The sequence below is a fragment of the Alnus glutinosa genome, chromosome 7 (genome assembly GCF_958979055.1).
Source record: "Alnus glutinosa chromosome 7, dhAlnGlut1.1, whole genome shotgun sequence".
In the NCBI taxonomy this organism is placed as follows: domain Eukaryota; kingdom Viridiplantae; phylum Streptophyta; class Magnoliopsida; order Fagales; family Betulaceae; genus Alnus; species Alnus glutinosa.
Genome location: NC_084892.1, coordinates 2,829,499 through 2,890,446, shown reverse-complemented (window position 1 = coordinate 2,890,446; position 60,948 = coordinate 2,829,499). Strand labels below are relative to the sequence as shown.

General features: G+C 35.9%; 10 protein-coding genes and 1 non-coding gene across 14 annotated transcripts; 6 read left to right on the top strand and 5 right to left on the bottom strand.

Annotated features, from left to right (window-relative positions):
* Positions 1–4,279: 4,279 nt before the first annotated feature.
* On the top strand, positions 4,280–9,699 carry LOC133873703 (protein CIA1). Its single transcript, XM_062311447.1, has 11 exons — positions 4,280–4,724; positions 4,813–4,959; positions 5,052–5,270; positions 5,369–5,427; positions 5,889–5,954; positions 6,075–6,146; positions 6,920–6,982; positions 7,787–7,856; positions 8,674–8,757; positions 8,928–9,000; positions 9,299–9,699. Exons 1-11 carry the CDS (start codon positions 4,524–4,526, stop codon positions 9,310–9,312), a joined length of 1,068 nt encoding a protein of 355 aa, XP_062167431.1. The 5' UTR covers positions 4,280–4,523; the 3' UTR covers positions 9,313–9,699.
* Positions 9,700–11,309: 1,610 nt separating this feature from the next.
* On the bottom strand, positions 11,310–12,474 carry LOC133873883 (uncharacterized). Its single transcript, XM_062311676.1, has 2 exons — positions 11,766–12,474; positions 11,310–11,426 (listed from the first exon to the last, which is right to left on the bottom strand). Exons 1-2 carry the CDS (start codon positions 12,194–12,196, stop codon positions 11,396–11,398), a joined length of 462 nt encoding a protein of 153 aa, XP_062167660.1. The 5' UTR covers positions 12,197–12,474; the 3' UTR covers positions 11,310–11,395.
* Positions 12,475–20,564: 8,090 nt separating this feature from the next.
* Positions 20,565–23,578, top strand: LOC133872254 (pentatricopeptide repeat-containing protein At3g24000, mitochondrial-like). The gene has a single exon (XM_062309725.1). The coding sequence runs from the start codon at positions 21,096–21,098 to the stop codon at positions 23,160–23,162; it is 2,067 nt and encodes a 688-aa protein (XP_062165709.1). The 5' UTR covers positions 20,565–21,095; the 3' UTR covers positions 23,163–23,578.
* Positions 23,579–24,253: 675 nt separating this feature from the next.
* On the bottom strand, positions 24,254–30,382 carry LOC133873743 (cell division protein FtsZ homolog 2-1, chloroplastic-like). 3 transcript variants are annotated; one of them, XM_062311491.1, is made up of 8 exons: positions 30,232–30,382; positions 29,068–29,808; positions 27,869–28,168; positions 27,107–27,197; positions 25,744–25,868; positions 24,941–25,033; positions 24,787–24,852; positions 24,254–24,680 (listed from the first exon to the last, which is right to left on the bottom strand). In XM_062311491.1, the coding sequence occupies exons 2-8, from the start codon at positions 29,719–29,721 to the stop codon at positions 24,549–24,551; spliced, it is 1,461 nt and encodes a 486-aa protein (XP_062167475.1). In that variant the 5' UTR covers positions 29,722–29,808; positions 30,232–30,382; the 3' UTR covers positions 24,254–24,548. The 3 variants fall into 3 exon arrangements, with proteins under 3 accessions (XP_062167475.1, XP_062167474.1, XP_062167477.1); XM_062311490.1 differs by having other exon boundaries at positions 30,211–30,372; XM_062311493.1 differs by lacking the exon at positions 30,232–30,382 and adding an exon at positions 29,879–30,164.
* A 2,231-nt stretch (positions 30,383–32,613) lies between these two features.
* LOC133872245 (iron-sulfur assembly protein IscA-like 1, mitochondrial) lies at positions 32,614–36,040 on the top strand. Its single transcript, XM_062309705.1, has 3 exons — positions 32,614–32,910; positions 34,741–34,858; positions 35,659–36,040. The coding sequence occupies exons 1-3, from the start codon at positions 32,718–32,720 to the stop codon at positions 35,762–35,764; spliced, it is 417 nt and encodes a 138-aa protein (XP_062165689.1). The 5' UTR covers positions 32,614–32,717; the 3' UTR covers positions 35,765–36,040.
* Positions 33,806–33,919, top strand: LOC133874429 (small nucleolar RNA U19). Its single transcript, XR_009901289.1, has one exon. It is a non-coding gene; the product is annotated as a small nucleolar RNA U19 (small nucleolar RNA).
* Positions 36,041–37,151: 1,111 nt separating the features above from the next.
* LOC133873946 (F-box/LRR-repeat protein At1g67190) lies at positions 37,152–39,312 on the top strand. 2 transcript variants are annotated; one of them, XM_062311751.1, is made up of 2 exons: positions 37,152–37,297; positions 37,773–39,312. In XM_062311751.1, exon 2 carries the CDS (start codon positions 37,795–37,797, stop codon positions 39,097–39,099), a length of 1,305 nt encoding a protein of 434 aa, XP_062167735.1. In that variant the 5' UTR covers positions 37,152–37,297; positions 37,773–37,794; the 3' UTR covers positions 39,100–39,312. The 2 variants fall into 2 exon arrangements, with proteins under 2 accessions (XP_062167735.1, XP_062167736.1); XM_062311752.1 differs by having other exon boundaries at positions 37,154–37,297; positions 37,670–39,312.
* A 606-nt stretch (positions 39,313–39,918) lies between these two features.
* On the bottom strand, positions 39,919–40,685 carry LOC133873947 (NDR1/HIN1-like protein 10). Its single transcript, XM_062311753.1, has one exon. The coding sequence runs from the start codon at positions 40,641–40,643 to the stop codon at positions 40,014–40,016; it is 630 nt and encodes a 209-aa protein (XP_062167737.1). The 5' UTR covers positions 40,644–40,685; the 3' UTR covers positions 39,919–40,013.
* A 3,059-nt stretch (positions 40,686–43,744) lies between these two features.
* LOC133874035 (protein ABSCISIC ACID-INSENSITIVE 5-like) lies at positions 43,745–46,155 on the bottom strand. Its single transcript, XM_062311865.1, has 5 exons — positions 44,993–46,155; positions 44,486–44,557; positions 44,334–44,363; positions 44,066–44,175; positions 43,745–43,950 (listed from the first exon to the last, which is right to left on the bottom strand). Exons 1-4 carry the CDS (start codon positions 46,040–46,042, stop codon positions 44,080–44,082), a joined length of 1,248 nt encoding a protein of 415 aa, XP_062167849.1. The 5' UTR covers positions 46,043–46,155; the 3' UTR covers positions 43,745–43,950; positions 44,066–44,079.
* Positions 46,156–50,932: 4,777 nt separating this feature from the next.
* LOC133873535 (pentatricopeptide repeat-containing protein At3g25210, mitochondrial) lies at positions 50,933–52,603 on the bottom strand. Its single transcript, XM_062311249.1, has one exon. The coding sequence runs from the start codon at positions 52,545–52,547 to the stop codon at positions 51,396–51,398; it is 1,152 nt and encodes a 383-aa protein (XP_062167233.1). The 5' UTR covers positions 52,548–52,603; the 3' UTR covers positions 50,933–51,395.
* A 3,634-nt stretch (positions 52,604–56,237) lies between these two features.
* LOC133873600 (germin-like protein subfamily 3 member 2) lies at positions 56,238–57,019 on the top strand. Its single transcript, XM_062311331.1, has one exon. The coding sequence runs from the start codon at positions 56,255–56,257 to the stop codon at positions 56,921–56,923; it is 669 nt and encodes a 222-aa protein (XP_062167315.1). The 5' UTR covers positions 56,238–56,254; the 3' UTR covers positions 56,924–57,019.
* The last annotated feature ends 3,929 nt before the right edge of the window (positions 57,020–60,948 follow it).

Genomic DNA, 60,948 nt, shown 5'->3' with positions numbered 1-60,948 from the left:
CGCCGTTGCCGGATTCCGGCGAGAAAGTTTGACCGGATCCGGCCAAAATGGCCGGATTCAGGCCGGAATCTTCCGGATCCGTCTAGATCCGGCCGGACCCTGGCCGTTTTGGCCAGATCCGGCTGGATCAATAGTCGGATCCGGCCGGATCCCGGCCGTTTTGGCCAGATCCGGCCGGATCCGTCCAGATCCGGCTGGATCAATTGCCGGATCCGTCCAAATCCGGCCGGATCCCGACCGTTTTGGCCAGATCTGGACGGATCCGGCGATATTACGGCCGGAATTTGGTTTGCTGGTGACGGAATCCGGCGTCGGCAGAATTCTGGCCGCCGGATTCCGGCACCGGCAGAATTTCAGCTGCCTGATTTTGGCGCCGGCAGGTTTCCGGCGACAGGATGTTGTCGGACTCAGGCGCCATCTGGATCCCGACGACCGACAATTGTTAAATTCTGACGATCGGATATCAAACATGCGTATAAGGAAGAAGAGATTAATTTCGGAAAACTTTTTACGGTTTTAAAAATCGTAAATCGTTTTCTGAAAATTAAAGAAGCTTTTACGGTCAAACCGAAAATGATTTTCATTGACCATTATTTTCGCCCCAACCAAACACCGAAAAATGCCGAAATCATTTTCCAGAAATCATTTTTACGCCGAAACAAACGGAGCATAAGTTTAAGTTGAATTATTTTATAAATATTTTTGGGATAAAATGAATAAAATTATAAAAGAGAGTTAAAAAAGATGGGGATTCTAGAATTTCAGTAGGCCTCAACTTGTTATGCACGTTTGCTGAAAATGGTGGCCTTGTTCCTTCACATGTGGCATGTAATCCAACATACTCTTTTGTGCATGTAAATGAAATAGATGGTTAAGATCTATATCTATTACGTGTATGCTTTACGTAAATGTATTTTTAGGCTCAAGTTCACGTTTCCCTTATATCCCAAAACAGGGGCGTGACAAGATGGTATCTGAACAAAGTCAACCGTAAGTTGACTTGCTAAAAACCTATGGAACGACATGGAAACCTAGGCTTAGGATAGGTTGCACCATTACGCTTACGATTAAAATTTATTTTTAAAAGATAGGAAACTCTAAATCATGACGCGTTGCAGAGAGTTATAGCAGCGGAGGAGAAGGATCAATGCAAGGCATGAGAACCGAAGCTACCATCGACATGGCCCAAATGTTCCATGATATGGCTAGGCAGTTCGTCACAGCCATAGCTGACTTCAGAAGCGAGGCACCTCGCGACGGGGAGCAAGGTTGCCAGTTCAAAATATTTGAAAGGTTTAACATCCCTATGTTTGACAGGAAACAATGTCCTATAGAGTCTGAAAATTGGCTAGTAGATGTTGAATAAATATTACAGTTGGCAGGATGTACAGAGGAACATAAGGTACAATATATAGCTTACAGACTATTCGATGAAGCCAAACGATAGTGGAATGCCAAGAAAATACTACTAGTCCAAGAATTAGGAAGTGAAAGGGCGATCTCTTGGGAACGTTTTCAAAAGGAGTTCCTTCAGCATTACTTTCCTAAAATCCTTAGAGACGCTAGAGCATAGGAATTTATGGACCTCACCCAAGGGAATATGACGGTCGCTCAATATGCTACTTGTTTTAATGAGTTAGCTCGCTTTGCTCCGTATTTGGTAGCAGATGAGGAGAATTGAGTGAGAAAGTTCGAACAGGGTCTCAACCAGCGAATTCTTGACCGAGTTGTATGTTTTGAAGTTAGGAATTTTGTGGAATTGGTTAACAATATTTCTTTGGCTTAAGATAGTATTAAGAAAAATGTTGTAGCAATGGCAGATTCACGGAAAAGAACAACACTCCTAATGAACGGTAACCAACCCTCTTGAAAACGAAGGCAAAATGGAGGCAATCAAGGAGTTGATTTTATGGAGAACATACCGGCCTCATCCAACGACATGCTTTGGCCTAAATGTAACCATCCTCATCAAGGGCAATGCCGTATAAGAACCAACATATGCTTTTGGTGTGGTCAAATCGGACATTTCATACGAGATTGCCCAAAAACAAGGGTAGGAGCCAAATCCGAGCAAAAGGGAAATGGACAAAAGTAGTTTGCTCAAGCTAGAGTATACGCTCTCACACCAAGCAAGGCATAGACAAAAGAATGAAGTGGTGACAGGTATTCTACCCCTATTTTTTGGCAAAGTGTTAGTCACATATATATTGTGTGATTTGTTAAACAAAATTCGAGTACCAAATTTTTATAAGGAGAGAAGGATATAACACCCCAGAAAAATTTAGAGCATTTTAAAAAAATAAAAATAAAAATAGAACCCAATGAAATTTTTTGTATAATAGATTAAAAGAGATTAAGTTTAAATTGAATTATTTTATAAAGATTTTTGGGATAAATATGAATAAAATTATAAAAGAGAGGGATTCTAGAATTCCAGTAGGCCTCAACTTGTTATGCACGTTTGCTGAAAATGATGGCCTTGCTTCTTCACACGTGGCATGTAATCCAACCTACTCTTTTGTGCATATAAATGAAATAGATGGTTAAGATCTATATATATTAGAGGTATGCTTTACGTAAATGTAATTTTAGTTTCCCTTATATCCCAAAACGGAGGCGTGACAAAAGTGTTATTACATATTAGAGTAAAAAGTAAATGCATACATTTTATTTTCCTTTCCCCTTTTCCCCTTTGAATATGTATGTATACAAGAAGCTAATGTATACAAGCGCCAAAGTCGTATACAAATAAATGATGTGATAGTAAAATTAGCGATTAAGTTATTGCAGTTGTATAGTAATCTACTAAATAGTATTACTCATACAAGTATTACTATTTTATTCTCTCTCTTTTTCCTCAAACTTTTATTAATGATTTGAGATATGATACATTTACAATTATTTTATAACTTATTTACACGTGTCAACATATGTTTGAGGCTGTTAAAAGAAAAATTAGTGACCGACACAACTCCAATAATATGCTGATACATATAAACAAGTTATAAAAAGTTATAGGTGTATCGCTCGATTGGATTTTGGTAAGAGAGAATCACTTTTTCTTTTCTTTTATTTTTTCATTTTTCCTTACCATTTATTTTTCTGTATGAATCTGCCACGATGAATTTAGGCCATTTTATTTTCAATTAGGAATTTAGTTATAAGCAATGCAAATCTTGTACAACTTTTTGTTATTTGCAATTAATGCTTGTGATTTTTATGTGTTAGAGGGAATGTGTCAATTTTATAGATTGAGTTTGATGAATTTCTTTAATGTTCCGTTTGTTTCGGCGTAAAATGATTTTCAGAAAATGATTTTGGTATTTTACGGTGTTTGGTAGGGGTGAAAATAACGGTCAACGAAAACCATTTTCGGTTTGACCGTAAAACCTTATTTAATTTTTGGAAAACGATTTACGGTTTTTAAAATCGTAAATCGTTTTCCAAAATTATATTCTTCGTCTTTACACGCACGTTTGATATTTGACTGGTTGAATCCGACAATAGTCGGTCGTTCGAAAATAGGCAACACTGGAATCCGGTATCATCAAGTCATTGGAATAATGCCGGCGTCGGAATCCGACCACCGGAACCTGCCGGCTGCCGGAATACCGCCGGCCGCCGGAATCCGGCGACATCCGGCAACTGCGCCGAATGCCGGCGGAATCTGGCCGGAATCCGGCCATGGACAGAAACCGGCCGGATCCAGCCAAAATGGCTGCAATCCGGCCTGATCTGACCGGATCCGGACACTGATCCGGCCGGATCTGGCCAAAATGGCCGGGATCCGGCCGGATATGACCGGATCCGGCTACTGATCCTACCGGATCTGGCCGGATCCGGCCACTGGTCCTGCCGAGATCCGGCCAAAATGACCGGATCCGGCCGGAACTGACCGGGCCCGGAGGTGTCCTGCCAGAATCTGGCAATTTTAGCAGGATCCGGCCAAACATGCTCGCCGGATTCCGGCGACGGCAACCGGTCGTCGCCGGATTTCGGCGACAGTTGCATTTTCACTTTTCGTAATTTTTTCGTGCGAACCAAACGCCGAAAAATATTTTCGAGAAAATAATTTCTTTTGAAATTGATTTCGTCGAAAATATTTTACGACGAAAACCATTTTACGTCGAAACAAACGGAGCATAAATTCAATTTAAAGGAAATTTTAAATTTAGGGAACAATTTAATAATAACACAAAGCACATGGAGATAGATATATATATATAAAGCCTTAAGTATATTTTGAACCATTTATTCATTGAAAAAAAAAAAACCATTTTCCGTGGAGGACTGAAAGTCTGAAACGGGGTCTGTTTTTAGGAGTGAAAAAGGACAACGGCGGCTTTCTGGAATTTGGGAACCCAAAACGACGACGACCCTATCGTTTTATATACACATAAAACTCAGTAGCACGAGCACACCACGCTCCTCCACCGGTACTCAAACCCCTTACTCCCGGCGCGTCTCCGAGCGTTTCGAACCCGAGCTCGTCGGCTCATCTGCGCACGAAAGCAATTCCTTCGATGGAGTTGTACGAAGGAGCGTGCGAGCTGAAGCTGCTCGACAGGCTCGAAGGCCACAGCGACAGGGTGTGGAGCCTGGCGTGGAACCCAGCCACAGGCTCCGCTGATGTCCCGCTCGTTTTCGCCTCCTGTAGCGGCGACAAGACCGTCCGCGTCTGGGAGCACGCGCCCTCCCCCTCCTCTGCCTCTTGGACCTGCAAGGTTCGCCCGCTCTATATCTATTTGCTCTCAATTTTTCGCTTTATTGGTTTGAGAAATTTTGATAACGATCTCATGTGTGATTATTCAGGCGGTTCTGGAAGACACGCACACCAGGACCGTCCGATCTTGCGCTTGGTCCCCATGTGGGAAACTACTGGCTACTGCTAGCTTCGATGCCACCACTGCAATTTGGGAGAACGTTGGTGGCGATTTCGAATGTGTTTCCACTTTAGAGGTAGTTAATTCTACATTATATCACTATTATTCGTTAATGTTAATCTTTCTGATAATTTTTAGTAAAAATTTGGTGTTTAATTTGTGTATAAGGGTCATGAAAATGAAGTGAAAAGCGTGTCGTGGAATGCGGCGGGGACGCTTCTCGCAACGTGCGGCCGAGACAAATCGGTGTGGATTTGGGAAGTACAGCTTGGGAACGAGTTTGAGTGTGTTTCGGTGTTGCAGGGACATACTCAGGATGTTAAGATGGTTCAGTGGCATCCGACTATGGATGTTTTGTTTTCGTGTAGCTACGATAACACGGTTAAGGTATAGGAAAATGTTTGATTACAATGTTGATTGTTTTGTTTCCAAGTCGAATGAGGTTGGATAGTAGGAGTTATGATGCGATGCAATGTTGCTTGCAGGTTTGGGCGGATGACGATGATGATTGGCAATGTGTTCAGACTTTAGGTGAACCTAACAAGTATGCTACCTTGAATCCTTAACCTGCATGTAACGTAGTGTCTGTTTGGTTTAGTGATTTCAAAACATGCAATTTGAAAAAAATAATGATTTCAAAAGACAGTTAATGAAATTCTTATTTTTAAAAATATAGTTACGCGTTTAGTAAAATTTGCTGATTGAAAAAATAGTGCCTTAAACTACCTCTAAAATAAAAAACGCACTCCTTGTTTGCTGCAAAAATGTGGATTTTCTACGTTTTCTAACTGTCATATGTTTTTTTTAGAAACACGCTCCCAAACGGGATACTTTATGCGTTTAAAAATGCACGTTTGGCCTGTGAAATTGCGTGGCCAAACGCACTCGTAATACGTGTTTGGCCTTGATAGATATTGTGTGCACTGATTTATATAGGACTATTGAATAAATTTGTTAACGATGTGTTGATTTAGTCTAATTCGTCTAGGTTGGTTTTCTTGTCAGTGGTCACTCTTCTACCATTTGGGCACTCTCTTTCAATGCTAGTGGAGACAAAATGGTCACATGTAGGTAGGTGAAGGTGAACTCTCATTTTCATGCTCACTAACTGAACTGTTCTTTCTCCTGTCCAACTCTGTAAATGGCATTGTTAAGAAAATATTTCGGTAAACATTACTGGCTATTTTGCAGTGAGGATCTTACCCTAAAGATATGGGAAACAGACAACATGAATATGCATTCTGGTGATGGCCATGCTCCTTGGTGAGGATTATTCTCCCTTGTGTGTATTTGCTGTTTTGTTTTTGGGGCCAGAATGTGCATTTTGTGTTTCACATGTGGGAACTTTCTGTTTTGAGATATTGTATAAATGGAAGGTTACTGTAGTAGATATATGTGTGTGTGTGTGTGTTTCCAATTCCTTGTGGAAGACTTCAACTCCTACTATTCTGAAATACAAGATATATTTGATGGAAGTGCTGTTAGAGACTAGGAAGCATGTGTATGGCAGATTTTCTTTAGCCAGTTCACATGGTACATATGAGTTTGAATCTCCATCACTTCCTCCCCCTCTCCCCTGCCATCTTGTTTCTATTGTTCATTTTTTGTCTACTTGTGTCTGGATTCATTTTCTTCTCTCTTTTTCTTCCTTTTCATTCTTTTTCAATGCCTCTTTGTAATCCTTTTCCGCTTCTCTTGATAAGTCTGTGATGTGCATGTTTTGAACTTAACGCACACCCAGAGAGATGTGCATGAGCAAAACCAACTGCCCCTCCCTGCGGCATGCAGTCACCCTTTCCACCATCACTACTCTTATGGAGGAAAGTATTGTTTGCTGATCATATATCTTCTAGAGTGGGAAAAGCAATGCTTGTAAAGGACTTGAACAAAAATTATGCAACGTGGTTTTCATAATTGAAGTTAGTTTGTTCATCCTATAATTATTTCACAGATTGGTGCGGTGGTTGGCTGAGTCTTTTGATTCCTGATTTCTCATATCCACACATTTAACAAGGTTCCCTCTTTCGTGTTTTCAGGAGGCATCTCTGTACTCTCACAGGTTATCATGATCGGACCATTTTCTCAGTTCATTGGTCAAGGTAGTGACAGTAAAACTAATTACATTAAATATTTGTCTCATTTGAGTTCTACATGGAGTTCAATTTCAGTACTTTTTCTCGGATTAAACCCCCTCCACCCACTATTTTCCACTTTAAATTATCAAGGTTAACAAAAATAGTGAATAGTAAATTGGCTATATGCTCTGCTATGACAGTGTGGGTATTGACTGCACATGGCTTGTGCTTACGCTCCCCACCCCCAACCTGCCGAAAAATGAAAGTTTTTGCCTTTGCTTGTGCCCTTAATACCATTGAGTGAGTAGTAGCCTAGTAGTTATACGATTCTTGTTAAAGCTCAAATGTTAAATTCGCCTGAGTGTTAGTTATATACTTGGTCTGAAAAACTTGATTCTTGTACTGAAGGGTATCTTGACTTGGGAGAATATCATGAACTTATCATCATCATCATCATAATATACCCACATTACAATTGTTTGGCATCTAGAAATTAATAGCATATATTAAAGATTGGATACTATGTAATATTCAAGTTAGTTTTAGCCAATTTTCTTTCATATTGAACATGCATTAAAGATTTACCCTGTTTGGTCTAATTACATTCATCTCATTCAAACCAAAATATGTTACAGAGACAAAAAAATTAAATGTACCTACACACATACATACATATGTATTATGTATTTTTCCACAATTCAGGGAGTCAACTTGAGTGAACTTGGTTCATTGTGATAACTAAGTTGTTCCATTACGTTCCTCTCTCTCTCTCTCTCTTCAAATAAACTGTCCCATCAAAATTAATTATATTTGATGTGTATGTGACAGTGAGGGTATTATTGCCAGTGGAGCAGCTGATGATGCCATACGATTTTTTGTGGAGAACAAAGACGGTTTGGTATTCATTAATGTCCCTTCACCTTTCCATTCATTGCTATTATTTATCAACATCGCCAGTGATGCAATGACAATGCTCCATTGTCATCATTTTATCTGAAAAGGATATGGTTAATGGGCATTGATCTCCACTGTCCTGATACATCTTAGCCTCAAATGCGTACTGAGAATGGAATATTTGATAAAAGGAGAATTTCCTCTAGATTATGTGATATGAATGTTTATTTCCTGCTTCTAATTGATAGGGGTATTTATGTTAGTATTCCGAGAAACTCTTTATAATTATTCCATGGAGGATCATCCTTGTACAAATCCCATTGGGACATATATCCAAAGCATATACATATAGTGTGGTTTTCAAATCAGTAATAGAAATTATAGTAAGAATTATTAGAAAATGATACTCTACCTGCAAGTAATAAGCTTATTTAAATTAATTTCCTACCAGGAAAGTAGAAGTCCTTTGCGGAGGTGCTTGCTTTGTCAGTTGGAGTGATGAAAATCTAATTAATTTCTTGAATTTAACAATTTGATTTCATATTCTTGTCCTCATTTTTATCTACTTGCACTAACTAACTTCTTTACACACGCCCTCTCATAGGTCTTTTAAGACATAAGAGTGAATTAGACTTTGACCTTTGTGAAGTTGATAAGGGGATAATAACCCAAGTCTGAGAAAATCGATTTAGCCGATTGTATATTAAATGCGAAGGACCCTTCAAATCCTTGGAAATTCTAGATTACTTGGCTTTCATATGGAGTTTGGAAGTTACCAATTGAGTTGATAGACTCCATTGCGCCTTTTTTTTTATTCACAGGTTGATGGACCTTTGTATAAATTGCTGCTGAAGAAGGAGAAGGCCCATGAAATGGATGTAAATTCAGTGCAATGGAGCCCTGGGGTAAGTTTTCTTGGTAGAGACTAATAAAACCAGGTGCAATCTCATTCACATTGACACAGAGTCGTCTTCTTCAAACATGGTGGAATTGTATTTGACTATTTGCTGTGACTATGTTTGAAGTCTCATTTATCTGTCATAAGATTTTCCTTTAAATTATTGTTAATTATCAGGAGAAACGGCTATTAGCTTCTGCGAGTGATGATGGTACAATAAAGATATGGGAGCTAGCTTCCCTATGTACAGGTCAACATGTCTTCTTAAGCTCGAAAATGTTCTATTTGTCTGTTTACCGTGGATTTACTTCAGAATAATGCTATTTTTCACTCTCATTTATCACATTCATGTCACACTGGTTGACTTGACGTGTTTTAAGTGCCTTTTCATGTCAGCCATTTAAAAAATACAATAAAAAAAATCACTTAAAACACGCTATGTCAGCTGGTGTGAAATAGGGATGATAAACGGATATGAAAAGTTGTATTATTCAATATTTCGAGTCGTCTTTCTGTAGTAACATTTCTCTTATTGTTTCAATTGTCAGGAAATGGCTACTAGCTTCTGCAAGTGCTGATGATAGCTTAAAGATATGGAGCTAGCTTCACCATGTAGAAACGGCTGCAGTTACTATTTGTTGTTATTATTATTATTTCAAATAGACAAACTCAACATTAGTGCAGTTTTGTGGATAATCAAGATAGTTTATTCAGCCAATGGCCTTTACCCAAATAGTGTTGGCCTCCTCAGTACAAGGTGAAGGCCAGGCTTCAAGCTCCGGTCGTATGGTTAGGGAGGGAGCTAATCCTATGGGTATAAAAGAAGGGGATTATGCTTAATAAAAGAAGCTCATTTATAAGAGAAATATGGCTGTAATTACTGTCAAGCAGAAATGTTGACCGTTTGTACTTTAAGTTGGCTATAAGATTAATTTCGGCTTTGGGTTTATAGGCTCTTTTTGTTAATGTTTTTTTTTTTTTTTTTATTATTATTATTATTTTTGTTTATTATTATTATTTTAAGGTATTTTTGTTTATTTGAAAAAAAAAATTAAAAAAAGGCTTTTTTAAAACAAAAACGCATAAATTGTCCTATTTGAAATTTCATTTAAAAAAATGACAATTTGAAAATGCTAACAAATTCTCGTAATCGCGAGCAAATGGTGTGTTTTTAAAGGTTGAAGCTCGATCTTGGTTGCAGGGTTTGGGTATGAGAGTATTACTTTTAATTAAGAGTGTTTGGCTTTGCAATTTTTGTAGGTCAAAAACACTTTTTTTTCTTTTAAATGAAAGTGTGAAAAGTGTTTTATCTATAAGTGTATTTACAAAAAAAAAATAATGACGATTTGAAAACCTGAAAAAATTTACGTTACTGCAAGCAAATGGTGTGCTTTTAAAAACACACAATTTGAAAGGTTAAACTATAATTTTTTTAAACACTTACCTACGTTTTAAAAAAATATAATCTCACAAATTACGTTTTGAAATTGCTATTTTTTCAAAAAGCAACTAAACAACCGCTAAATTAAACCAAATCAATACCAAATTATACTTCACCGACATTGTTAAGTCAACTCTCAAAGTAGGGCAGATGTGTTCGATAAGATTGTTGTGAGGAATTTGTTTTTTTTTAGTAATAGTAAAAAGTTATTGATGTGAAAGTTTATATGGAAAAGTGAAAATGTTTTGTTTTGTAATAAATTTTTATATTTGAATAACAATAAAAAATTATTAATGCGATATTAAAAATAAGGGTCAAACACCTTTTTGGTCCCTAAGTTTTGACAGCTTTATTTTTTAATCCCTGAGTTTCAATTCACATCACAGATGGTAATTCAATTTTAAAAAAAATACCAAATTAGTACCTCATTTAAGTTTTCCGTTCAAAAACTAACGGTCTGCAACGTGTGTCAACATCTAAGGTTGACACGTGGTACTATATAAAAAAAATTAAAAATAAAAAAAATTATAAAAAAAGCCACCCCTTGTTTTTTTTTTTTTTCAATTTTTTTTAATTTTTTAATATTATTAATTTTTTAAGATTTTTAATTTTTTTTTTATATAGTGTCACGTGTCAATCTCTGATGTTGACACGTAACGAGCTGTTAGTTTTTAGACGGAAAACTTGACTGATGTACTAATTCGATCATTTTTTAAAATTAAAATATCATCTGTGATGCGAATTGAAACTCAAGAACTAAAAAGTAAAGTTTTTAAAATTCAAGGACTAGAAGTGCATTTAACCCTAAAAATAAAAATAGTCTGAATGTTTTGAATAAGATTATTGTCAGTCGCATACAGTGTTTTTATTTTTGTTTTTTTCTAAATTTCTAATCACATCCACAACTTTGACAAACTACTTTTCAATAGCTTGGACCCCACCCCCCCCAAACACACACCGCCGCCGCCGCCTCCTCATACCTACTCTCCGATGGGCGGATCCATTGCATAATTTGCATGCCTCTGCTACTTTTCAAAATCCTCATATATATTAATTCATCAAACCCAAAAAGAAAAGTTCATAAGTTTATATATATATATATATATATATATATATATATATATATATATATATATATATATAAATATATTCAATATCGTGTCCCTGCTTTGTTTCCCCCTCCTTCTGACTGCCTTACATTATTCTATATGTTCACTTGCCGGTCCTCATCCTCTCTGAGCAAATTTCAGAGCAAACATCAATGACGCATACAGAATTTGTCCATACAAATTAAAGATTATTTCACAAGACTATTCCTGGCATTCAAAGGGCTACTCACAGACATAATATATATCACGTTTTTTTTTTTTTTTTTTATAATATAAATAGTGATTTAACGTGATAATAGAGGCGAAATAAACAGGAAGAACAAGAAAGGAAATCGACGTTGCAATGAATCTCGGAAACCATTGACATATATTCTTTTGAGTATCAAAAACTAAGGATTAAAATACGTGCATTATTATGGTGATTGAAAACAAGGAAAAAGATCTTAGAAAATAAGAATTTAACACCTGTTTTCTATTCTTAATCCGCTAGAGTTTGCTCTCCTTCCCTCTTCGGCCAAAGCTTCACGGGCCGACATGATTCCGGTGGGGACTAACGAAGCATCAAACGCAGAGCAGTCTATCCAATCCTTCAAGAGCTCCTCCTGGCCCCATATATCAGGAATCCAAACCCGACCCGCCACTTCAACGCTATGCCTCTTCAGCCTCTCACGTACTCCTGCGTCCTCGGCCGGCGGCATGGCCTCGGCGGCAACAGCTGGCATTAATGCTGTTTCCTGGTACTTTTCTCGCTGATGGGTTTCTGAAGACAACCTTTGTGTATGCTCTTTATGATCATTACGGCTTTCTTGTTGATCAGTCTTATGGGTTTTCTTGCGAGTACTGCATGGAGCTGAATCTTGGTGGTCACGATCCATTCTGGTGCGTTTTTCTTTCATGCAATGAGAAATGGTGCTTCTTGGATCTTCTTCTTCTTCTGATGATGATGATGATGAAGATGATCGATCTTCTTTCTCTTTATTCTCTGTGTAAATTTGCTTTTGCGTTGTGTTTGGAAAAGAAGAAGATTACATGGTGGGGATATATGTGTGGGGGGGGAAAGAAGCAAAGATCGAGAATGGGTGGGGAGTTAGTTTACACGTCATCCGCAAGTGGTTTGCTTTTGTATGGTAACTGAAAAGGGTACGTGTCTTGTAAGAGAGTGGGTGCCAATTTCTGTGGTTTAGGTCAAGTTGGATATATGCATACACAGAATTGAAAGGGGGAAAAAAACGAGAGGCTAGATCTATGGGAATTGGAAGGAAGGATTCCTTGGAGAGATTTTTGGAGGGTTGTGAGATTGATGTGGATTGTAGGGCTAGAATGTTTTGATTTTTGCCCATTTGGCCAATGGGGTTTCAGGATTTCATTATGTTGAACAAAAATCAAATAATATATGGAACCCTATTTTTATTTAATGAGATGAAGACTTGTTTGGGAGGTTCATGTAGATTTATTTTTTATTTTTATTTTTTATTTTTTTATTCTTATTTTTTATGTACACCTCAACTACCACGCACCCTTTTTTTGGTGCTACTTGTTTGAATATACAACTCTTTTTCTTTTTCTTTAAAAAAAATAAAAATCTCTCTCTCTCTCTCTCTCTATATATATATATATATATATATCAACATACCCACTTGACAATCTCTATCGTTGTTTTAGATATCATTTTGCTTGTTGAACTCCCTTAGAGCATCTCCAACAGAATAAGGAAATAGTTCATAATTATAATTAAATTTGATGATTATGAGTCATTTTCGTCTCCAGTAGAATATGTAAAATAATTTTTTTTTCCTTCTAGTGTGAATAGTAAATAGGCTCTCCTGTCTATTCATTATTTAATATTCACATTACAAGTAGTTTTTATTATTATTATTTTCTCTCTTCCTTTCCTTCTTTCTCTTTTCCTATTAATTTCTTTCACACTTTTTCCCACAAAATGATATTTAAATGCAAGTAGTGAACAAAATAGAGAATCTGTTTGAGAGAATATAGAAAAAATAATAGCTAAAATAGAGAGTTATACTTTTTTAATAGCTACTTTGATTGTTATTGCTGGATATGCTTTTTATCCAAATTTTTTTGGAAGCATTTTCTTTATGGGGGGGGGGGGGGGAAGGATCCCTGTAATTTTTTTTTTTGTCTAATTTTTTTTTTTGTCTTTATAGCAACTATATATATATATATATATATATATATATATATATATATGTGGTAGTCTATAACATGCATGCATGACGCATTAACAGTAGTCTTCTTGTCATATTTTGGTCCCAAGTGTACGTTAATAACAAATTAGATGAAAAACAATTCAGCCAAAAGAGATGGAAAAGAAAGAACAGAAAGGAGGGACATGACAAATAAAAATAATATATAATAAATAATAAAACGGATGAGACAAACTCTTGCCTTAAGCTGTAAAACTTCGCCAATTGGTTGTTGATAAACAAATCTACATTCAAAATAATTAGACATGGAAATCTTTGTCTAATCAAATACTCTCTGTAATCAAATGGACAAGGCTTTCAAAACAATTTGATCGATGGGGCTTTCTTAAAGGTATAGTGTAAAATTTATCTCTCAAGTCATAAAAATCTTTCACATCTTTTCTTTAATTTATTCTAATGCTCTTGTTATATCTTCTACAATCAACACAAGATTGTTTTGGATCATGCTGCTTGGAAGAGTACACTTGTCATCTCTTGTGAAGTTTGGCAGCCGTCTTCCCCTCATTTTTTCAATATCAATTATCAGGGACGGAGCTAGACATTTGAATGGAAGGGGGCCAAACAAGAAATAAATTAAAATATGTAATTAAAATATAAATACAAAATATATGGATTTGGTATCTCTTCATCTTCAAGTTTCCAACGCCTTATTGAGTCTCTTATGTGTTTGGAAAAGAAAAAAAAAAAAACCCGCATATTTTCTACAATAGTACATTTATCCTCTCTTTTTTCTAGCTTTCTTCTCAACTCTACACTACGTCATCTACAGCACAAACCAATATTTCCTTTCATTCAACCGGTAATATCAGTCACAATATAGTGGAGTAGTGTTTTTCATGGCGTAGCTGAACCGCCTATTAACCCAAAATTTCTTCATTAAGATTCTAACTCCTGCAATGATCAATATTCTCACTAAATTATAGACTGTTTCACAAAGAATCAATCGACACAGATAAGCTCTAAAAAGTTTTTCCCTCCACACTTTAACAGCAAAAATTGGCTAAAATTTCTAACAGGTAGCTTAAATTAAGATTATATATACCAACATGAGATCTTATTAGGGCCACCAGTCCAACATATACCAAATTTGCTCCCTAATTAACTTGACATGTAAGATTAAATTAATCTTAATTCTCTTAATAAAACTACATATAATTTAATAAGAGATATGATTGGGCCAAATAAAACTTTTCTTGCACAACATCATACGTTTATAGTACTAGGCTACCAGCAACATATATAGACTATAATCTTAATTTTTACTACAATGTGCCAGCTTGTTTCCATTTTTGTCTCATTTATGGACGTTATATAAAAACAAACGTCCTCACAAATTAAGAACCGTTTTTATTTTCAGCTGAACTTGGTGGGGGGGGGGGGGGGCATGGCCCCTACTGGCCACCCCCCAGTTCCGTCTCTATCAATTATGATACAACTATCAGAGATACATTTTCTACTCAAGCTGCAGTTTATAGAGATTCTAGAGGTTCTATTATCAAGTGCGTCTCTCTTATCAGTTCTTCCAATTATGACAAAGCTCTTGCAGCTTTCTTGGCAGCTCGACTGGCGATTTCTTTGGACTTATTCGACTTTATTTTGGAAAGTGATTCGCTTATGATTACTCAAACTCTCCAATATTGCTTGCCATTACTCAAGACTGGATAATTACTTCTACTATTTCCGTTATTCATTCCACAATTCCACCTTTTATTAGCTGGACAGCTCGTAAAATCAACCGAAATGCAAACTTTTGTACCCACCATGTAACAAATTGAGCCACAACCAAATTGTTTTCTGGCTGCATTCTCATCATTTCTTCTTTATCTAGTTCTTTTTCTCCCTGTATTAGAAAATATTCTTCTTCCTCCTCCTATGTTTCTTAGCTTTGTTCTCTTTTCTTATTGTACTTATATAAAAATAATAATAATAATAATAATTAGACATAATTAATGAGAATATGAACTATATGTCAAATTTTTTTCTTCCCAATAGCAATGTTTTCTTAATTAGTTTCACGTGTTGGTATGTGTTTGTGTTTGTTTGTTTGTTTTGTTTTGTTTTGTTTTTTTGTTTTTTTGTTTTTTTTTTTTTGTGGGAAGTGGGGAGGTTCGGGAAGGACAAAGTTTTCTTCTAAATTAGTTTTGAGAAAAAAAAATTTATCTTAGCCTATTAAATTGTATTTGTTTTTAGAGTGTGATTTTTACAGGCATTTTTAAAAGAATTAGCATAATATGTGATTCTCATATGCATTTTTAAAAATGCTTGTGAGTTGTGAGAATCACATATTCTATAGACCTATGTCAATTTAATTAGTAAATTAGATTAATTGGAGGAATTTCACCAACTCAATTTAAAGGAAAGCTTTTAATGATAAATCTCTCTATATATAGCTAATTGCATAACTATGTAAATGCAGGGCAGAGCTAGAATTTTAGGTAATGGGTCAAAATTAAAAATTAAAAAATAAAAAATAGGAGGGGTAACAAATTAATAAATGTTATGAGGTTATCCAATAAAAATAACTTTTGGAGCATTTTCTAATTTTTTGGGGCAGTATGATGTGGTTCCACCCGTGTAAATAGAACACAAATATAAATGGGTTGCGATTCTTACACAACAAGATTTACACAACTTTTATATAACACACTGGATTTATGTGGTGGGTTCACTCATATGGGTTTCACCTCATGTGAGTGTGTTGTGTAAAACTTGTGTAAATATCATTTCTCAATATAAATATTAACAAACAATTCAAATACAAGACACTCCTAAAAACACAAAAATAAATTATATATATATATATATATATATATATATATATAGAGAGAGAGAGAGAGAGTAATTATACATATCATATAAATGTTCATCAAATATCCATTAAATAATGAGATGACTTTTAAAATTATTATTTTATCAAATTTACTATTTAATCAATCACATGGTTAATAATAATTTTAAAAATCATCTTATTATTTAATAAATACTTAATAAATATTTATTCGACATATAAAATTACTCTATTATACATTTTATTTTTAAATTACATCAAAAACACCTCTTCAAACCAACGCCTCTCAAATCAAATTAACAAATAGAAGCCAAAATGTCAGCGAGCGGTCACGTGGGCATGTTTTCCTCCACGGTCAGCATGGACCCCTTTACTACACTGAACCTGATTCAGTGCACATAGAAAATGTGGACAAATTTTGATTAGACTTAGAGTTAATGGTACAAAGATTCGTTAATTTCATAAATCAGGTTAATTGTTTAAGATTAACGGTTAAATACCTTTTTTCATACTTATGGTTTAAAAATTTTATTTTTTGTACTTCAATTTTAATTCGCATTTTAAATGTTATTTGAGTTTTGAGAAAAAACGAATATAGTACCTCTATCTATTTTTTCATCTAAATTTAATGGATTGCCATGTGTCTACTCTCGGGTGTTGACAAGTGGCACAATGCAAAAAAAAAAATAAAAAAACAGAAAATAAAAAAAATTTAAAAATTAATAAAAATAATAAAACTTTACAAAAAATTAAAAACTTGAAGAAAAAAAATACTAGTGGCTGAGCCAATCCCTTGGCCGGTCTGGGGGTGGCCCCCAATGGCCAGAGAGAATATATATATATATATGAGTAATGATTCACTACCACATAAATATACAACTTTTCACCACATTGTCTATGTGGCAAGGTGGTCCCCCACCTTAATTTATTTTTAAAAAATAAAAAAACTTAAAAAGTAGTGGGATACCACCTTGCCACATAGGCAAGATGGTGAAAAGTTGTATCTTTGGGTGGTATTGAATTATTACTCTATATATATATGCCCGACTACCCTCAAGGTCAAACCCTCTATTTTTTTTTTCTTTGACCATGGACCACTCCTAAGGGCCAAAACCTTCACTTTTTTTTTTTTTTCCTCTCTCTCTCTCTCTCTCTCTCTCTCTTTAGCCATTGGGGGAGGCCGCGCGCCACCCCCCAAGGGATGACTGCCCAATCGGTAGCCACCCCTTCACTATTTTCTATTTTTTTTTTTTAACAAAAATAAGTTTTATTTATTTATATATATATTTTTTTTATTGTAATGGACTTATTGGATATGACGTGGCAAACTAACGGATTCTGTTAACTTGGTAGATGGAAAATGAGTTCAGGGAGTGATTCGTAATTATAATTTACCACAATGACCCTCAATGAACTTTTTGTATTACAGGGATCGATTGAGTGATTCGTAATTTATGCCAACCCTAAAAACCAGATGTGCAATTATCCCTTATATATATTTAACAATAGCTGATGTAAGGGTTACTATACTCTGATATCAACATAATGAGATAAAAGTAAGATAAACATGTGGGTATATAGCATTATTCTTCGACTAATAGCTAAACCGACCTTGCAACATTCTTGGCTACAATGTATCTAGACGTCTTGCCAAGTGAGACGTTAAGATTATGAGTGTTTTTAGGACTGTTATTATAAATTTCTTATAAACAAATGCAGTAGTCTACGTAATATTTATTATGTCAGTTGTTAAATAATTAAATTTGATTGTATTTGAAATAGTCATATCATATGAACTGTGACGTCAGTTTACAAGAAAATTATAATAACAACTGTAGTATTACAAGAGTTTTTCCAAAATTGATAACTAACTCAGAATGTACTCAAAATCACAAATAGCAAACCACATAGCAAATACAAAACATATGGTGGATTGGGAAATGAAAAAAAGCTTCACAAAATGAGTGGACTGTGTATGGAAACAAACAGTATTCAGTAACATACATGTGGTCTTCTACCACCGAAATTAAGAGAAATCCATACATGACCTAATTTACCTTGTTCTAAATGCCATAGAGTAACATTTGGCTCCGTTTGTTAATAATTTTTAAAATGTGGTTTTTTATTTTTTAAATGTTTTAATGTGACATAAAAATGAATATAATTTTCTCTCTTCCTTTCCTTCTTTCTCTTTTCCTATTAATTTCTTTCACACTTTTTCCCACAAAATGATATTTAAATGCAAGTAGTGAATAAAATAGAGAATCTGTTTGAGAGAATATAAAAAAAATAATAGCTAAAATAGAGAGTTATACTTTTTTAATAGCTACTTTGATTGTTATTGCTGGATATGCTTTTTATCTAAATTTTTTTTGGAAGCATTTTCTTTATGGGGGGGGGGGAGGATCCCTGTAATTTTTTTTTTGTCTTTATAGCAACTATATATATATATATATATATATATATATATATATATATATATGTGGTAGTCTATAACATGCATGCATGACGCATCAACAGTAGTCTTCTTGTCATATTTTGGTCCCAAGTGTATGTTAATAACAAATTATATGAAAAACAATTCAGCCAAAAGAGATGGAAAAGAAAGAATAGAAAGGAGTGACATGACAAATAAAAATAATATATAATAAGTAATAAAACGGATGAGAGAAACTCTTGCCTTAAGCTGTAAAACTTCGCCAATTGGTTGTTGATAAACAAATCTACATTCAAAATAATTAGACATGGAAATCTTTGTCTAATCAAATAGTCTCTGTAATCAAATGGACAAGGCTTTCAAAACAATTTGATCGATGGGGCTTTCTTAAAAATAAAGTGTACAATTTATCTCTCAAGTCATAAAAATCTTTCACATATTTTCTTTAATTTATTCTATTGCTCGGATGGTTTGGCGTCAATCCTTTTGACTTTTGGATTCTACTGTACTACATGTGACTAATATGACTGATCGACTCCTTATTATACTCAATCCTCATCATTTGCTTGGTATCTTTCAGGCTGAGGTTCACTTGTTTCAAATTTTTGTTGCTGTTGCATGTGATTATCTTTGGTTTATCAGAAATAAAGCCCATCATAAAGGTCTTATTCGGAATGCTCTTGTTATATCTTCTACAATCAACAAGATTCTTTTGGATCATGCTGCTTGGAAGAGTACACTTGTCATCTCTTGTGAAGTTTGGCAGCCGTCTTCCCCTCATTTTTTCAATATCAATTATCAGGGACGGAGCCAGACATTTAGATGGGAGGAGGCCAAACAAAAAATAAATTAAAATATGTGTATGTTGGCTGATCCTGTTATGACCCTCTCGCATCCACCATCGAGCCACATTATCCGGTGAGGTGATCCCTAGCTGCGAGAACGACGGCAGCTCCGAATATGGAGAACAAGAATACTCAGCGGAGCTAGTCTGCCTGTGATCTGACATGGCCATCCCCGCAGTAGCCGATAGTAACGGTCTATAAGAGCCATCTGGGTAGTGTAGCCATGATGCCGTATAAAGTGACCCCTGGGCTGTGGACGTGGTCGTAGAGGGCTCGGGTGGGCGTGGTGCCCTGTGTAAAAATTTAAACCATGTTTCGGAGTTTGCGTGATTTTTAGCTATTAGATTCGTATATTAAAGTTAAAATTATAATCTGAACCATCGATATTGTGATGTTTCTCATCCGAGTGCTCACACCCAATACGTGCCTATAAACCAGCGTGTCTCTTCGGCTTTTAACTTACACATTAAGAAGATAATTAATTTTTAGTAAACGAGTAAAAATAATTAATTTACACGTATCATCTTAAATTTCAAAAAGCAACATAATTTAAATTAAACACCATAAAAAATCGCATTATCTTAGATTTAAAGAATAAAATAATTAAATATGAAATTTTAATATTAAGTCATTTTTTAATTATTATAATTATTTCAATCATTCCACACTACTTTTCATAACACCAATTATTATACACAACTTTTCATACTTCTAATTATTTTCTACTATTAAAAAACACTATTTTTCAATCTCAAAAATTCAACACCCAAACACAATTTCAAAAAAATTTAAATTCCATTCATTATCCAATCACATTTTTTTACTTCGAAATTCACAAACAAAATAAGAATTTTTCCCTAAATTCTAAAATCCAAACACCCGAAAGGACGATAATGCTTCTACATTGGTTTATCTCTTTAAAAGCGTGTAACTCTGTACAAGCCATTTATTGACAGAAATTCTTCAACTTTAAGCACAAAACAAACCAGAACTTACTCGTAGCTATTAATCAAAAAAAGAAAGGGACTAATTTCTCAGAGCTAGAAACCACTAACAAAGAGCACAAAGAGATCTAGTACCTACAACGGTGTGCTTTGAATCCCTAAAAGGATGCGAAAGGGAAGAAAAAGAAGATATGAAGGAATTGGGAGAAGTATTTTATGGAAAATCCTAGACTCTTGGATAGCGTGAGCGTCCTTTCTTCTTTAAAAAGTCAGGTCCTTTCTTCTTTAAAAAGTCAGGAATTTCCACTGAACCACCATCAGCAAAAGAGGGACGTCGCCGGTTAATTCCAGAGCCGATGTCTCCTTGTGCTAGCTGACTAGCCTGCATATTGACAAAAACCCAGCAGAATTGGAAATGAGAGAGAGAGAGAGAGAGAGAGAGAGAGAGAAGCAATACCTGGAGGGGCCTGCCTTCATTTTCTTCTTGGCGTTTGAATCCAGTAGCAATTAGAGTTATACTGACCTGAATGAAGTACCAAAACCAGCAGCTCTCATGAAAGAATTAAGCAGGCTCATGCTCTGGAACTCTGCAACCATAGCCCAAGTTATTCAAACCTACGCACAAACCAGACAGTTGAACAAAGGGAAGAAGCTCCACGGTCAGCTAATATGCGCCGGGTACCCACTATGCACCTTCCTCACCAACCACCTCCTCAATATGTACTTCAAATGTGGATACCTCGATCATGCTCTCAAACTGTTCGATACAATGCCTCAGAGAAACATAGTTTCTTGGACAGCGATGATCACTGGGTTTTCTCAGAACTTGAGGCTTCCAGAAGCGTTGGGAACATTTTGCCAAATGCAAAATGCTGGGGAAAGCCCGACGCAATTTGCATTTTCGAGTGTTGTTCGAGCTTGTGCTTCTCTTGGGTGGATTGAGATTGGGAGGCAAATGCATTGTCTTGCTTTGAAATGTGGGTTTGGTTATGAATTGTTTGTGGGTAGTAATTTAGCGGATATGTATTCAAAGTGCGGAGCGATGGTTGAGGCTTGTAAAGTTTTCGAGGAGATGCCATGTAAGGATGAGGTGTCGTGGACCGCTATGATTGATGGGTATGCAAAGAATGGTGATTTTGAGGCTGCTTTATTAGCTTATAAGAGGATGATCAATGATGGTTTTGTGATTGATCAGCATGTTCTTTGTAGTACTTTAAGTGCTTGTGGGGCAGTTAAGTCTTGTAACTTTGGGAAGTTACTACATTCGAGTGTTATGAAGTTGGGATTTGAATTAAAGATTGCCGTTGGGAATGCCCTCACGGATATGTATGCAAAAACAGGAGATATGGAAAGTGCTTCAAATGTGTTTGGGACTGAATCTGAGGGTAGAAGTGTTGTGTCTTGTACTTCTTTGATTGATGGGTATGTTGAGAAGGATCAGATCGATAAGGCATTATATGTTTTTGCTGACTTGTGGAGGCAGGGAGTTGAACCTAATGAGTACACTTTCTCTAGCTTGATCAAGGCTTGTGCTAACCAGGCTGCACTTGAACAAGGAATCCAACTCCATGCTCAAGTGGTTAAATTTAATTTTGATACTGACCCTTATGTTTCTTCAGTTCTTGTTGACATGTATGGGAAATGTGGCTTGCTTGATGACTCAATCAGGGTCTTTGATGAGATTGGAGACCCGACCAAAATTGCATGGAATTCATTGATGAGCATGTTTGCGCAGCATGGTTTAGGAAAAGGTGCGATAGGAACTTTTGATAGGATGATCCATGAAGGAGTGAAACCAGATGCAATAACATTTGTTAGTCTTTTAACAGCGTGTAGCCATGCTGGACTAGCAGAGGAAGGGTTAAAGTACTTCCATTCCATGGATAAGACTTATGGTATAGTGCCTAGAGAAGAACATTATTCCTGTGTTATTGATTTACTTGGCCGAGCTGGAAAGCTTAAGAAAGCTGAAGAATTTATCAACAACATGCCAATTGAGCCAAATGCTTTTGGATGGTGTTCTTTTCTTGGGGCTTGCAGGATCTATGGTGACAAGGAGAGGGGCAAACTTGCAGCTGAGAAACTGATGAACCTTGATCCTGAAAATAGTGGTGCACATGTTTTGCTTTCCAATATTCTTGCAAAAGAAAGGCAATGGGAAGACGTGAGGAATATAAGGAATATGATGAGAGATGGCAATGTCAAGAAATTACCAGGTTATAGTTGGGTTGATGCTGGAAACAAAACCCATATTTTCGGAGCTGAAGACTGGTCTCACCCTCAAAAGAAAGAAATATATGAGAAGCTTGACAATCTTTTTGATCAGATAAGAAAAGCTGGGTATGTTCCTTATACAGATTCTATTCCATTTGATATGGATGATAGTATGAAGGAGAAGCTTCTTCATCATCACAGTGAGAGGATAGCTGTTGCATTTGCACTAATTAGCATTCCAGCTGGGAAGCCAATCATTGTGAAGAAAAATTTAAGGGTGTGTCTGGATTGCCATTCTGCAATCAAGTACATTTCCAAGGTGGTTGGGAGAAAGATTATTCTCAGGGATAACAGCAGATTTCACCATTTTGCAGAGGGGTCATGTTCCTGTGGAGATTATTGGTAAGGTTTCCTTGAGAATTTTTGAAGTCAATGCCCAGAATACATGAGTGGGTGATCACGGCGGCAGATTTCTGGGTAACTGCAGAGCTTCTCTGATTGATTGCATGCCATTTAAACTGGAGAACCCGTGCACAGATGATGAGCCAAAGTACTTGTTGGCAATTGATTTTTCTGATAATTATTAGTTGAGCCAATAGATAGAGGTAGAAATGTAGATTAGATGAAGGTCATGGAGTAAAGAGGCTAAAGCTTCAAAATCAATGGATATAAAACACAAATAACCATCAGGTAGAACTTGGGTGGGAAGTTCCAACTTCCTTTTGCCCATACTGTTAAGTCATTTTCTTGTATATTATCACTTTAATTACCCCAATATAAATTTTATGCATCCGTTTGGGCTGGCTCGATATCCATTCTCTGATTGGACAGGATCATTCTCTGCTTACCAGCAACTTAAACCAAGTTTTTTGTTTTTTCAAATTTTGGATTGAAGAAAATTCTTTTAATATAGTCTATTAAACTGACCTGAATTTTTAGATCATATAATTATAACATACATTTTTAATAGAACATGTGATTTCTTAATTTCTTACGTACATTTTTATAAAATATGTAAAAAATGCATAATAGGAGTTTATAGATGATGAGGTTGATACACAATTTTAAACTAATTACTAGGCCAAGCCCAAGAAATTAGCATAAAGCCGTTTTAGGCTTTGGTTGCAGAAAACTTGCTAAAAACTTATATTACCATTACTAAGAAAGTTTTTTTTTTTTTAAGAGTTTATGACTTACATTTTTTTGACACGACCATGGACCAAATACAAAATTAGTGAATTAAGATTTAATATAATAAAATTTTGGATCAAAACCTGATTAACCCGATTAAACACAATTAATTACTAAAATAAGTCGATCTTGAGTCAACCTGCTTAAGGTGCAATTAACCCCCATACATGTGTACATTTAAATTATATTTCACTAGAGATTTTCTTTAGGAAGATACATGGCTTTGGCTCTCCCACCTATTGAAAAATTAAAGCTCAATGTCAAAATCCGACAAGGGGGAGTTAGAAGATTCCCAGGAACACTATATAACACCAAAAACATTCATTCAATCATTAATGCTTCTACATTGGTTTATCTCTTTTAAACCGTGTAACTCTGTACAAGCCATTTATTGACAGAAATTCTTCAACTTTAAGCACAAAACAAACCAGAACTTACTCGTAGCTATCAATCAAAAAAAGAAAGGGACTAATTTCTCAGAGCTAAAAACCACTAACAAAGAGCACAAAGAGATCTAGTACCACCTTGAATCCCTAAAAGGATGAGAAAGGAAAGAAAAAGAAGATATGAAGGAAATGGGAGAAGTATTTTATGGAAAATCCTAGACTCTTGGATAGCGTGAGCGTCCTTTCTTCTTTAGAAAGTCAGGAATTTCCACTGACCCACCATCAGCAAAAGTGGGAGGTCGCCGGTTAATTCCAGAGCCAATGTCTCCTTGTGCTAGCTGACTAGCCTGCATATTGACAAAAACCCAGCAGAATTGGAAATGAGAGAGAGAGAGAGAGAGAGAGAGAGAGAGAGAGAGAGAGAGAGAGAGAGAGAAGAGAGAGAAGCAATACCTGGAGGGGCCTGCCTTCATTTTCTTCTTGGCGTTTGAATCCAGTAGCAATTAGAGTTATACTGACCTGAATGAAGTACCAAAACATATAAAATACATCATGTATTCAGATGAATAGAAGTTTACCCTGCTTATGTTAGTTTAAGCTAACATACTTGACCACTGAGTGACGGATCTATCACTGCTCCAAAGATTAAATTGGCAGTTGGGTCCACAAGGTCATATATAACCTCTGCTGCAGCATTTACCTGTGACAATACCCACATTGAAATTGAACAGAGAGAGAGATATTATCACATTGTTTGTAATAGAGCTTAACCGTAATGAGAAAGAGAAGATAGCAGAATTTCAAAACTGATAAGAATTTCAAGACAATTATATCTCAACCATGTAAATTCTATAGAGAAGATCAACAGAACTGATTCAATTTTAAGGCCGAGTGAGTATAATCTCCTTCCAAATATAATTTTTTTGTCTAGTTGGCTCTGAGGTAAGATATGAGGAATGAGATTGCAACATCTCTCCAGCAGGTTAAAATTAATAAATGAAATTTTAAATTTGAATGGGTAAAATATACTTCATAACAGCGTCAGCTTAATCTATAATTTAGGATGTGAAATTTAACAATCGAAAAAGAAAAGCCACGAGCAACACCAAGACGTCTACAAAAATTTAACAAAATGATAATATGTGAAGACAAGTTAAAAAGTATATGATTCATCCCATTTTTCAAGTAAATCAAGATATGCTGTTTAAATAATTGCTTAAATAAGTGGCCTGAGGTGCAACGCACCCTTTACAACAATTCATACAATCCATAAAGCACTTCATTCTAAGAATTGATAAATCCAACTTTAGACTGCAATATATTTGGTGTTACTCTTACCAGCATGACATCAAATCTCATGCACATGGGATTGTTTTCATAAAATGCCAAATAAAAGCAAGAGAGAAATACCTCAAATAAGGTCAAATCACTTCCACCAGTTATATTCCACACAATTCCAGTCGCCCTCTCAATACCAATATCTAGTAAAGGTGATTGTATGGCATTTAATGCGGCATCTCTCGCCCTGGTCTTCCCTACACAGAAACAAGCACCACAATTTTTTTTAGTGTTTTTTGTGCACACTTGATGAGAACAGACCAAAAATTCTAATAAAAGAAGCTCGATCAAAAGGTATCCTCAGGCAAATGAACTGCCAATAGCATGACAAGCTAAGCATCATTACAAAACCAACATATGCTTGGATATGAACAATCTGCTTCCTTCCAGTTCAATTTAAACATAAATTCTCATATACCAAAATATAAAAGTAGCAAAAACTATCTCTAGAAACTTTAGTGTGTACATGTATGACTATTTTTGAAAATCAAACAGCAAGCAGTGCAAGGACTGCTATTTAACAACCTCGATTACTTTTTGAAGGCCAATAAGCATAGGACCTGCACTTGTAGACTTTTTGCCAAACCCACTATTGCATTACATATCCTTGCATACTTTGACAACTGCAAACTGAATTTGAAAACTAACTAATCCACGCAGCACTCAAAAGTGGGTTGAAAATGGGTAAAGTAAAGGATATCCAGTTAGAAAGGGATAACTTCTATTTCGTTTCTCAACAATTATTGCAATGCCCAGTCCATGGGCAGCCATCATTCACCAGTTCACTTTTCTGACAATAGGAAGGTTGTGTTACAATTCACTTTGGCAACATGTTTGCAATGATTATTAGAAAAACTGATCCTAGGCAAGATAAGCCCCCTTCCAGATTTTTGGTCGTACCAAACACCGGAAAATTAGGAAAAATGTTTTACAAAAAGGATTTAATGTCGAAACAAATAGAGCCTAAGTTCATGTTTCTAGTGAAAATCCAACTACTTTAGTCCATTGGCTGTGAGTAATTTTCCCAGTTCGTAAACATTGTGTCCAGATTTTCAGCTGTTGTTAGACCTTACCAACCCCCCCCCCCCCCCCCCCCCCCCCCCCCCCCCCCCGATTTGGTTAGGAAAGAGTCAGAGGTAAGAAAAGCCCCAATAACCATCCTGACCAACAATAAATATCATGTTACCTTCTCATCTTAAATTACAGTTAGACCAAGAACAGATTGAGAACCATTCCTGATATAATTTGTATCACTTTACAGGAACATTTTAAAATATATAAGTAAATAGAAAGCACAAAATCAAACAAGTTTTTCTTCTATGAGAATCAATACAGTAAATCTGGTTTAGGAAAAGATTGTTCCTAACTCATGATTATAGATTTTAACACGATATAAAAATCCTAATTTTTCTTGTAAGAATTAGCTTGAAATTACCAGTTGCAGTTCCTATTCCCATCAATGAAGAACCTGCATTTGCCATTATAGCTCGCACATCAGCAAAATCCACATTTACTAGTCCTGGTATCTGCAATCAAGGTGACTCACCACTAATTAGAGTGCAGAATCATAACTCTCAAAAACGGTAAAAGAATTATAAAGCAATAGTCATCGATGCTGTTCACCTAAACAAATTAAAGATGTATCAGATATATCATTCACCAATGCAATGCTCATAAAATATTGCTCGCATTGAGACCTCCATAAATACATTTAGAGAAATTTATGCACATCAAGGAGTTTCAGCATCCAAAAGCTAAAGGTTAACATAAAACTGCAATTTTACCTCATTATCCAATGCAATATGGTGAGAGATTTTAGGGAAATGCTTTTTGTCCAACAGTAACAGAAGTAACTAAGTATTTATTTCAGCATATAGGCTATCACTAATTGAGATGCTTTCAAAGAGAATGCTAACATACCTTTCCAACAATCTTTGCATCATTCTCTATGATTATGAATAAAATTCTAAGGAATCAACAATCAATATTGTGGTCTATGGGAATACAAAGAAAGGTAATGACATATCAAGGATCTTCTCTTTTTTGTTCTTTTTTCTTTTGTTCCCTTATCTATTGATTAATTTAGCATTGCTACTACTAATAGCACACTACTACTACTACTTTTACTATTTTTATTGTGTTAACCACAGAAGTAAAGAATATAAAGTTCTTATAACAGGTTCTTTGGATCACATACCGTAATTATGTCAGAGATACCACGAACACCTTGACGAAGAATATCATCAGCAAGGTTAAATGCTTCTGTTACTGGGGTAGACTGGGTAACTGCGGTCAATAACTTGTCATTTGGAATGACTATCAGCGTGTCAACATTGTCTCTTAAAGCTGCAGTTCCTTCCTGGGCTTGAACTGCCCTCCTTCGTCCCTCAAAAGAGAAAGGGGTTGTGACAATACCAACAGTCAATATACCCATTGACTTTGCAACCCCAGCAATTACAGGAGCTCCACCAGTGCCAGTTCCTCCGCCCATTCCAGCCTGCACATATAGAAGTTGGAAGTCCTAGATAAGAAAAAGATACGAGCACTGCACAAACACATAGAGCTGCTAGCACATGCCATCTTAGTTTTTAACAAAACAAATCCTATGATTCATGGACAGGGACACAAGTTTTGCGTGTGACATAGATACCTATTTTTGGACACAGCAACCATCTAATAACTTTATAACATTAGAGAACAGATATGAACATAGCCAAAATCCCAAAACATATAAGAACATAAATTTTGAAGAAAATATGATGTTAATGTACATAATGCTACAGCTCAGATTCTTTCAAGATTTAAGAATAACAGATCCACTAAATCTAGATAGTTGGGAGCAAAACAAGAAAAAGAAAGTATTGGATGTTGACAAACTTAGAGCAGATGAAAGCACAGTAAACCTAAATATTAAAAGAAATAAACAATGTAGATGGGTCCATATTCTCAAATAAACCCAATCCATCAGTACGCTTTGCTGATTTGCATCCCAACTAATAGAATGTGTAGTTAATAGGGAATCAGTGCCAATTGGAAGGAGAAGGGGTGTCAAAATTAAGGAATTATCTAACAGAAAAGAAGTCTTTTCACACACCCATAACAATAATTGATGAGAAAATAAAGATACTCCATCTGATATTATTCTAGGCAAGCCACACTGAGATGGCCCACTCACCGTGTGACCAGAATATTAACCTGCTTTTTCCGATTTTATAAGATTTTTCCTCTTATTTGTAATGATAGTCCAAGACTGTTAAGTATTAGAAATGAGCAGATAAAACACATAAAAAGTGGTCTTACAGTCAGAAAACATCAACAATAATACAACAATATAAAACAGTTTCCGCTGGAAAAAAAAAAAGAAAGTCATAATGGCTGAAGAGAAGTTAAACCTACCGTAACAAAGACCATGTCTGATCCATAAAGTGCCTCTTCTATTGATTCTTTGCTTTCTTTCGCAGCATTCATGCCAATCTCTGGGTTCCCACCAGCACCAAGACCCCTAGTAAGCTCTTGACCAATTTGCAAACGGTTCTCAGGAAATACAGGTGACATTTTCATGGCTTGAACATCGGTGTTGACAATCCAGAACTCCACACCCTTCATTGCACTCTCTATCATGCGGTTAACTGCATTAGATCCACCACCTCCAACACCAATAACTTTGATCTTAGCTTCATTGTGATTATTTGGGCTAGAAGTGTCCCCTAAACTCTCTGTGACAGTGCCTCCTGAATTATCCCTTCTTGGGTTGTTCGCAGAATTGTTCCCATCCCCTCTAAGCAATGAAACTTCAGGGTGTAGATTCAGAAAAGGATCTTTACTGTGATAAGGACTGACACTCTGGGATTTGGCACAACACTTAAAATGAGGGGAAGTTGACTTTTGGCGACAACCCAAAAATCCATTCTTCTCCTCAGACATTTTCACACAGCAGGCTCTACCAAAGTGATTCTCAATTGATACTCTTCCCCCAAGAACAGTTAACACCCCGGTTGGGTTTCGAGTACTAGAAGGCATCAAACTCGTACTCATATAAGTAGTCATCATGTAATGGCGAAACTCGAGAGAAAAGAAAGCTAACACTGCGTCAAGAAATTTCAAGACCACAAATGGCTTAAATTCCGAATTTTAGACCTGTTAATAAAAAAACAGACGATCAAAACAGTACCCGGCAATAATTAGAACACCACATTTTGGAACTTACAGTCTATATCTGATTGGGAGAGACCGAATAAGCGCTAAAACAAAATCAATCTCAGAAATCATATCATAAACATCAGATTAGTCACGAAACACAAGAACCCAGAAATGTAGTATGTTTGTAACCCCGAGAACAGTAGAGAATAGAATGAGGCAGGTGCCCCAGAATCAATGAGAATCCCAGCAACAATCACCAAATTCTGCGTGCTCATACAGCCTAGAGCGACTACAGTACTAAAATGAGACACCATTTTGAACAAGAAATTCAGAAGAGAATTAACTCCAAAAATCATCAACAAAATGCATCGAAATGAAGCAAGAAAGCAAAAACGGCACCTGGGTTCTAGAGAAAGAGACCTGTGACAGCTGAGCCCGAGGAAACAGAGAGAGCAAACCTCCTAGAAGCATTTGGGTGCTGAGCTCATGAGGTCCAATTGGGGGTTTAGTACTTTAGTCACTGTTTGGTTACTTAGCTTTCCAATTGAGGGTTTTTTAGTCACTATTTGGTTTGCCCTCCCTATCTCTTTCCGTTGATAATGAAGCTCTTTCGGCCAGCAACGAAAATCTCGTGCCAATGACGTGGCAGTGTCTACTATTGCCATGTCAGCAGAGTCAATTTTTTTTTTTTTTTTTTTTTTTTTTTTAATTATTTTTTTAACAAAACCACCCAACCAAATGGTCTTTTGAGAGAAGTTGTGAGCACCAAATTCTATAAATTTAGTGGTCACGTTGGTTGCGAGTATTTGGTCCACCCCTAATGACAATGACCTCGAGGGTAGTCACTCTACTCTAAAGGTTTGGTGGAATGATCGACTATTCTTTAATTTAAGGGAGGGTCGACCACCCGTTAAAAGGGTTAGAGGTGGTTATTCGGCATAAAATGCTAGGCTTGTCTAATAAGACATGTACAATTTTTTTATTTATTCATTATTTTGAATTTCTATACCAAAAATCTTTCTAGTCATACTAAAATATTTCATTTTAGATTCGCTACTAAATTAGGCCTTTAAATTATTAATCTATGCTTTATTCTATACGTACAGTACCAATTATATAAAAATTCCATTATAATTTTTTCTTTATTTCCAGTTATACTGACTCTCAGAATAATCATGTCTAGTCATAAAGATTAAAGATACCAAATTTTGGCACTGCTATGTAAAAAATTGCTTCAAACTATAGAAATATTTGTTTAACCCATAATCGCGGCTCTGCACAAAACTATAGAAATATTTGTTTAACCCATCTTTAATTGATGTATATAAATCTTTTTTTTTTTTTTTTTTTAATATGTCCACATTTGAGATAAATGAGAGATTCGAACTGGTGACCTCTACTTCATAAAACGTAATTTTCAGTCGATTAATGCCCCGTTTGTTTCGGCGTAAAATGGTTTTTATCGTAAAATAATTTTGGGGAAGTCATTTTTCAGAAAAATATTTTTCGTCGAAATCATTTTTCGGTGTTTGGCGCATACGGAAAATTACAAATATTTTTTATATTTTAATTTAATCATATTAATTTAAAAAATTAAATTTTATTCACAAAATAAAAAATATTAATATAAAATAATATAAAAATATTTTTTAAAATTTGGCATATACAAAATCCGGCAAAAGTTGCCGGAATCTGGCACAAAACGGCCGAATCCCGGCCAGCTGACCGGAAACCGGCCGTCCTGGCCAGTATCCCGGCCAGACGGCCGGATCCGTCCAAGATTCCGACCAGATGGCCGAATCTCCGGCTTTCTGACCGGAATCCGGCGACATCTGCCGGACGTCCCCGGATTCCGGCTTAATTTGTCGAATTCCGGCACCGACCGGAGTCGGAATCTAACTTCTCGAAATTCGGCAATAGTCAACTGCTTGAACGTAAAGGTCGACTACGTTGTTTAAAAAAGAATCGATTGCATCTACTATTTACGGAAAATGATTTACGCTTTTAAAAAGCGTAAATCATTTTCTAAAATGATTTACGCTTTTAAAAAGCGTAAATCATTTTCTAAAATTTATTAAGCATTTTTGGTCAAACGGAAATCATTTTCCGGTTAACCATTATTTTCGCTCCTACCAAACACCGGAAAATACCGAAACCATTTTCCAGAAATCATTTTACGCTGAAACAAACGGAGCATAAGTTACTTCTTAAGGACAATTGATATTATATAAAATCTAGTCATAAAGCTTGGATTAGAATTTTCAATAATTTGTTTTATAAATTGCTAATAATTTATACAGTCCATTGTGAGTCTTATGAAACATGTTTGTCCAAATAAATTTGAAATTGTCTTACCATTTATTATGACAGATAAATATCTTGTGAGTTCTATTATATTTATTGTCAAAATTATTAACTATTTGAACAAAAATTTGCTAAAAATCCTTACCTCTATCATGATCATCATGCAGTAAAATTGTGTTTGACTTTGAGTTGTTATTGCTCAATAGTTAAGGGCGTGTTTGAGTGTTCATTTTTTTGCATTATATATATTATTTTTTTTATATTCAAAATTGTGAATAATGAGAAAACATATTTTTTAAAATTATGTTTTGATGGCTTATAAAATCTATTGACAAAATTGACTGTGAGAAATTTTTATTCTGAGAATAAAAATTAAAAATGGATTTAACCAACGGACAATACTTTTGAAAAACACTTCTTAACCGTAACAATCCCCTCCAAAGTAAATCTCAGCTATACAGGATGTCAAAAACACTTTTTCAATTCGCAATAAAAATTGACTTATAAAATATAAGCCGATATCACTAGAGCGTTCTCGAAGAAGATAACGAAATTACCGTCGTGGCGGCATTGGGGGATCAGAGGATTCGGAAAAAATCACTATGGCTTCTCGAATTCTCGCAGCCGCTGCAGAGAAGATCGGAACAGCAGCAGCGAAGCGCCAAGCGCTGACGTTGACGGACGCTGCCGCCGCCAGAATACGCAACCTGCTACAGCAGCGCCAGCGGCCCTTCCTCAAACTGGGCGTCAAGGCTCGCGGCTGCAACGGCTTGTCGTACACTCTCAACTACGCAGGTGGATCTCCATGAACTTGCAGTTTAATCTCACATTTGCATTTGGGCCTTTTAGTTTTTCGATGATCTTTAAATTTTAAAGCTTTAGTTTGTTTGTAATTGCAAATAATTAGGGAATATGAAAGGGTGTATTTGATGAAGCTAAGATTTTTGCACTATGAAGTATGAAGTATCATATGTTAACTGTTTAGTAACGCAAAGATGTGGTTTGTAGAATAATCTGGCTTGACTTTGATTTAATCACTGGGATCTGAAATGAATGTTAGTGCTCTCAACAGTGTTGTTATTATTGCTATTGTGCTTATTATTGGGTGTGATTATGTTCTATGGTACGGTAAAAGAACGAAGCTTTGAGGAAATTATGGCCTTGGTTTAACTTGGGAAAGGATCAATTTGCTATGAATCTAAGTTATCTTAAAGTTCCCTGTAATCCTCATTTAAACATAAATGTTCGGTTGGTGTAGCAGATTTTGACACAGCGATCCAACATAACTTAATCACATAGATTTTTGGTTTTAGCTGTCCTCTTGATAAATGAGTATTCAGAGATCTTGATCATATGGGATTGGGTTCGGGTTAGTGGTTGATAGTATAGAAGTATGCTTAAGGACTCTGATTAGATTTGTATTCTCGGGTTTGATGATTTTCAGCAAAGAAAGTTCGTTTCTTTCCTTTTTCTGGCTGTTTAGTGAACAGGACCAGCCCTCTGGTGGTGGTTTTGATCTCTATTGCTCTCTAAATATCTCTACTACCGAACAGATCCATGCTGCAAACAAGAAGCATAAGGGGTCTGTGGGAAATGCTATTTTCAACTTCTTTTTTAATATCTTTTTCTTTGTTGTTTCTTTCTAAAATTCACCGCCTCTTTGAGTAGCCTTATGGGTTATTATGTACCATATTGGCTTAGTAAGGAGGCAAAGAGTAATGGACTAATTATTGGTCTTCTTAGGGCTTTTGAGTGGACTCTTTGTTCTTCGATTGATAGTCCTCCAAGCAGCCTTAGGACATAATCTATGGCATGTATCCTTCCTAAGAGCAGCAGATTGTCTCTCCTATAAACTGGAAGTGGACTAATACAGCCCTTCAGTTCAGACACAGGCAAAAAAGCAAGATGGTGCGTGTTGTATAGCTTCACCGTCACGAAGGAGCACTTCTTTTCATCGTTCCTTTCCTAGATGCCTTTGGATAGTTTTCCTTATCGTTTCTCATTTTAAGTTTTTTGTTTTGTTGTTTTTTAATACGAGAACCCACAGATATACATAAGAAGAAATTATTTGAATTAAGGTCAAACTTGCATCTCGATTTTCCTTGTCAATGGATACAGATGTAAAATCATGCTGTAGGAAGTGTGTTGGTAGCAACCATCTATGTCAAACTTCAATTTAAAACATTTTAGGTTGATAAAGATCTTGTTGAAGTTTGAAGAAAAAGCCACTAGAAAACCATGTACTTTGTGATTTGAGATGAGAATCAGTTGAAACCTTGTATTGATGCTTCAAGTCTATGTGGAAGTAAACTAAGATGTTTAGTATAAAAGAAGTATGTTGCTGAATCTTTTAGTCTGACTTAAAAAAAAAAAAAGAATCTTTTATTCTGTAATCTAGACAGGTTGACTTTCCTATGATCTGGTGTGCTCCTTGTATTGATGCCAACAGTAAAATGATTATGCATGTTAATGGGTGAAATAACTTCATGATAAACTTCCAGCCATATGGATGTGTTATTCTTCTATCTAACCAAAAAGAACTGATTTTTTTTTAATTCCTTTTATTTTCTTGAAAGTATTTAATTAAAGCGGTTCTTAGTTTCATTTTGCTTATCAATGTGATAGATGAGAAAGGGAAGTTTGATGAATTGATTGAGGACAAGGGTGTGAAGATACTGATTGATCCAAAGGCCCTCATGCATGTAATTGGGACCAAGATGGATTTTGTAGATGACAAGCTCAGGTATACTCATTTTTTCATGTTTTTCTTTTTATTATTTAATTATTATTATTATTATTTTTCTGGTTTGTGGGGAGGGGAAAGGGTGGTGTTTATAAACATTGTTCACTTTGACTATGTGATATATCCTCTTTTTGCTCTCTCTGTGTAATGGAGTGTATTTGGATCTGAATCACCATTCCACATGAAGCAAAATAAGCAATTATTACCTATTCCCTAGATTGTGTTTGCTGAGGTTGTGCCATTCTGGAAATGGAATTTGAATCCCTCCATTTTATTGCTTTGGTCTGGCCATAGGATATACCTGTGTCAGAATGAAATTCAGCACTTGCACTGGCTTACTGATAGGAGGAAATATGCCTCCAACCTCCTCGTACTCTCTCTCTCTCTCTCTCAAGGGGCTCTTAGCAGAACCACCATCCATGCTGAATGTTAAATAGCTTGATAACCTCATCCACCCACTTAGGTGCTTTCTCTCCCTCTCTCTCTCTCTCTCTCTAAATGAATAAACTCGCAAGCCAGAGGGAGTGGTCACTGATTTATGTATTACACAGTGGAACAAATTGAGGACCTGACTGGTTCAGTCTGCACTAGAAAGAGAGAAAGAGTCTTTGGTGTGACCTTGATAGATATTTCTAACATTTGACTCGATCAAATTCTTTTATCTGATATGCCGCTAGTACTAATATGAATGAAATATCCCTTTTGCTTAATTTTGTGGTAGTTATATGCTTTTTCCTATTGCTGTTACATCACTGAGTTTGCATCTATTTCAAATTGTACCTCATATTGTTCCTCGTCAGGTCTGAGTTCATATTTGTCAATCCGAACTCTAAAGGGCAGTGTGGCTGCGGTGAATCTTTCATGACAACTTCCAATCCTCCAGCTGCAAAGCAGGGCACTGGTTAACACTTATGTTGAACTTGTGATGGATCAAGACTCTAAGGAACCCTTCATTTTATACTTCTATTACTCCCGTTGGTGACATCTTGTAGCAGCCACACTAACAGGTCCTTCAGTGTATACATTCTTCTCTGAAACCGATGCTAATTGGGCTTACAAGAACTTTCTATAATCCTGCCATATATGCTTTGCTGATGTAAATGTTATAGCGGAAAGAACTGGAACGTCTTAAAGCAGTTGTCATGTAAAATCTGTTTGAAATGAAACTGGTTTTCATTACCATCACATGCCCATGACCATCTGTGCTAATTTTGGCTTCAGTATCACTTTCTTCTTAATTCCTGAAAAGCTGAAGCTAATATGGTTTCTAAGAACAATGGTACACACTAACATTGGCCTATCTATTTGTTATGTGTCATGTGTGTATAAAATTATTTCTATTTCATGACTACTACTCTCGAAAAATGTTGGGACACCGCACTCCTATCCTACTTGGTGGTGCCACATCACATCTTGTAATTTTTTTTTTTTCCTAACAGAAGTTAATGGGTACTGTCATATCAATCCAATAGGATGGGGTGAGATGAGTGTATTTACCATAACTACAAAAAAGAAAAAAAAAAATGAGAGTAATATTATTCTTCACACTAAATTTTTATACTAGCTTTATACTAGTTAATGTGAAAAATTTTAATTGGCCTTTTATATTAGTCACTTAAAAAAAGATATATGATATGATATAAAAAGCCAATTAAAGATATATCATATATGATATGTTTATGACTTTTATATAACTTTTTTCTTTTTTTTTAAAAAAAATGTTAGCTACTTTCAAACACCAAATTAGCCGATGTGAAAATATATTGACTTTACTAAAAAAGAACAAAAAAAAATAATAATAATTACCTTTTTTTTACAATAAAAAAAAAATAATAATAATAATTAGTAGACTTTGCATAGTGTGAACCGTGATCGAAGTGAGATAGTGTGGTGTATAAAATATGAGTAATGTTACACATCATCCTCTTGTTCTTCTTTTGTCCTCCCAAATTTGATGTGGCTCTTAAAATCACCATTGAATTTATGATAGATCATTATTGAATTTTGATCCAATGGTGATTTTAAGAGCCACATCAATTTTGGGAGGACAAAAGGTGGACAAGAGGATTATGTGTAGCATTACTTATAAAATGAGTAATGCTACACATCATCCTCTTGTGCTCCTTTTGTCCTCCCCAATTTGATGTGGCTCTTAAAATCACCATTGAATTTATGATAGATCATTATTAAATTTTGATCCAATGGTGATTTTAAGAGCCATATCAATTTTGAGAGGACAAAAGGTGGACAAGAGGATTATGTGTAGCCCCTTGCTCGTTGAGTCCTCCGACGAAGTCCCAAACACATTGACCCTTGTCCCTTTTACACGCCTCTCTCTCTCTCTCTCTCTCTCTCTCATTTACGATTGGGGCACGACTTTGTAACTACGGAGCACTGGTTTTCGATTTTCTGGGAGATCATGGTCGTCCCAGTCTCCTGGTAAGCCGCCCTTACTTCTGTTTTGTGTTTATTAGTTCTGCATATAAACTTATTTTCTTTTTGATTGTGGAAATTACATAGATGAAAATGTGATTGAAATCTGATCGAATGTATTATTTCCCGATTTCTGAAGTGTGATTGGATTTCATGGGAACATATTGTTTGTTTCATTGTTTTCGGGTCCATAATCTCTGGGAACTTGTGAAGTTTGAATCGTTCTGTGATACCCAGAAGATGTATCCTGTTCTCGTTTTCTCTACTGGCTTTTGGGACTTATTTCTGCGTGCCAATGATTTTCACTGATTGAATCTCAAATTCTGGGTTGGGTTTTATCGCAAAGATACTTGTAAATATTGATCTGGGTTTTTGCAGAATTTTTGTTTGAAGACAATTATGACTTTATGCAACTTTGGCATGTTGAAATTTGGTTCTGATAAATTATGGTCCTTTTGCATTTCTGCTCTGAGAATATCAGATGGTAGGCTTGGCCTTTCTCCATGTTCATTTCTGGAAGCAATAGCTGCTCTCAGTCTTCTCTGGGTATGGAGCGGCTTCCTGTTGAAGTCGTTGGTAACATACTGTCGTGGCTTAGGGCTGCTCGAGATGTGGTGATTGCGTCCACAACTTGTAGAAAATGGAGAGAGGCTTGTAGGAACCACCTCCACACTCTCTCGTTCAATTCCAATGATTGGTCAGTCAATCATGATCTAACAACGAGTAGATTGGAGATTATTATAACACAAACGATATTCCAAACCGCAGGGCTGCAGTGTTTATCGATTTTTATGGACGGTGTTGATGAGTTCTCGGCTGCCCCTGTGATTGCTTGGCTCATGTATACTAGGGACACTTTGCGTGAACTACATTATAATGTAAGGACTAGTCCTAATGTTAATATTATAGAGAAAAGTGGCCGACAAAAGCTGGAAGTATTGGCGTTGGCTCATAATTCTATAACGGGTATTGAACCCAGTTATCAGAAATTTCCTTGCCTGAAGTCACTTTCGTTGAGTTATGTCAGCATCTCGGCATTGGATTTGAGCCTTCTGCTCACTGCATGTCCAAAACTTGAGATTTTGGCTCTTGTTAAACTGGAAATTGCAATGTCAGATGCACAGGCTACTATGGAACTGAGCAGTCCCACATTGAAGGAACTCTATGTTGAAACAATCAGTTTGGACAAGTTTTTGTTGGAGGCTGATAGCCTTGAGAAGCTGCACTTGAAAGATTGTCCCCTTGAGTGTTTTGAGCTTATTGGCAAGGGGACCTTGAGGGTTCTGAAGATTGATGATGTAAGTGTAGTCCATCTTGATATTGGTGAGAACACAGAAAATCTTGAGGTCGTGGATGTTAGCAACTTCACAATGATTTGGCCGAAGTTTTTCCATATGATCTCTAAATCATCAAAGTTGAGGAGGCTTAGGCTGTGGAGTGTTGTGTTTGATGATGAGGACGAGGTTGTGGATGTGGAGACTCTTTCAGATTGCTTCCCTCAGTTGAGTCACCTGTCCTTAAGTTATGATCTAAGAGCTGAAGTACTTCTCTATGGCTTGCAGGGGTCATCTCATTTGGCGAATCTTGTTGTGTTAGAACTTGGATGGACAGTAATTACTGATTTCTTCTCAGAGTGGGTAGCAGGACTCTTAGAAAGATGCCCCGATTTGAAAAAGTTGGTCATTTATGGTGTTGTTTCCGAGGCCAAAACCCCTGAAGAGTGCCACATCCTTGCCAACTTCACCTCATCCATTGTAAGCCTCATGAGAAAATATATGCATGTAGATGTTCAATTTGAGTATGAATAGAAACTAAGATAACTGCATTGATGGCTGTCCAAGTTTTGGTTGGTTATGAGTAGTACTAGAAGGTTTTGTGATACTCCATGAAGAAGATTTTTGTCATCAACACTTGTCCATTTCTAGAAATCTGGAACATGCTTCTTTCCACTCCAAATAAATTTTCAATTCTGATCAATTGTAGATTTGCGGATTCATTACTAAGAGAGATGAGTTTACTCATTTATTTGTATGTTCCATACTATCATTTGTTTTTATGTGAATATCCATGTTACAAGAGATGGAGTTGGTCTGCAATTTTTTTTTTCTTATAAATTTATTCAATAAGGTGTCCTGCAAGAATGCTTATGATGTGATCCACATTGAGGATAATTTTTTCAATGTGAAATAAAAATGTTAAATGGGTTTATTGTTGCCGCATGGTAAATATATTATCACGTCATTTAAAATTGGTGCCGTATATACTTTTAGATACAACAAAACAAAATCTAAACCGTAGAATAATCTTAAAATAGATAAGATCCTGTTCCTGTTGACATGGTGGGTTACTTTTTTATCCATTTAACTAGAACCGAGTCACCTCTTTGGGTTTACTTCTGTCTACTTCTTTTTGGGCTGAGCATTGTTTGATTTAGATTTCTAGAAAGGTCCAAGTAAATTAAGGTTAAGTAGGAACTTCAAGCCCTAGAAACTTTAGGGTTTACTAAATCTATGGTTGTCATTGGAAGATTGCAGCTTTCCCCCTTCCTCTATTACTGATCTTGTTTCCCCATTTTTTGTATTGTGACTATTTTATCAGGAAAAAAAAAAGAAGAAGAAAAAACCGGTCCAACTTATTTATTTATCTTCTGGGATGAATAATTCAAACTTATTAACATATAATTCAATGTGTTTGATGACATTCTGGTTGGACCGGGTTGGTCTCAATCCATAGCATTAGGGTCTGAGAAAAAATAAACATTGTCACACTTGGTAGCCTGAAAACCTTCAGCAACTGTTCCATTGGAGCTCAATGGTACCTTCAATGGACAATCGATGTTCTGCGGCTTGAATCGGAGAGTTTTGATCTTACCGTACTTGATCCTTATCTTGACGGAGAGATTTATATCAATATTATAAAAACCAGCACTCTTCTCGGAATCAAACTTTGAAAGGTCCCGAGTCCCAAGCGATAGGACTTGTTGCCCTTCAAAAACCGGCCTTAGAACACTAGTATTCTTGTGGCCTTGGTAAAATGGAGTCAAACTGACCGTAGAGAGCCAATTCTTTCCATAGTAAGCAATGGCTTCGATGCGGTCGTAGTATATTCCCACCCTCTTGTTGGAGTTTCTGAGGGTGATGTTGAGTGCCAGTTTATAGTTGAGCGTGTTGTTAGCGGCAGCGGCGGTGTAATTGAATTGTGTGAGCGAGGCCTCAGTGACGTGAAATTTCACCTCGCTGGGAGAGAATATAAGCCAGAAGATGAAGCCCCCAACGACGAAGATGAAAGTGGCTGTGTAGAAGAACCAGAAGATGCTCTTGGAAAGGCACCAGCCGTCACACCTTCCATTCATAGCTTGGAACTCAAGAGCGAAGGGGTCTTTTTCTTGATAGCAATGATGGGGCTTTATTTTATAGCCTTGAAACTTGAAAGCGAGGAGAGTGAAGCCCTCGCAGCTTCTCCATGTGCTCGATCGTGTGAAAGGAATATTGCTGTCTAAAGTCAGCGCTGTTGCCTTAAACTTCTAGGAAAGATTTGCAGGGACTGGAAGACGTAGTCTTACACGGTTGCGAGAAGAGATGAGCTAGGAAGGCATTTCTTTGTAACTTCCAAAAGCCGTTGAAGATCGCATTGTTCCCTGCTTCTGCTTGCTAGCAACTGTAGAAGACGAGGAATTTTTATTTTTATTTTTATTTTTTTTAAAAAAAAAAAACATGAGAAGAAAAAACCAGCGAGCTTACCTCTCCATAATTATCAAAATGTATGTATTTTTGCGACGGAGGATGATTAGGTTATCAATGGGGGTTGGTTCTTCGATGATCACCAAATGCGACTTTGAGTTATTTGATAAGACTTAAGAAAGAAATTATTAGAATTGCCTGTTGCTTTCTTTTCCTGTTTGAGTTGAAGAGAAACAAAAGCAAGACTTGTAAGAATTACTACTGCAAACAACTTCCATATGAATGAGAACCTTTTATCCAATCAAATGTTTCATGCATATATAGTTCAACTGTATGTACGTGTATGCCTGCAAACAGCAAATGTTTTCCTTAAATCTGCTATTTCAATTCATAATTCTAAGTAACTAAACTTATGTAACGATTAGATACTAGCTAGTTCCAGTACTGCTGCTAAGGAGGTGTGCGTGTGTGAGAAGGGGAAGCCACTTTTACAAGCGGTTGTGAGTGCTCTAATAAGTAACTAAAGAATATTAGGTAGTTCCACTGCTACCAAGGGCATTTCTTTTTCTTTTCTTTTGGGGGTTGTTTAATATATATAATATAAAACAATATTGCATGTGCTTTTTTCTTCTTTCTTCTTTTTTCTTTTTTTTTTTTCATCTTATTGGCTTAAGCTTCTAGAAAATAAGTAATGATTTAATATTGTATTAAAGCAAAGTCTTGAGTTCAAACACTGATCGACTCTACCAGTTTAACTACCCTATTTTTTAGATAAATAGTCTATGTGTTGAAAGTTTGAACATACATATGAAGAAGTGTTAAATATTAATTAAATAATTAAATTCATTCTTTTCTATCAACTTAAACTTTTAAGTAATATTGGTATCGGTGAAGTTCACTTGTGGGTTTAAAATCTTCATCAACAAATGAGACCTAACAATTGAACTAAAAATGAAGGTAATTAAGCAGTAAAATCAAAATTTCAATTAAGGATTTTTGCTTTGATACCATGTTAAATCACTAGTTATCTCAAAAACTTAGGCTAATAGAAAAGAGTGACCATGTCTTAATGTTCTCATTCATAATTTATTTGACAATTGATAAATAATTAAAAAAAAAAAATTATAATTACTATTTTGTTTAATTGATTAAGGAAATGGTTACAAAATGATGATTATTCTCACTTCTAATCCGAAAGGAAAAGTGAGTAAGCAATCTTATAAACAAAAAATGGTTGAGCTCCCCAACAACAATCTCAAAAGGAAATATAACGTACAATGTGGAAATCGAAATAAATGTTAGGAAATTGGTCAAACAAGTGACCCAATCATTTCAATGGGCCACACAAGGCGGTTATAGAAACAAAAGGGCTATGGATTAAGGCGAAAATATTTGAACCCCCACTTGGAAACATTAACAACCACCAATAAGAGGTTGAAGCTGAATATGAACTGTTATAGTTCGATGCAAGGACTGAAAAGAAAAGGGGTATCAACACAAATCCAGTTACAAAATTCACTACTTGAAGATTTGCACACCAAAGTGCAAGGAGACGGTAACCCATCAAAAATCAAAGCAGGAGCTCAAAGGACACGCGTTGGCGTGTGAGAATCAGGCATCCGCGCATGAGATCCACGCATAGGCGCTAATGTGTGTGAGGAGCACGCGGTGGCGCGTGGTGGCTGGGACAGGATGATGGTGGCAACGATGGAAAGCTGGGAGGCTGAAGAACACGATGGTGTGGCGTGTTGGTACTATGGAGGAGTGGAGAATGAAAGATTTGGCTTGTAAAGGAGCATATCTGAGATTCACCGTAGAATTGAGTACGGTACACTGGCTGGGGGTGGAACACGACCAGAGGATGAAGACAAGGCAAAGCGAGGTTGTCGAAAGAGGAACAACGGTGCTGCTACTCTGTGACAAAAAAGAAAAAAGAAAAAGAAAAAAAAGAAGACTAGTGACAAATTGGGGAGGAGGTGCGGCCGCACTATGAGGAGGCAAAGCGAGGTTGTCGAAAGAGGAACAACGGTGCTGCTACTCTGTGACAAAAAAAAAAAAAAAAAAAAAGAAGACTAGTGACAAATTGGGGAGAAGGTGCGGCCGCACTATGAGGAGGGGGGAGAAGGGAGAAGGGAGAAAGGAGAAAGGAGAATGGAGAAGACTCTCCCTCCTTCCTCGGGAAAAACCGTACAGAGGTAGATGAGAGCTCTCACTAAGGAGGTGGGAAAGTTGCAGGAGATTTCTAGTGAGAGGTTAGAGCCTCTCTCTCTAGTTGACCCTAAAATCTTTTTAATTACTTGTTCAAAAACACATAGTACAAGAATATTTTTCAAGGATAAAATCGAGAGTCGGAAGGAAGTGATTTCTTTATATCACCACTTATATTAAAAGTTTAAATTAATAGGAAGAGGTAAATTTAATCATTTAATAATTACTTTAACACTCTCACTCACGTATGAGCTAGCTTAAACTCTCTTTTAATAGATAATGCCGAACACGTGAAATATTTAATTGAAATGTAAGATAAATGAGGAGACATGATTTGATCTTAGGACATCTGCACTGATACCGTATATGTTAAATCATCATTTATCCCAAAAGTTGAAGTTAATAAAAATAGATAAATTTAATTATTTAATCAATATTTTAGTTTCCAGCACAAAAAAACAAGAGCAAAGATATACAAGCCAGGTAGCAAGAACTATAAAAGACTAAAAGAGCATACACGGTCTGCCAACTTCAAAGAAAGAAGAATACAAACGTGTAACGACATGATCAGCACTAGGTGTAGCTGGCTTTTATACATTTAGCAGTGTTTAATATATAGTCTCAATAAGAGCTAATCCTACGTCATGATCCAAACCATCGATCATGAAAATATGATCAAATTTCTTCTCATCACTCTCATCTGTTAGCCTTTCCTATACGTTGTTTTCATTATTCCTCAGTCATGGCTTCCGCGTTTACTCGATCCTTGCACTGCAAAAAGGTAAATATGAATATGTTAATGGAGAAGATAAGAGAGAGACTCTACAATGCTGAAACTGATCAAACGCGCGCCGGCCTGCAAAAGTAATATTAATTAATCAATTACCTCTTTTTAGTACTTCACAATGGGCAACTTAGATTCCTTCTCAAAACCCTCAGTCTCTCTTTCGCTTTTTGAGCCTTGGTTTGAACTTTCGTTTTCGTTTCCTCAAAGTACTGCCAGAGAGAAGGATTTTAAAACCCATGTAACAAAAGGGTTTTGTAGCTAGGGAATGACTTTAAAAAGTATGCATGCATCTAGCTAGACGATCGAGTAGTTTGAAAGAAATTTGCATCACAAATTACCCTATCGATCATGTCGCACGTACATTTACCTGTTGTTTTCTTTTCCTCTCAGTCTCTTCCTGTTTGAGTTGAAGAGATAGAAACAAAAAGGAAGGCTTGTAAGAGTACTTAACAAGGGACATTAATTCATATAAATGAGATCCAACCTCTTAACCAATCAAATGTTCAGTGTAATAATTACCAGGGCCTGTTTAAGGTTGGCATTCTCTTCTCTTAATTGGTTCAATTCCGCTTCTAGCTCAACTGTGTACGCCTGTAAGAGTACATATAATTAGATGTTGCATAAGCATATGATGGATATATAATTTAAACAATATTAGCAAGATATATAGTATTAATTATTCTTCAGATAATTACGGCCAATAAGTGTTTTTAATGATTTAATTAGATAATTCCACCGCTCCCAAGGGGGTGCAATACTTGTTCAAAACTTTTTTGACCTTTTATCTCATATCAGAATTTTTTTCAGTAAACAGATCGAGTAAATTGCATGCCTCTCCTTATGTTCAAGGAGGAGTAAGAAATGAAGATATATAATTATGTCAGATTAATCCTCCAAGTAAATGAGATTAACTTACATTTAAACGACACCCTGCGGACTTGATTCCAAATTAAGGAATAAGTTGATGAAAAGGCAAGAGGCAATCAATAATAAATACATGAAAATTTGTATGGAATATTTAATTACCTGTTTCCTGGCTCTAGACCTGGCAGCGGATTCTCTATTCTTGATCATCCTTCTCTGTCTCCTCTCCACCACCTTTTCCACTGGACCATCTATGATCCTCTTCCTTCCCCTTAGCCCTCCCATCTCTAACTCAAACTGACTTGCTGAGTTATCAACCTGAGCTGTGCACATCCCATCAGAAGACACTGGGCTCACCGGCGCCACTACTCCCATTGCCGGCGCCGCACCATATCCACCGCCACCATTCATTAACCTCCCACCATAACAAACCGCCAGCGGCGGCGCCGGCGGCTGCTGCTGCGGTGGGTACCCACCAGTACTCATCTTAGTACTGTTTCCAGCATACCCTGATGGCTCGGCGCTTGCACCGCCGCTGCCGGCGGCACCGCTCAATCCTATCATAGGCCTGTTGACAAAAGTGGGACCTACTGTGGGGTTGCTATTCTGGTACACCCCGTACTGTTGCTGCTGGGGTTGTGGTTGGGACGCTGGCAATATTGCAGATGTTTCCCTCACTACCCCTGCCTTTATCAGAAAATCCTCCAAAGTCATCTCTCCGAAAGTCGGCTGGCGAGGGGCAGACTCGGGATTCCGAACATTATCGCCATTATTGTTATCGCTAGTACTATTATTCTGATCCCCGTGGATTTCAGACCAGACTTCTTCGACTGTTTTCCTACACAGCGGTGAGGGAAGCGTGAGCGAACCTTGCCGTGGCAAGCTCGGCTGCTTTGCTAAAAGGGCATGGTTGGTCATATTGTTAGCGGTAGCAGTATTGTTGTTGTTGTTGGTTTTGGTTGTGGTGGTGGTGGTGGTGGTGGTATTGGTGGCTTGATTCTCTTCTGCTGTCCAGATGCTGGTCAGGAATTCGTCCATGTTCATGGAGCCGAAGTTCTTGCCGCTCTCGAAGAGGGTATGCTGGAACTCATCGAGCGTGAGGGAGTAGATGGAGGACTGTCTTCCGAGCGACGAGAAGGGGTTGTTCTTGTGTTGTTGGTCGGGCTCGCCTTGGGAGATCATGTCCGACTCGGTGGCCACCATCTTTGTCATGCAGAGGAGATGGTGTTGCTCATGAAAATGGCGATCAAACTTAAGAACCTGCTTCGGGAGTACAAGGCAGGAATTAGCTGAAGCTTTAGGAAGGTGTTATATATCATTCAGAGTTTATGCACTGGCCAGTGGTCCAAAGAACAGACACCATTTCCAGTAAATACGAGAAGGGAAATGACGTAAGTTTAGCTGACCGAACTTTGGAATTTGGAGAACCAATTGCAGCGGAGATAAGTGCTTCTCAACAGGTTGTATTAAATCTCAGCAAAGTTATTGACACATGGTGAGCTGGAAGATGAAGGACAGATGGCAGAGCCATGGCTATTTACTTCGCCAGCTGTCGCTCAAGTAGATGCATGGAAGTTAAACAGATGGCAGTCAAGCGGATGACAGTTATTTAGTTGAACTTAAAATTGTTATTACAGTTAATTTTTTTTGTTAAGTGTAATCGATGAAGTTAAAAGTTAGTTTTGTATCTTTAAGCCAAGAGCTGATAATCAGTAGGCGTATATATATATATATATACACAACAACAGCATTATGGTATTTTTTTTTTTATGAGCGACAGTTTACTGAGATTAGTCACTGAAATGTAAATTGCGGCCGGCAAGTAATTAAAATGTAAATTTCTATGTAATGGTCTTTGTGATATATATTTATCATGTTTAAAAATTAATGTAACAGTTTAGTAACATTTTTCACACTGATCACTAAAATATAAACCGACACGTGATACTCATTTTCATAAAAAAAAATGCTAGACATTCAACCTCTTTACAACTTTTTAAACGTGTCTTTGTGTCAAATATGATTGATTGGAAGTTGTTAAACACTTGCAACTTTTGATTCAAATCGAATGCCGACACATGTCAAAAGCAGTAAAAAAGTTATATGCATGGCATTACTCTTTCATAAAAAGTGAATGTCACGTAAATTTCTAAAAGAGTGTTGTAAAAGTTATAATATTCCATTGTTTCCATACATTTTAGTAGCAATTTGGAAAGAAACTGGATAACTTGTTTTTTTTAGGTAAATGCTTATACCAGGTTCCTTTAGTATCACTCCGGTAGTATGGGAAGAGATAAATAATTCACATAGAGTAAATAGTTTATAAGAGATAGTCCTGAGTGTTAAGTCTCACATTGTCTAGTTACTGGATGAAACTGAGCTTTATAATTTTTTTTAAGAAAACTCCAAATTAACTAATCATTTTGAAGTGATAATGCAAATCGATGTAGCTAGCTATTTGTTATAGGCTATTACACCTTTAGTATCAAAGGACTCCACCAAACAAATGGATTAGTATTTATCAAACAGTTCCATTTGACAATGACAGAATATTTTAAAGAATTCAGGAAGAAAAAAAAAATCTTATATATATGACCATGGTACATTAATATAACCAAACAGAAAATTTGGATGGGGTATGGGGTTTGATCCTTTTTATGACAAAGAAAATCTAACAACCAACTTTACATATCAGAAATTTAAGCAATTTATTAATTATTTTAAAAATAAATGTGAGAGTTTTTCTATAAAGTCACGTGTCTAAACATGATATGGGCTGCTTGAAACTTGTTTGAACAGGGACCGGTGACCCCATAAAAACTCTCTTACATTTACTGCTTAAATGGTTAACAATCCAAACAGTAAAATTACATTTACATTTACGACTTGCATGTGTTCTGTTGTGTGCAAGTTTGTACAGGCTAGGATCCAACAAGAAAAATGACACGTTTCGTGCATGCAATGCACACACAATTTCCAAGCAATCAGCAAAAAGCAACAAGCAACGGATACAAAGTATTTAAACATTTAAATGCCTTGGTATCTTGGGAGTCTACAGAGAGAATAAAAGGGTATCAAATTCCTGGAAATCGATTCATGATTTCTGCAAATACTATTCTGATTCAGCAGCTCTGGCTACACAATTAGCCAAAGCAGCACTGCTGGTAGGATGAATCAGAAAAACGTTTCTACTACTTTTTCTTTTTCTTTCATCATACTTTTTACCAAATTTGGCTGTATATCCAGGAACAAATCCTCATGCCTGCCCAATTTTTTATTTTTTTACCGTCCATATACTTTTATTTGGGGTGGCTGTATAGTATATAGCCTACTTTTATTTGTGAATTTACTTTGGATTGACCCGATTTGACCCAAGGTATGTCATAACCGAAAATAAAAATAAATCATTTAGTATGGCACTGAGTGCTAATTATATCATTTACCAAAAATAAAAATAAAAATTGCTAATTAATTAATTCATTATTATATAACATAATAAGAAAAAAGATAATGAAAACATATATTCTTCTAAAATCTACATACATATGAGATATGTTATTATATTAATCGAATTGAAAATGCAGCTGAGAATCTTGTATGATTGTATGGTAAGAAGAAAGTCTTATAGTTCAGATCTCACATCCAGCACAAAACATCAAAAATCTCAACGAAGAAATGAACATCATTCAAGGTAAATTGCTTAAGCACTTCATACCACGGAAAGAGCAGAGAGAGTTGCACTAGCATTGGACCCCTAGAATATTTCACTAAATGATGGGACTTTAGCCGATGGGTAATCCTTGGCTGACCAAGGTCCCTAAAGAATCCCATGGACTAATGTCCCCCTAATTACTATAAGTTGTCTAACTGATCGATTGATGTACACATGGTAGGAAGGCAATATAAAGAAATGCATCCCCTCATTAACGGCCTTGCCTATTTGGGTTTAACGCTCTAAAAGGAAGAATACTTTGGAAAATCCACCACCTTTCATGTTGAATATTCTTTTACCTCTTATATTTGATTATTTGTCATATCAAACATACTTACCTTACCTATTGTAATTCTATAAAGAGAGACACAAACCTTAGTATGAGGTATGCATTCTATTCCCTCATCATTCTCTTGCTTCCCACCCTCTCAGAGATTACCTTACTAACTTAAGCATAAGAGTGTTCATCGTAAGCATTTTCCTACAAGTCATCCGTCTTTGTTTTCGTTTGTATTTGCAGGTATTCTTCGTTGGATTAGAGTGTGGTCAACAATATGTATCATGGCATTTGTTATGTTAAATAATTAAAATTGTCATAATTTTATCACCTTAATATTTATCATAGATGTTTAAAATAATAATAATAATAGAATAAGATCATATTATTTTAATTTTAGAACAATGAGTGATTTAAGAAATTGTATATAGTATAATATTTTAAGAATAGTAAAGGATCTTAATCAACGACAAAGCCAGTTTTGATGAGTTGACAATATTGTGTGGTCAAAAGTTGACAGAGCTACCATTTGGGTAAGAGGATCCTTATCATTGGCCTCTAAATTTTCATCGACTCCTCTTACCCTCTAAACATTGATCAAAAACCAATCATGGTTTTGTTCTAACAAATATTTGAAGGGTGTGAAGTTGGTAATTGTTACTACTTTTTTTTTTTTTATCACACTATTGATTGCTATTTTTCAATCTATACTAAGCGAGTGAGAGGCAAGCTATTTAGTATATTTGGGTCATTTTCTCATCATTCCATTTTAAAAATTAACCATTGAATCTGTAAAACTTACACATGACCTATGCATGTATCTTACAGATCCAATAATTTATTTTCAAAATGGGAGGATAACGAATACAAGAAAGCATTTTCCGGCAAATAAATAGTGACGGTTATTCATGTGTGTTTAATTAGGTGAAAGAATGACTTTTATTTGACTTTTGGGGATTCAACTTTGGGTTAAAGGTTTAAGGTTTTTCTAAGCAAAGGATTTTGGGTCTAAGATTTTTCGCAATTTTTTTTTTTAGCAAATAAAAACTATGGATAAGGAAAAAGTCAACCTTTTAAGGATATATATAGCAAATTGAAAGAAAAATTGTTGCACATAAAAGGTATTGTAAAAAATAATTCTAATCTTATTAAGCTAGTTATAAAGTCGAGTTTTGAGTTGTACGTCAAGTAAAATGGAGATGATCCGTTTCATATTTTAAATTAGATTTCACAAATTTAATTGTGTATGTTGCTGGACCACATTTAAAGTGATATTATGTACACCGTAAAATGCAACAAAACAAAATCTTGACAGTAAAATATATCATCTTCATTTCACTTGAAACAAAATAGTTATGGAAGCAGAAAGAGCCATAAAAGTCAATATTACATATAGCATGCTATCCCTAGGAAACATGCCAAAATTAATAATATAAAAGGGACAAGAAACATCATACAATCCAAAGAAGGTCAATTTATGCTGAAAGACATTCTCAATTTTACATTTGTTAACAGTGAGAGAAACTGCAAATGATACTGTAAGTGTAAAATATATAGTGGGTAGTGAGTCCCCATCTCTTTTTCCGCCAAAAGAAATAAACAATATACGTGGGTTGGTTTAACAAATTTTCACAGCTTGTTTATTTTACCGTGACTTATTACAGCAATTCATGTAAGCCAGAAGTAAGATTAATGAAGATTTCTGCAGGGAATTGTGAGACCACCCATTGGAAGAAGTTTATTCGGTGAATAACCTCCCACTTCATAGGCAAATTCATTGTGGTTAGAATTATAGTGACTGCAACAATTTATGCTCTATGGCGCGAGATAAATGCTATAGATTATTTCAGAAGAGAAACATGGCAGTGATGGATGTGCAACCTTTTGTCTCTTCCTTCTCAAAAAGGGTGGGGGATGAACGTTCCTATAAAAATGGACATTAGATAGAGGTTATACAAAATCTTAAAAACTTTCAACTAATCTTCAAGAGATTCAGCTGGTTGATTTTTCTTTTTCTGGAGGGGGTGAGAGGCAGGGGAATAAGATCATTTCTGAATTGCACCTAGAAGAAAATGTATAGGAAAATCTAATTTTTTTTTTTAAAAAAAATGCGTTCTATCAGAAACAAGAAGATCCTATTAATATTTTTTTGACCGTAACGTGACCATAACAATCATGGTTAGATCTGCTGTAACAGTTTACCATGTGAAACTGAAAATAGGTGCACTACAAGGATGCAAGAAATCAAACCGGCATGCTATCCTCCTCATGCTTTTGCTTAGAAGAATCTGATTTCCTCAAGAAAGTTCACCAGAGATACCCAATATTAGAAGAACTATCCAGTACTGTCCCAGTTATTGACATGGCCGGAAGCTCTAGCAAAAGGAAGACCTGCCACACTCCTTTATGTTGCTTTCTCTGCAGAAAACATCTTTTTATGCAGCATTTAGAGGTGGGGATGAATCAGCCCAGTGACTGGATTAGATACTTCACATCAAATTTCACAGTTTCTAGATGCTTGTGAAGTTGTATTCAGTAATAAGTCTTCAATGACTTCATATTGGTGAACAAAGAGCCTACTCGCCACTTAGGAAATGCAATCCATTCAACAAAATCTTGTAAGTCTTCTCACCCATCCCACAATCCCTCTTCCGCAATTCATCGAGCAGTTCAAAGGCATCGTTCCCCCTCCCATCCCGACACATTCCCTCCAACAATGTTTTGTAGGTCAACAAATCAGGAGACATAGAATTCCCCAACATATCAAAAACAACATCAATCGCTTCCTCATACCTCCGTTCCAACGAAACACTGCAAATCACAGTCATATAAATACTACTACTCGGGACCAAATTCTTCCCTCTCATTTCCTTATAAAACTCAACACCCTTACCCACCCTTCCCTTCTCACACAAACCCTTCGCGATATACCCATAAGTATACGCATTTGGCTCACATCCATACAACCCCATTTCACGAAAGACCCGAATCGCCTCATCAACTTCAAGACACTTCGCATACGCCTTTATAATCATGTTCAACACGAACGTGTCCGGTATCACACCCACCGCCTTCATTTGCTTTGCTAACGACCGGACCGAATGTAAATACATATAACACACATCCAACTTATTGAACTTTCTGAGCAACGAATTCAACAACATCGTATAAGTCTCGAGAGTGGGCTTACAGTTCTCTGAGTTAAACATTTTCTTGTACACATCGAAGGCACGATTAAACAGAGATCCTCGAGCGCAACAGAACTTGATAATGGAATTGTAAAGAGGGACGCTAATGTCGCAGGCGCCGGCGAGTACCTCTTCGACAAGGGTCTCGGCGTTGCGGTAGCGCTTGCCGGTGATTAGAATCTTAATGACGGTTAGGTAGGTGACGTGGTTGTGCTTGTAGCCGCGCTGCAGTGCTGTCCATCGGAAGAGGTCGAGGGCGAGGTCGGGGTCGGATTGGGACCAGAGGGCGTATTCCACGTCGGAGGGGGTGAACCCGGGCTTGAGCTTCTGGACCCACGTCTCGAATTGGTTTTCAAGAGGGGTTTTAGTTCTGGGATTGGGGTTTTGTGATGGAGGGGAGGAGAGGGAACGGTAGAAGAGAGAGAGGAGGGAGGGTTTAGGGTTGAGGCGGAGAGAAGAGAGAGATGGGAATGGAGGAGAAAGGATGTTGCGGTTGCGGAGAGCGGAGGTCCTCAGTAGGCGATGCAACGGTGGATGCATTGTTTGTCACAGTGACAGCAACAGAGGGAGAGAGAGGTTTGTTGAAACTGCTTCAAATTGATGCCACGTCTGGTAACCTATCAAATATGAGCCGTCGATCGTGCTTAATCCGAGAACATTCTTAAAAGAGTTTGGCTACTATGTATTGCAGAATTTGCAGCATAGCACAGCTCTTTAGTTCACAGCTGCTTCCCATGAAGAACCTCTGCAGTCATCCAACGGTCTACAACGAGTCAAATGTTTTACTTTAAATAATCAACTAAGAACCTTTTAACCCCTCAAAAAAAAAAAAGTTTCTTTTTCTTCTTTTTTTTTTTTAAATAAATAAAATTTTAGGGAAAAATGGAAAAAAAGCCTTATAATCTAACGGCCTATTTTAGAATAGTCTCATGAATTTTTAAGTGTACTAATATGACCTATCAAACTATCAACGTGTGCAAAAAAAATCAACTTTTATCAAAATATTTCTATACTACTATTCTCTTTAAAAAAAAAAAAACTAAATTATATTTTCTAAAAAAAAAAAGAAAAAAGGATAAATGTAAAATCAATCCATGCGGCTGGCATAAATTACAAATCGTTTAGTGCAGAATAAAAAAATAATTTGAAGGTCTTTAAGGTAGGAAAAAAATAATAATTTTGTTATTATAATCAAATTCTGTCAAAATACTTGACTGATTTTGTTAGTATCAACGTTAATACCAATAAAATGATGATGTTTCTTACTAAAAAAAATTAATTAAAATTTTTTATCATTTATTTTCTTTCTTTTTTAATTAAAAAATTTTAATCTTTTAATTTCTTTAATTTCTTATTTTTTTAAATAGTTTTTTTTTTTTAGAGGATAAGGGTATTATAGGAATGTTTCAATAAAAGTTGCTTTTTTTTACACACTTTGGTAGTTTGATAAGTCACATTAATACACTTAGTTTAAGGAGCTATTCTAAAATTGATTGTTAGTTCATGAAACTTTTTTTTTTTTTATAATTTTTCACAAAATTTTAATTTTATCCCTTCCAAACCTAAAATTTTAGTTCTCTCGTGACCATGGGCCTCGTTTAAGGGCCTCATTTTTTTATCTACTAGTGGGTGAAAACCAAGCTAAAATTATAAGGCTATGTTTGGATAATCCAAATTTTTTATTATTTTTAGAAAACATGTTTGGGTGAGCTTTTTAAATTTAAATTTTACTCAAATTTTATCAAACTTTTTTATAATTTTATTTCAAATTCTCTAAACCATTCTATCATAATTCTAAAAAGCAAATTAAAATAGACTGAATATGATTTTTGGTTTAGGACTGGCTCAAATCAAAGAAAAGGGCCCGCATATAAGCGCAGATGGGGATTATCGTTGAAGTTGGAAAAGAGACAAAGCCACTTTCAATTTGTATGTGCTTGTTATGATGTTATTTCCTGGCGAAGTTTTCTTTTAAATTGAATTTGAATAAATTTTTTTAATCAGTCTATTAAATTGATCTAAAATTGATATATGTTCTTAGACTACATAATTTTCATATGCATTTATATTTTGTTAATTTTATTAAAAATGTCGACGAGAATTGCGTACTCTCATGACAGATAGCGTGTCCGAACCAGAAATTCTTATGACCAAAGGTTACGAGTCAAAAAGATTTATTGGTAAAGCTTAGAGCAGAAGTAGTAGTTACCCTATATTGGTTCTCTTCCCTATATTTAGGGAAAATTTCATAAAAAACATCAAAAAACTTCCCACAGCAGATACCCTACATTTAGATGAGGGGGTTGAAAATGAATAGTAATTCCCTATGTATACATGTCTACTATTCCTTCCTTATGTATTATTTTAATATAAAAGAAGTATAATTAATTGATATATAGAAGAGAGGAAAAGTAGGAAAGAGAGAAAAATAATATTTAATTGATATAGAGAAATATAAGGGAATCTATTGTGGGGTATTTTTTTATAGGGAAACAAAAAGTAGTTTTGTTCCAAAAATATAAGGAAAATGGTTGGAAATCTGCTGGTCGTGCTCTTTAGAGCACTAGTAGTAGCAGTTACCCTAAATTGGTTCCCTTCCCTATATTTAGGAAAAATTTCATGAAAAATACCAAAAAACCTCCCACAACAGATGCCCTATATTTAGATGAGAGAGTTGGGAATGAATAGTGATTCCCTATGTATACATGTCAACTATTCATTCTCTATGTATTATTTTAATATAAAAGAAGTATAATTAATTGATATAAGAAAGAGAGAAAAAGAATAAAATAAGAATAAAAAAAAATATTTAATTGATATAGGTAAAAGTAAGGGAATCTATTGTGGGGTATTTTTTTATAGGGAAGCAAAAAGTAGTTTTATTCCTTAAATATAAAGAAAATGGTTAAAAATCTGCTGCTAATGCTCTTAGTAGGCTAAATTCTTATATTTTACCTTAACTTTTTTTATTATTATTTTTTAAAAATTTAGGGAGCTATTGCCTACACCGCCCCTAAATTTTAGGGTTTATTTCTCATTTCATCTAAAATAATTCACGTATTATCTGATCCAACGCTTGCATCATGTTATTGCTTAAAGTTGAAGCATCACACGGATAGAAAACATGATGTCACTGGAAACAGCATCGAATCCAAAAATCATCACATCGCCAAAATTAAAACAGGTGGAACTAATCATGTTTCAGTAGCCTACACTACTCCCTTCACTCCCAAGCAAAGTGTAACGGCAAAGTTACCAAAGTACCCACTGTAATTATGGTCGTTGACTTTAAGTCTAAACATGGCGTGAAAGTCCCACTAATTAATTTAATTATTCCAAATAATTATCAATTATATGTAGCCGATTCTTATTGGCAGAGGAGATTATTGGCAGGACCCATTTAGATGATTATGTGCCTTGAATCTTGCAAATGAAATTGTTAAATCTTAGAGCACCGCTAAAAGTATAACTTTTATTTCAATTTTTCTTAAGACACTTACCACTACGGCCACTAAACAATTAAATTTGATTGTACCTAACGTGATGGTTGCACATTGACAAATGTCAGTTTGTAAGTCTACGTCCACATGATACTGTCACGTCAATTTGTAAGACAGTTAGAGTAAAAATTATAATACTCAAAACATTTTCCTAAATCTTCGTTTGGGTTTGCAATTACAAAACGTGCAACTTAAAAATAACAAATTTAAAATGTTCAATTTGAAAACACAATTTTTAAAAAGCATTTAATAAAATCGTAGTATAACTTTTAAAATCCTGTGTTTTAAAAAACACACTACCTTACCTGTGATTTGAGAACACATAATTTTTCTACATTTTCAAAACGAAACTTTTTAAAATGAGAAATGCTAGAGGTACCAAATCTTTTACTAAGAGATGAGTACTAAGATGATGTGGAGCTTATTCATTGGTATCTGTAGCATTATTTTTTATTAATTGTTTTGATCATATCCAATGAATAAGCTCCACATCATCTTGGTACCCATCTCTTGGTAAAAAATTTGGTACCCATAGCATTTCTCTTTTAAAATTGTACTGCGAACAATATATTTTATTCGATTTGATTTAAAATGACCGCAAAGCACTCTTATAATGCAATCAATTAAGGAGCCTACTTGGCTTTAAATGTAAGGACATTAAAGTAATTTTCAACTCTATCTACCTCTATAAAATCCCATCGATCTAAACTGACATTCGGAGAATCCGATTCAAAGAAGTGAATAAAAATGTCTCCAATTTTGACCATTTTGCTTGTCACAATGTCCCTCCTTTGTGCTGCAACACTGGCCTCAGACCCCGACCCAGTTCAGGATTTTTGCATACCCGACCCGAGATACGGTTCCTTAAAAGTTGCTCACCTTGCTACTCTCCCATGCAAGAATTCATCGGAGGCCACCACCGATGACTTTGTCTTCTCCGGCGTGAAGAAAGCCGGAAACTTCTCCGCAGACACCGGCCTTGCAGCCATACCGGTGAACCCAACCGTTTTTCCAGGCCTCAACACGCTAGGCATGTCATTCATACGCGCTGACCTTAAAGTTGGTGGAATAAACCCACCACATTTCCACCCAAGAGCCACTGAAATTGCATATGTGGTGGAGGGAAGTGTATATTCAGGCTTTGTGGATTCCACCAGCCGGGTTTTTGCAAGAACAGTCGAGCAAGGGGAGGTCATGGTGTACCCCAGAGGCCTGGTGCATTTCCAAATGAATGTGGGGGATAAGCCTGCAACCATATTTGGTAGCTTCAATAGCCAAAACCCTGGATCCCAGAAAATCCCAGCTGCCATTTTTGGATCTGGGATCAATGAGGAGCTTTTAGAGAAGGCTTTTGGATTGAGTCCTAAGCAAATTGGGATGATGAGAAGAAGGTTTGATCCCAAAAAGGTGAAGTAAAGGTTGAAAGAATGATATTTTGTGGCTGTTAATTCTAGTTTTACTGGATAATATGTGTTTCGAGTATTATAGAATGGCTGTTTCTTTGGGATCTCACAGAGATGTTTGGTCACTTCATAATTTTCATTTTTTTTTTCTTTCCCTTTTTTCTATTTTCTTTTTTAGTTGTTATATATAAATAATAAGAATATTAACAACAATAAAGGTAATGTAGATGAAATTGATAAATTAATTAAAGCCAATCTCACATAATTAGGGACAGTACCTTGCCGACTGAGGTTGATCATGAGCATAGCCACAAACATAAGTGTGCATGAGTAATGTGTCATCATCACTCCAACCCCCAAAAGCAGGGGTGAGCTGTAAAGACTAAAAATAATTGCTACAAAAATAAAGAAAAAAAAAATCACACTATACTAAAATTGCCATAATTATTGTCATCTTCTCCACAAGCCATCAAGACATTATAAAAATGAGTAATGGATTCTCACATCTAAGTAATAATAACATGACTATAACAGTGTTGTGAAGAACATTACAGCTTTTATTATAAGTCTTTTATAAACTGATGTGACAGTTCACGTGCATTACAATTTTTATTATAAATCTCTCATAAACTAATGTGACAGTTCACGTGACACTTACTACGTCAACTACTAAACAATTAAATTTACTTATTAAATAGTATTGCTTTTTTTTTTTTTCTTTTTTTTTTAACCCATATTTTACCGCATGGCACTCATGTGAACTGTCACAAAGGTTGTAAGAAATTGTTAAAGTTGCAATACCTCAAGCATTTTCCTAACAACAAGTAGTGCATCTAATACTATTACGAGTAATGCTACACATCATCCCCTTGTCTTTCTTTTGTCCCCCTAAAATTGATGTGGCTCTTAAAATCACCATTAAATTTTTGATATATTACTCTTGGATTTTGATCTAATGGTGATTTTAAGAGCTACATCAATTTTGAGAGGACAAAAGGAGGACAAAGGGATGATGTATAGCATTACTCTACTATTAGATTCAATCTTCTAATTTTAAGTTTTTAGATTAAGACAATGTCCCATATTATATCAAGATCTCTTTTTTTAGAATTCCTAAGTATATGTTTACGCTTATTCCCCAACACACATTACCTTAAAAATTTCTAACTTTGAGCTCTCATTAATTTTGTGTTTTGCTTCAAGAAACAACTTGTTTAAATTGAAAACATGATCCTTTTCATTTCACTTAAAATTAAGAGCCACCATTTTATGGTTCAGATTAAATTTCACAGCATCTAATGGTGTATATATTACTACATTATTTAAAATTTTCAAATAACGTGTCATCATATAGAGAAATGCTAGGCTGTACACTTCAATCCTACTGTTATTCTACCATTGTTTACGTGGACCAATAATGTTAAAAAATCAGGGTCCCACTACACTCTTTCTACTATCTCTCACATTTATTTATCCACATAGACAAGGGTGAGATATGAGTGGGATGAAAGTGTATAACCAAGCATTTCTCCACCATATAATTTAGACCATGAAATACACTACAAAAATATTGTCAAATTGCCACGTGCATTTTGACACGTGTACGGCACTGTACACGTGTCAAAATGTTTACCACGAGTATTTTGACACGCGTCTTACGCGTGTCAGATGTGCAAGACTCTAATTGCACATTTTGACACGTGTACAGAAATACACGTGTCAAATTTGACACGTGTATACAAATACACGTGTCAAATTTGACACGTGTATACAAATACACGTGTCAAACGGTTTGACACGTGTATTTAAATACACGTGTCAAACCGTTTGACACGTGTATTTGTAATATTCGTGTCAAAACGGTTTGACACGTGTATTTAAATACACGTGTCAAAACGTTTTTTTTTTAAAAAAAAAAATCCAAATTGATTTTGTTATTGTTTATTTAAATTCCAAATTTGGAATTTTTTTTCAATTTAATTTTGTTATTGTTTATTTAAATTTATTTGGGTTAATAAATTTTTGTTTTTTTTTTTTCCAAATTTTATTATTTTCGAGAGAGAGAGACGTAGAGATCCAGAGAGAGAGGGAGGGAGAGAGAGTAGAGAGAGAGAGGGAGGCAGAGAGATATAGGGAGAGAGAGTAGAGAGAGAGACATAGAGATACTGAGAGAGAGGCAGAGAGAGATAGGGAGAGATACACAGAGAGAGAGAGAGAGAGAGAGAGAGAGAGAGGTAGAGAGAGAGAGAGAAAGAGATAGAGAGGAAGAGAGAGAGAAAGAGATAGAGAGGAAGAGAGCGATAGAGAGAGAGACCGAGCAGAGAGAGCTGGAGAGAGGGCGGCTCACCGGCGGGAAGGGCGGATGCGCGGTGGCCGGAAGCTGGCCGCTGCGGCTGTGACGGAGAGGGAGAGAGAGAGAGAGAGAGGGAGAGAGAGAGAGGTAGAGAGAGAGAGACCGAGAACACTGTACCGAGCAGAGAGAGGTGGAGAGAGGGCGTCTCACCGGCGGGAAGGGCTGATGCGCGGTGGCCGGACGTTGGCCGGCGAAACTGTGACGGAGAGAGAGAGAGAGAGAGAGAGAGGGAGAGAGAGAGAGAGAATTCAGATCGGAACCCAAATGTATGTACATATATATATATATATATTTAATCTATTATTATATTATTATATTATTTGAATTTTAAAAATTATATATATATATATATACACATATATAAGCGGGAAAAATAAACTTTTAACCGGGAGAAACCAAACAATTGGGCACGTGTACTGAGTACACGTGCCCAATTCGGGACGTGTATTTAAATACGCGTTCCCAATTGTTAAAATTCTATTTAATAAAAAAAATTAAATTTGAAAAAAATAACAGTTTGACACGTGTATTTAATACGCGTGTCTAATTGTTGAAATTATATTTAATAAAAAAAAATTATATTTGGAAAAAAAAATAACAGTTTGACACGTGTATTTAATACACGTGTCTAATTGTTGAAATTCTATTTAATTAAAAAAAAATTATATTTGGAAAAAAATAACAATTTGACACGTGTATTTAATACACGTGTCCAATTGGACACGTGTATTAAATACACGTGTCAAATTGGACGCGTGTATTTAATACGCGTGTCTAATTGTTGAAATTCTATTTAATTAAAAAAAAATTATATTTGAAAAAAAATAGTTTGACACGTGTATTAAATACACGTGTCAATTTGTGACGGCTGTACAATTAGACACGTGTCTCCAAAGACACGTGTCAAATTGGACGCGTGTCTACAGTAACGGGTGCTGTAGACACGCGTCAAAATGCATGCATTTTTGTAGTGAATGGATGTCTCCATGAAAAGGATCCTATTCCTTTAAATTGTTCCATAGTGAATTGTTTCCCAACAAGGTGGGATTTTTTTTTTTTTTCCTACTTTACAACATTGTTATTAATGGAACTGAATTTTGATTGATTAAAAGTTAGCCTCGTCCTCTTGATTTCCGACTAAACGAGAATATCAATATTTGGTTCAGTAGTGGCCATCAAGGAATCCCAATTTGGAAAATAAAAGTTCAGACATCATACTTATTAGCATATCCAATTGTTGTGTTCCCGATTGAATTTATGTTTTTTTAGTGTTGCCAGGAGAACTATAACTTTTACCATTAGTCCATTGCAAACCGACAGAGCAATCTACCCGGCACTTGCCACGTCAGCTAGTAAAATATAGACAGTCACATGTCACATAACAGTTCACATGATACTTAATACGTTTACAAACTAACGTGAACTAATGGTGGAGCTAGAATTTTAGTTCATAGGAGGCAAAATTTAAAAATAAAGTCAAACAATTTCTTTTCACTATTATTAAAATGGTAATAAAAAGTTTTACTGAACTACTAACACATTAATGCACACAAAGAAAGACTCGATGCTCACACCACACTTGAAAAGTACTCAAAAAGCAGTCGCTAGATGACAAACTACTAAAATTGCCCAACCCACAAGACAAGTGGCTGAACACCTCTCACGCATTACACCAAACATCTATT

What these genes read in the sequence shown, in the direction of transcription:
- LOC133873703 (XM_062311447.1), top strand. Translation starts at nt 4,524, where the DNA reads ATGGAGTTGTACGAAGGAGCGTGCGAGCTGAAGCTGCTCGACAGGCTC. An exon ending in AATGTGTTTCCACTTTAGAG is followed by an intron (nt 4,960 to 5,051) that starts GTAGTTAATTCT and finishes TTTGTGTATAAG; the next exon opens with GGTCATGAAAATGAAGTGAA. An exon ending in GCTACGATAACACGGTTAAG is followed by an intron (nt 5,271 to 5,368) that starts GTATAGGAAAAT and finishes TGTTGCTTGCAG; the next exon opens with GTTTGGGCGGATGACGATGA.
- LOC133873600 (XM_062311331.1), top strand. Translation starts at nt 56,255, where the DNA reads ATGTCTCCAATTTTGACCATTTTGCTTGTCACAATGTCCCTCCTTTGT.
- LOC133873743 (XM_062311491.1), bottom strand. Translation starts at nt 29,721, where the DNA reads ATGATGACTACTTATATGAGTACGAGTTTGATGCCTTCTAGTACTCGA. An exon ending in GTATCTCTGACATAATTACG is followed by an intron (nt 27,198 to 27,868) that starts GTATGTGATCCA and finishes CCTTGATTGCAG; the next exon opens with ATACCAGGACTAGTAAATGT. An exon ending in ATCCGTCACTCAGTGGTCAA is followed by an intron (nt 24,853 to 24,940) that starts GTATGTTAGCTT and finishes TACTTCATTCAG; the next exon opens with GTCAGTATAACTCTAATTGC.
- LOC133874035 (XM_062311865.1), bottom strand. Translation starts at nt 46,042, where the DNA reads ATGACAAAGATGGTGGCCACCGAGTCGGACATGATCTCCCAAGGCGAG. An exon ending in GGTCTAGAGCCAGGAAACAG is followed by an intron (nt 44,558 to 44,992) that starts GTAATTAAATAT and finishes GTACTCTTACAG; the next exon opens with GCGTACACAGTTGAGCTAGA. An exon ending in CCAACCTTAAACAGGCCCTG is followed by an intron (nt 44,364 to 44,485) that starts GTAATTATTACA and finishes CAACTCAAACAG; the next exon opens with GAAGAGACTGAGAGGAAAAG.
- LOC133872245 (XM_062309705.1), top strand. Translation starts at nt 32,718, where the DNA reads ATGGCTTCTCGAATTCTCGCAGCCGCTGCAGAGAAGATCGGAACAGCA. An exon ending in GTACACTCTCAACTACGCAG is followed by an intron (nt 32,911 to 34,740) that starts GTGGATCTCCAT and finishes TCAATGTGATAG; the next exon opens with ATGAGAAAGGGAAGTTTGAT. An exon ending in TTTGTAGATGACAAGCTCAG is followed by an intron (nt 34,859 to 35,658) that starts GTATACTCATTT and finishes GTTCCTCGTCAG; the next exon opens with GTCTGAGTTCATATTTGTCA.
- LOC133872254 (XM_062309725.1), top strand. Translation starts at nt 21,096, where the DNA reads ATGAAAGAATTAAGCAGGCTCATGCTCTGGAACTCTGCAACCATAGCC.
- LOC133873883 (XM_062311676.1), bottom strand. Translation starts at nt 12,196, where the DNA reads ATGAAAGAAAAACGCACCAGAATGGATCGTGACCACCAAGATTCAGCT. An exon ending in GGATTAAGAATAGAAAACAG is followed by an intron (nt 11,427 to 11,765) that starts GTGTTAAATTCT and finishes AAATTTGCTCAG; the next exon opens with AGAGGATGAGGACCGGCAAG.
- LOC133873535 (XM_062311249.1), bottom strand. Translation starts at nt 52,547, where the DNA reads ATGCATCCACCGTTGCATCGCCTACTGAGGACCTCCGCTCTCCGCAAC.
- LOC133873946 (XM_062311751.1), top strand. Translation starts at nt 37,795, where the DNA reads ATGTTCATTTCTGGAAGCAATAGCTGCTCTCAGTCTTCTCTGGGTATG.
- LOC133873947 (XM_062311753.1), bottom strand. Translation starts at nt 40,643, where the DNA reads ATGAATGGAAGGTGTGACGGCTGGTGCCTTTCCAAGAGCATCTTCTGG.